The sequence below is a fragment of the Amaranthus tricolor genome, chromosome 12 (genome assembly GCF_026212465.1).
Source record: "Amaranthus tricolor cultivar Red isolate AtriRed21 chromosome 12, ASM2621246v1, whole genome shotgun sequence".
Classification (NCBI taxonomy): domain Eukaryota; kingdom Viridiplantae; phylum Streptophyta; class Magnoliopsida; order Caryophyllales; family Amaranthaceae; genus Amaranthus; species Amaranthus tricolor.
The window spans coordinates 21953394-22025482 of record NC_080058.1 but is presented as its reverse complement, the minus strand read 5'-3'; the positions used below and the strand labels follow the sequence as shown (position 1 = coordinate 22025482).

Below are 72089 nucleotides of genomic sequence, written 5' to 3'. Positions count from 1 at the left end.
CAAATAATCCTCATTAAATTCTTAATAGTGTTATTAAGCGTGATTTACATTTATTAAGCGTGATTTACATTTATTAATTATTTTTTAACTCCAATGGCATTTTTGTAATTCTTTTAAATCCAGAGGCAATTAAGTAATTTTGGAGGGGGGTGGCGAAAAAATGAAAAGGGGTGGCGAAAAATAGCAACTCCCCAAAACAATCAAAATTCCTAAAATCTAACAAAAAACAAACGAAAATCAGAAAGCAAGCTAAGATTAAAATTAATCACTAATGCCCTAATTTAGAATAGCAAGTGAAAAAATATCAAGATCAAGGTTATTTTTTTGATATAGTCAAGATCAAAATTGAGAACGCCATTCTCTGTCAATTTCAAAATTTCGGACACTCACCAATTTGCCATTCACCTTCTCTTTCAACCTAATACTAGTTCTACACTTTTACCACCAGTGTTCAATTTGTTCCATCAAGTGTTCCCTATGATGATGATGCCATGACGACTATACGACTACTTCTAGTACTAGTGGTGTTCGAACAATATCAGAGATGCATTCAATTCAGAGGTACTACTACTTTTTCCATGGTCGGGCAGACTAAGCCTAAGCTTCCGACCTTCGATTTCACTCTCTTCTAAAATGTCACCGCTCCATGGATACCTTTTCTCTTTCTTAGTTACTAATCAAAATCCCCAATCTAACCTAAAATTTTGTCGTTTTTAAACAAATAAGTGTTAGGTTTAGTTCCTATTAGAATTGATTGCAGTGCAATGTTAGAAACCAATTAGGTGCTTCAATTTTATGTTTTGTGTTAGAAAGTCCTTTGAGATTCATCAGTTTAGAATATCAATCACCTTCAATTTATTAGTGTAATTAGAGCTTAATTGAATAATCTATGTATAAGTATTGATGTAATTATCTCATGGAATATACAGAAAAAAAACACAAGAATTATACTGTTTTTTATCTTGGTATCAGAGCCACGGTTCCGATCTCCGGCCGCCGGCAACCCTTAAAACTCATCATCTACCATGGAATCCGAAAACAAAGATGTTGTTCAAAACCCGGTAACCATGGAAGATTTAATGCAACTGTTTACACAGTTAAACACCAAAAAATCCACCACAGAAACTCAGATTTTTCAACCAATTCAAATTCCAGAAAAATTGAATCACCAAAATTTCACGAAATGGGCAAAGATAATGCAACTGTAACTCGGCGGCAGGGGAAGGCTCAACCACATCACAGCCTCCCCGCCAAGCCAGGAGGATCCAGATTACATAAAATGGTCACAACGGGATTCATTAGTAATCTCATGGATAATTGGAAACATAGATCCAGAATTGCAAAATCAATTTCTAGATTACCCTACCTCAAGAGATTTATGGAGAGGGATCGAAATATTATACGGCGGGACCAAAGACGGACTCCAAATTTTTGACCTTATGGTCAAGGCAAATAAAATCCAGCAAGGAAGAGATCCAATTGAAGTATACTACAGCAAACTTACCGGAATCTGGAAGGAGATTGACAGACGTTCACCAAATCCGATGAACAGCCCAGAAGATAGAACGACTTACAATCAAATAATCCAACAAAACCGATTGTATCAGTTCTTAGCAGGGGTAGATGAAACTCTTGATAAGGATCGACGAGATATTCTCAATCGAGAACCTCTTCCATCACCGGAGGAGGCATTTGCGATAATAAGGAGAGAGATAAACCGGCGAGGGATTATGAGCACCGGACCACCAAAACCCTCACAAATCGAATCATCGGGAATTGGTTGTGGGTTTGCTGTGAGAGGAAGAATGGAGAAACCTTTTTTCCGTCGGGATGATGAGAAGTCAGGACTCAGATGCACCCATTGTGGGGGTGCGAGGCACACCAAGAAGGGGTGTTTCGAGATTATTGGCTACCCAGAATGGTGGGGAGATCAAAAGAAGAAAGGAGAGAGGAGGAGCACGGTGGCCGTGAGTACCAGTGAGGCAGCAGCTGGTGGAGAGCAAGGAGGAACAGTAGGCGGCCGTGGATCCTCTCTCTCTGCATCAGGTATGAAAGAAAAAACGGAGGAGGAAGGTATGCCCTTTGGTCTTCAAACTCCTTATTTATATGGCTCAAGTTGTAACCCTAGTCTTCAAAGTGCTACCCGTCCAAATAGGTACCCAAGCCCATTTTTTTTATGGCCCAATAAACCTATCTCACAAACCGTGAAACGAACAAAAATTAAAAACAACTCATATCATGTAGGACTAGTTTGTAAACCGAACAAAAATCCCCGATGGATTTTTGACTGTGGAGCAACTGACACTATGACATTTGATTCCAGTGACCTTGAAACTATTCTCCCATCAGGAAAAAATCACGTACAAACAGCCAATGGAGAGGTAATTAAAACAGAGGGGTTGGGTGTTGTGAAAATTTCAGATAACATCAAATTATCAAATTGCCTTTTCATACCAGACTTGTCCCACAAATTACTTTCTGTTAGCCAATTGACAAAGGATTTAAACTGTGTTGTTAACATGGACTCTTCTGGTTGTACTGTTCAGGATGCTCGGACAGGGGAGATTATTGGGCATGGTACTGAGGAGGGTGGACTATATTATGTTACTCAGATGCCTCACCAAGGTAAAGCAATGCTTGTTCGCGGGACGGTTGAACAGCAGCTTTGGATGTGGCATAAGCGATTAGGTCATCCGTCTTTAGGATACCTTAAAAAACTCTTCCCTAATCTTTCTAGTTCAAATGTTCCTTTTAATTGCGAAGCTTGTATTCTTGCTAAGAGCCATAAACACTTTTATCCGAACAGTGATAGTAGAACTGATAAACCTTTTGTTTTAATTCATTCTGATGTGTGGGGACCAGCTCCCACGTTCAATAATCATGGTTTTTTATATTATGTTATTTTTATTGATGATTGCACTAGAATGAGTTGGGTGTATTTCCTTAGAAATAAGTCTGACGTCTATAAGACTTTTGTCTCTTTCTATAAAATGGCACAAACACAGTTCCAAACCCAAATTAGAATTCTTCGATCTGATAATGGTGCTGAGTATAAAAATATCGACATGAACCTTTTTAATGACACAAATGGCCTTATCCACCAAACCACATGTCGTGATACCCCACAACAAAATGGGGTAGCAGAAAGAAAAAACCGAACTCTATTGGAAATGACCCGGGCCATAATGATCGAATCCGCTGTTCCTTCTTATTACTGGCCTGAACTCTAGTCTACCCAAACCTGAGTGATCTCGACCCAAAAGAACAAGGAGGCGATACCACGAAGGCAACTGATAACATTATACAGTCCAATCTCAACAATATTGTGCCTGATTCTACTGTGTCTGAGTCTCCAGTTCAGAGAGACATTGAGGTACGTACTTCAGACTTGAGCCATATTAATGAGTCTTGGACGCCTGAACCTGCTGATATACCTTCTGACAGTGAAAATGTAGATTCTGCTGATATACCTTCTGACAGTGAAAATGTAGATTCTGCTGATATACCTTCTGAAAGTGAAAATGTAGAATCACACGCAGATCAGTCAATGGGTTCTAGGTATGAACTGCCCCCAAGGAGCACAAGGGGAATTCCCCCAAAGAGGTATGATCCAGAGTTTGAGTCTCAACGGTCAAAATATCCTGTGAACAAGGCAGGGGAAGGTAACTTATCCCTACAAGCAAAAACCTTCAATACAGCTCTTTACTCAGAAGATATTCCTAACACAACAGAAGAAGCATTGAGGAGTGAAAACTGGAGATCAGCCATGGAAGAAGAAATAAATGCACTAGTTCGGAACAATACTTGGGAAAAGTGCACATTACCGACTGGAAAAAGACCTATTGGCTGCAAGTGGGTCTTTACGATTAAGCACAGAGCAGATGGCAGCATTGAGAGATATAAGGCGAGGCTGGTAGCAAAAGGGTATACACAGACTCATGGGATAGATTATGATGAGACCTTCTCTCCGGTAGCAAACTTCAACACCGTTAGAGTCCTTTTCTCGATTGCAGCGAACAGAGATTGGCCCTTGTATCAATTCGATGTAAAAAATGCATTTCTTCATGGAGACCTGTCCAATGAGGTATATATGGAAGCTCCACCAGGTTTCTCGCATAGTTTTGGTAAAGGTGAGGGGTGCAGATTAAAAAGGGCTCTTTATGGGTTGAAGCAGTCACCTAGGGCATGGTTTGGAAGGTTCACTATGGCAATGAAGAAATTCAGTTACAAACAGAGTAATGCAGATCATACCCTGTTCTTGAAGAGAAGAGGCATGAGAGTAACCTGTCTTATCATATATGTTGATGATATGATTATAACAGGAGATGACAAAAAAGAAATAGAACAGTTGAAGAGTAAGTTGTTCAAAGAGTTTGAAATGAAAGATCTCGGGAGTTTGAAATATTTTCTGGGAATAGAAGTACTTAGATCAAAAAGGGGTATTTTTATATCACAGAGGAAATACATCTTAGACTTCTTGACAGAAACAGGTATGATAGACTGCAAACCAGCTGATACTCCTATGGTGGTGAATCATAGACTCCAGATCCTTGAAGATGCGGAGTTGACAAACCAAACTCAGTATCAGAAGCTTGTTGGGAAACTGATATACTTGTCTCATACCCGACCAGATATAGCCTATGCTGTGGGAGTAGTTAGTAGATTTATGCACAAGCCTCAAAAACAGCATCTTGATGCTGTATACCGAATTCTGCGATATTTGAAGGGAACTGCTGGAAAAGGGGTTTTATATAGAAATCATAGACACCTAAATCTATGTGCCTTCACAGATGCAGATTGGGGAGCAGATCGTGATAGTAGGAAATCTACTTCAGGTTACTTCGCCCTTGTGGGAGGGAACTTAGTCTCCTGGAAGAGTAAACTACAAAAGGTAGTGGCCATGTCCAGTGCTGAAGCAGAATTCAGGGGGATTGCAAAAGGTATCACTGAAGTTCTTTGGCTCAGAAAACTCTTAAAGGAACTTGGGTATACACCCAAGAAAAGTTGTGAGTTGTACTGTGATAATATGGCAGCCATACGAATATCTGAGAATCCAGTGCAACATGACCGAACTAAACATGTAGAGATAGACAGGCATTTTATTAAGAATCATCTAGACGGGAAAATAGTAACTCTGCCCTTTGTTCGGTCAGAAGACCAACTAGCCGATATTTTGACCAAAGCTGTTTCTACACAAGTATTTAATCAAGTGTTGAGCAAGTTGGATGTTAGGGATGCTACCATTCAACTTGAGGGGGAGTGTTAGAAAGTCCTTTGAGATTCATCAGTTTAGAATATCAATCACCTTCAATTTATTAGTGTAATTAGAGCTTAATTGAATAATCTATGTATAAATATTGATGTAATTATCTCATGGAATATACAGAAAAAAAACACAAGAATTATACTGTTTTTTATCTTTTTGAATGGATCAAATTGAATATAAGAAATTCACCTATTGAGAAATTATCTAGGTTATATCAGCTATCATCTTTCCCAAAAACTTGGATTTGTATTCTAGGTTAATAGTTGAGACTAAGAGAAGAAAATGAGGATTTTGAGAAAGAGAAGAAGGAACCAAAGAAGAAAAAGATTTAGAAGGGAAAACGGGAAAGAATTAGGGTTTTTAAGAATTGGAGAGAAAAGAGGAAAGAATTAGAGAAAATCGTGGTTTAAAAGAACAAATAACACCGACTTAAGTAACTCACGTGACCCATGTGACCCACGTGCTGGTCAAAATAAAATTTTAACGGTCAACTAACTGATTTCGCCAGGTGTAGTTTTTTGCAAATGTTTATGCCATTTAAGGTAAGTTTTTGCAAAAAAAAATTAGATTAGATAATTTTTTGAAAAAGATGTTATAAATTAGTTTTTTTGTAATTTTTCTTTTTTTTAATAGTTCAACCTTTGCTTTCAGTTTGTAGCCAATGGACCCATCACAAATGACCTGCTATGTCAGGTTACCTCTTATCTTTTACCTTCTTTATAATAATCTAATTTATTTTTCATTGCCTACCAATAATCTCACCTTTAAAATTTTTTTTAATAATCAAACAATTGCTTTCAGTTTGTTGCCAATAGACCCTTCAAGAAACTAAATAAAATTGCTATTATTTCCCAAACTTATGAAGTTGATTATTGCATAAATAGTAATTGTCTTTACATACATATCCTATCAACTAGGGGTGTTCAAAAAATCCGACCCGCTAACCCACATCCTAAATGGCGGGTCAATTTTTTTTAAAAAATAATATAATTCGGGTTAACCGGATTGGGTCATGGGCCACAAAATACATTGAGTCGGGTACCCGCCAACCTTTGAATGACATTCAAAAGTGATTATTAATTTTGAAACTTTTTTATGTATAATTACAACCTAAATATGTACTGACCTGAAGTACATTAGCAGGCTTAGGGTGAATACATGGTCATCAAGCTTAAGAGCAAGTTTTCTTCTCTGAGCGTCCATTCCATGTTGAAAATTGGAGGTACTACCGAATTAATACATAGGGGAGTGTATGTGCACTTGGGGAAAGATATGATTTACATCTAAATCACATAATTCCAAAACAGATCAGTAATTAATGGAAGGGATTGAGGAATTATTATTCAAACACCATGCCTACCCTACCCGTGAACCACAATTGTTGACCCTAAGGCCTGCACTACCAATTCAACATGATGATTTTCGTGGCTACGGAGTCTTCGGATCTCTTGCAATTTAAGTTCATGATCCTTGAGAAGATCACGCTTTTAATTCTAATTAGTACCAAACATATCAACGACCATTGACAGATGTATGGCATATCTGTTCGATGACTGATTTGTGGCAGTCTGCTTGGTCGCAAAGTCCAAGTTCCTCAGAGTGTGTTATCAAAGAGACATCTGCTTACAGATGCAACCTTTGTGCCTTCAATGTTTCGACCAATCTCGGGAGAAACAAAAGCAGCGAGAAGAGTGGTTGAAGCCATGTCTTGAAGTTGGTCAACAACAATGATAATACCAGCGCCATGAAAACGTGACAAAAACTCAATACTCTGAGAGATGACATATCAATATTTTTACGAGCTGACCATTGTGCATCTTTGTGCTCTGCTTCAAATAGATCTCTCAATAGTCAGATTTGTCACTAGTGGAGTGCCCATCGAAAAAAAAAGGCAAGGCAGTTACTCCCGCATCACCATGGATAATATACAAGAACTGAAATTTTCAACTATTGGGAAGTTGAAAGCTACAAACCTATCATATGATCCCTTTATTTTTCAAATGTTCTATCAAATTATTCCATAAATGATCTTTCACATTTCAATCCAAATTTTATTCTGACTTACTTTTTGCTTGACTTTTTGTCACTTATTTGTCAAGTTCCTTCAATGGTTTTGAAGTTGAGTCATTGGATTGTGAGTTGAAAATTTGTGCAATAGTACTAAATTAAATAATAAGTACCTTGAGAATTTAAAGGAACAACAAGTGTATTGTATTATTATAATGGTGCTAGAAGTGGCATAAGGCTTTATAAGAGTATGATTAAATTATAAGTCATAGTATATGAGAAAACACCCTTTTAGATAATGACAAAAGGGGAAAAAAAGATTTGAGGATGTTTTTGTTTATATCGTCTCTTGTTTTACACCATTGATTATTTCATCATATGTTCCCAACTCATTATTATACATACATTGACTTGTTTAATAGTTATTACTTTGCATATATTAAGGGGGACCTGTGAGGACAGTGGAAAGCCTCATAGTGGAAGGTAGAAGAAGTCGAGAGAGACTAAAGAGAAAGTGGAAAGAGCAAATTATGTTAGACTTAAGGGAACTGCACCTCTCTGCGGACTTGACTAGAGATAGGAGTATTTGGCGTCATCTTATCTGTGTCTTGAAGAATTAGCAACATAAATGCAAAGTTTGATGATTAGTATACAACAAAATACATGAGTTCCTAAGAGGAACCCCAAAAGAGAAGAAGTCGACGTACACTAGAAGGTATGCACAAAGACTTCAAGAAAGTTACACAGAAGTACAACCAAAAAGATTGTGAAGTTTTGGAGTGAAAACAAAGAGGATCTCAAGGTTGTTCCCAAAGGAACTTGCATAAAGAGAAGCTTCAGAGTTGGAGCTACACTGGAGGACATGGAGAATCAAGTATGAGTGTACTAGGCTTCATGTAAGTGATGAAATCAATAATATATTAATATACAAAAAGGAACAAGAGTATGTGCAAAGCCTCATTTGTTACATCTTAAGTCTGGAGTGTAATTGAGCGGTCAGTAAAATACGTAAAACACAAATTAGAATTTGAACAATAAAAATCAACAGTTTTATAATGATTTAATTATTAAAATGATTTTTATAAAGATGTTAAAGATAAATAAAAATCTCTTATTACAAATTTTATAAGGAAAAATTGAAAGAAAAATTCTTACCTTTTGGTGGTCCGGTTTTAAAAATCTCACATTTGAGTTATTTTTTAAAAATATTTCATTTTAACCACTTATAGCACTCTACTTGTTACAATAGATTCAAGAGATAAATCTTACAACGTGTTAGAATCTCATTCGTCCATATATTTCTAAAGTTCAAAATTGAATTTATTAAATTGATATTTTTTTAATCTAAAAATTCTAAACTAATATCAACTTATATATTAAAAAAGAAAAAATATCTTTTATCTTTTATATGTTAAAAATTAATATCAGAAAAAATCAAAACTTGTTATTAACATTTGGTCATAAAAAATCAATTAATCTTTTTTGTTTCTTTATTACTTAGTATTCTAACTTTTTTATTTTAGCTATTTAAAGTTAATTTAAGTTATACAAGTTACTTAGAATATTACATGATCAGAAACATTAATGATATGATTTACACACTGAATAATGTATAGAAAGGATATATTAAGACATTAACCAAAACCTTAAATTGTTTTAAGTAATTGCAACAAATTGGCAAGAAATAATCAAGAAGAATTAAAAACAGGATTAAGATTGTCCAAGAACCTAGTAAAGCCTCATAATCACATGGTTCAAGAATCAAAAGAGAAAAAGGAAGTTTTACAAAACCCACAACAAGAAAACCCTTATTTTTATCACTGATCAATTTGTTAAAGCAAGTGCCGATAATCTTAACAATGACGTTAACTTTGAACATTTAATCGAACATGCTTTGTCTTGTACTTTGGAGAGGGTCGATAAAGATGTGTCGAATATGGGTGGTTTAAGGTTTGGAACAATTGATGAGAGTTGCTTGATCAAAGCAACAACAAAAGAAGTAAACTGTGAGTGACTGAGTGGCTCGATCAGGCGCTCGATCGAGCAGTGCCTACCTCGACCGGTCGAGCGGTGTTGGCTCGGTCGAGCAGAATGTCCATAACAAGTCAATAGCTTCACTAGAAGCTCGCTTGATCGAGCGAGGTAGTGGCTTGATCGAGCGGTAGTCGAGCCGACTACATTGGATCCTATTTTTGGTCAGAATTTGTAGTGATTATGCAATAATGTGGTGCAATACTCTATTGTTTATTGTAATGTTTATTGTCATAGTTAAATGGGGTGTCAAAAGTACTTTATGGTGAGTAATTGAGAAGTTCTAAGAATGATACTCACCTTCCACTATAAAAGGGAGTATCATTCATAGATCAAAGGCCACCAAAAACACACATATTGTTGAGAAAGCTATTTTTGTATAAGAAACTTGAGAGTGTTCTTCATTAAATTAGTATTGTGATCTTGAGAGAGTTGTTCTCAAGATAAGAAAATATTTATTATACTTATATTGTTGAATCACTTATAATAAAACTACATTTGAGGGGGAGGTGTCTAAGATATCTCATAAACACTTGTGTTCATCTTTGCTTATATTTTCTTTTTGCTTTTTATTGTTAAACCTCTTTGAGGCTTTCATTTCACAATTGATGTTGTTATTGAACAAGATGAAGAAGTTGATCGTATCTTTCTAAAACAAACCTAAGAGCATGTATTTGAGTCTTTTAAATGCTAATCTATATCCAAAAATGGCACATATTTGAGTTTTGTTCACTGGTAACAATAAAATTCCGTAACCTCAAAAATCTGCAATTAGACAGAGATGGCGTAATCTGAAAAGCAGACGTGTAACCATAAAAATCTATCAACAAAGGAGTTGTGCGCCCATGGAAATCTGCTCACAGAACAATGGTTCTGCAAATCTGGAAACTGTAATCAATAAATTGAGACGGATAAGTATTTGGTTGGGTAATTGATTTGTGGTAGTCTGTTTGGTCGCATGGTCCAAGTTCCTCAGAGTGTGTTATCAGAGAGGCTTCTTCTTACAGATGCAATCTTTGTGCCTTCAATGGTTTGACCGATCTCGGGAGAAACAAAAGAAGCAGGGAAAGAGTGGTTCAAGTCATGTCTTGAAGTTGATCAACAACAATGACAGTACCGGCGCCATGAAAACGTGACAAAAACTCGGTATTCTGGGAGATGATCACATATCAATATTTTTAAGAGCTGAACATTGTGCATCGTTGTGTTCTACTCCAAACAGATGTAATAATCCGGTTTAAAGTAAACCAGATTATTATATGTAAATATAAACAAATGTAATAGTCCAATTTAAAGTAAACCGAAAATTCTCCAAATCCTCTAATAGTTCTTACAAACTTGCTGCCTTCAGCACCATAGGACTACATATCTTTATGCACTCATTAAAAGCATGTCAACTCAGACACAATCAGACGTTAACAATAATCTATCGCTTAGCAAGAGTTTTAATTCGTTGCCAATTAGGCTTTCATTAGCTTTACTGTATCTTCTGATATGTTATTTGAACATGTGTGTGTTACTTGTGATGAACTACCAGTAGGATGTAATAATCACATCAACCTTTTTTGTATAACAATGATAAAAGAAAGAATCTTTCAAACTCTATTAAAACTTAATTTATTAATTCCGTCCCCCCATTAAGCAATTATTTATCAACAAAAACATGATCAATCACCATCTCAAGCTCTCTTAAAAACATGTATAGCAAGTCGAAGCTAATTATTCATACATCCCTAGAGTAAGTCATTCACCTCCTAAAATTTGAAACAAATAGTTATAGTTACAATTATAAATTATCACAGCAAAGTTAATTAAGAGTCAAAGTTACAATTTTTTTGAATGAAATGAGAAAGGAGTGAGCTTATGGACTGTGGGTACAAAAAGGGAGAAGAAATGCTAGATCAATATCAAAATACTCTTATGAATGTATGTAATTGAACTATGGGAAAGGCAAGTGTTAGAACAAAATTGGGACGCATGGAGTCGCTTAAATGATTAGTAAGTACTCACTGGATAATGTCCATGCAAAAGTGACTGATGTTGCTGATGCAAGTCTTCAAGTATAGATACTCCAATCTCTCTGTTGACATTAAAAGCCGTCGTCTTTGCCATTTCGTTCAAACCTTGTGCCGCCAACTGCTTCAGCCTGCTACTTGAGGACGAGAACACTTATATCTCAGTTCAGCCTGCTGCTTGAAGGACGAAAATAATTTCTTCAACCATTTTAAATCTCTTCTAATCGTCTTCATAGTAAAACCTAATTTCCCAACACAAATTAAAGGTATATGATTTCTCTTAACTATCATCTCTACGAAATTTGTTACAATTTATTTTGAAGCATTGAAATGTATAATTGTTGGTTTGAATTGAAAAGTATGTATGATTATATATGTTGGTTTGAATTGAAAAGTATGTATGATTATATATGTTGGTTTGAATTGAAAAGTATGTATGATTATATATGTTGGTTTGAATTATATGCCTACAAAGTGTTTGATAAAATGCCTCTGACGGTAGGAGGCAGCTAATGGTGCAAACAAGAATGTAAACTATGCATAATTTGAAACAGCTTTATCTTGTGTGGTAGCCAAATCTGTAAAATTTATCCTGTGCAGCTTATTTGGTTATTAAATTGTAAAACTATGTCCCTCTACTCAACTTAACCACATTTATAAACATAGTTATTGGTTACAAAACAATGCATTCCACATTATAATCGTAGTTTGCAACGCAAAAGTATAATTTCTTATCAGAAAGGAGGATCAGTTGATAGAGTAAGGCTAGAGTCTTGTATTCTTACAGCTGGAAGTTCAAATCCTGACATAAAATCATCACCAAAGATCACAACACCAGCGGCTAGTGCTCCAGGGATCGTTGGGATTAGTTATTGTATGAAATATCAATGAGTTAATATATAATGAAGAAATGACCCTTTTACTCCCTTTTGCAGACATATATAAAGTCATAGTTGCATGATTTGTTCGAGGAAGAATCAATAATTAAGAATCAAACATCCAAATGAATACATGATACATAAAATACATCCTTTATATAAATATGTGGACAAAGTATTTGTTTTGTATAAGTATGTGTTTTTCCTGTTAAATGTTTGATAACTTGATTCATTTTAGTTTGCTAGCCCGTATTGATTAATTTTAGTTGTATTAAATTTTGAAGGTTTTACTGTGACTTCTATAATAAGAAGATTATATCATTCATCTTATGATAGCCACACATATCATGAACTTTGTTGATTTTTAATTGCAATTGAATTTAGTGTAATGTTTTCATTGTTATCTAATTCGGTGCTTTTGTTGGTTTTATTTGTCTGATGTTTCATTACAAATTTTTATAAACCAAAAGTAGGTGAATAAAGCTAAGGACAAATTAGCTATAATTTTTATTTGCTCCCTGCATTTCAAGTTCATATAATTGGACTTTTTCGTCGATTTTTCTTTTCAAATGTGGTAGAAAGAAAGAAAAAAAAGAAGGATGATAATGCTACGATTAAATAAGTTATTTACTACTTAAGTTTTAGATTGATATATTTTGAATATTTCAGCGAATATTCCATGTTTGTCCGACTTATTTGAGTTGAATCTGATGAGTAAGAGGAGGAAAATATAGATTCTCTACAAATTCAAGCATAGTAGCACTGATTCTGTTTATGAGGGACCGTCATTTGAATAAATTATGCAAATTTGTACTATTTGAAGTGAGCTTTTGGATTAATTTATGAAGATTGACCAAACAAATGACTTTTTTCTGTGATGCTCCCTATCTTTAAACAACCAAAATATGTGAGAATTTGTTTAGTTTAAACTTGAAAAGTAGGGAAATATTTGTTTATAACTGATATGAATAATATCATAGGCAAAAAGGTCACACTAGTTTCTTCAAACTTTTCTGGCAATCTTGTCTTCAGGCTCACACTAGTTGTCATTCATATAAATAAGCAGTCAAAGTTAACACTTTTCAGTATAATTTTGCGTATAATTTTGTTGTTTATGGAGGGGGGGTGGGGGTGGGAGGAGGGGGGCATAAGGAAAGTATTTCAGATCCATTACTTGATACATCTTTCACATATGAATTCAAGGACTCCAATCCAACTAACCTTAAGATTAAAGAGTGCAAGTTGTGGAATAAAAGGAGTAGTTTTGATGAACGACTACTGTCAAGCTAGCTATGTTCTGTTGGACTGTCAGTTTAATATCCAATTTATTAAAAATCAATGTTTATCATAATTCAATTTCCTTGGATTTGTTGTTATGCTAGTATATCTTGTCATCTTGTGTTTTATTATGCCAATGTAACCTTGAGCTCTCGTTTACCCGACCCCTCCCTTTTCTTTTCCTTTAGCTCATCATAGTTCTATTTTCAGGCATTCTGTAACCTTGAGCCCATCTACACCTATGAAGGAACATATGATATCAACACATTGGTGACAGCAAGAGAAGCCACAAGTATCGCAAGCATCAAAGCTTCTGCAAGGAGCCGCCTGTAGTGTAAGTATTTTTCTTTTCTTCTCTGATTTATGTTTTTTGTGTGTACAGATTGACAGATAGCATCTATTTTGAAAAATAAGTAAAATCCAATCAGCATCATTTAACAGCCGCACCGATTTAGTTGTTGTTTGTAGAAAAATTCTTGCAGAACAAACCCGTTAGCACAATGTTATGAGCTGTCCAGCCTTGAGTTTTTAGAATATTAAGTCTTGGTGATAACAGTGGTTATGAAAAAGAACTCAAAATTCGGATGAAGACTTTGTCAAGACTTGGTGATCTAAATACTCTTTTGATCTTATCAATGCTGCTAGCTATTTGAATATTAAGTCTTGCTGAATTTTAGTTTCCAATCTTTGGCTGATATGATTTTACCCCAATGTGATTAATTTTTTCATGTTGGCTTTTAGTAGTATTAATTTGAGTGATTGTGGTTTGTCTTTTTTGTTCAGTTTCACAAGAAATTTAGCAATATTGGTCTCTGGTGATGATTACAGTTAATGATGTAAATAGTAAATACATTGAAATGTTGAATGGTCCTTGATTATATGGGACTGCTAGTGCACTTTTTGTTAGTTCTTTTCTCACTTGATTGCTCACTTGCCATTTTCAGTTTCAAACACTTACTACAAATTGGTGCCACAATTTTCAGTTTCAAAGTTAAAGTTATATGCATAGTAGACGCATTTTGAATCAATCCTTGTGTTGATATGTTTCAACTAAATGAAAGGGTCCAATATTCATAGCCTGTATAAATACGAATGAGTCAACATTATTCAAGTCTATGTATGGAGAATCAAAGCAAGTACAAAATAAGTATTTGTGAATGTGATTAACACTTTTTTTCTTTGTTATGGAGGATCAAGATCAAGTAGGGATGGGCATTTAAGGGTATGGGTTAGGTTTGGACCCTACCCGGATCCAGACCCTAATTTTAGGGTAGGGTCCAGATCCAGATCGTGATATTAAGGGTCTAAAAATTTAGTTCTAACCCAGACCCTAATTGTCTGGACCCGGACCCTTAGAGTCTAGAACCATACCCTGAAAAGTTTATTTTTTTGAGTGAAATTAAAGAGTCTAAAAAATAGACCCTAATATGGACCCTAATCTAAACCCTTATTAGACTCTTATGGTCTAGGTTCCTAAAATCCATAGAGAATTACTTAAAACCTTCTAAATCAATAATGATTTCAAAACCAAACTTAAAAACAAAGTTGAGTAACATATTTTTACTTCAATGGCAGAAATTACTATAACTCTACAAACAACATTAAAGCACTTAAATTCAAGTTACGAAAACACTAAAATCCAAAATACACAGTTAATCTTTGTCCAAATACAAATCTAACTCCCATATCATTCATTTTCTAAATGCTGAACTCCTTCCTCTAATCATGTGGGTCGTCATCAAGATCCTACAAACATTTATAAGAAAGCGAATGTAAATGAAAAACTTAAATTAAAATAGTATATATATATATATATATATATATATATATATATATATATATATATATATATATATATATATATATATATATATATATATTATAAAGTTTATGTTACAAATAAAATACCAACTTTATAATATCAACTACTTCACCATCGCCTTGAACATCAATTTTATTTTGCTAAATAATGATCCACTTTAAAGATTGGGTCCACTTTCTTTGTGCTAGTCTTAGCAATTTTATTTTGTGCCCATAAATCCTATCCACTCTTAGAAGATTGCACAGGTACCCTTTTTTTGGAAATTTGACTAAGTAATTCATAATCCTCATTCTTATTCTCTTGATACTCATCAACTAGCATATCAAGAAGCTTTCTAATTCTTTCAATTTGCATCCCAGCTTCACCATCATAAAATAAGTCAAAATAAAACTTAATACAATCCATTTTGTTTCTTGGATCTAAAATAGATGCAACAGCTAACAATTCATTAATGTCTTCTCAATACTCGTCAAATTTTTCTTGCATTTTTTGAGCCATACACTTAATAACTTCCAAATCACATTCTAACCATTGCTTCAAAACAACTTTAATTTCACAAATACGTTGAAAAACAAATTAATGGTAGTGTATTTCCTTCTGGAAAATACAAGAGTTGTATCATAAAAAATCTCCAACTTCTCACACACAAGAGCAGCTAAAGTCCAATCTTCTTCACTAGGAACCTCAAATTTCATTCTCTTATTCAAATATTTTAACCTCAAGAACACATTCTTAAAAAGCAAAATTGCTTGAAGCATTAATAATGTAGAGTTCCACCTAGTCTTACAATCAAGAATAAGCCTCTTACTAGTACTTAAATTCAAAAAGCGACATGCCTCCTCAAATTTTTCAATTCTTTTTGGTGTTCACATCCAAAATGAAACACAGTCTCGAACTTTCTCAATCGCAGAACTAATCACATCTAACCCATCTTGCACAATAAGGTTTAAAATATGAGCACTACATCTATTATGCATAAACTTTCCACCCAATACAAGTGAACTTTTCTCAAACTTATCCAATAAGATTCCCATCATAGCATCATTAATACTACAATTATCAACAACCACAGAAGAAATTTTGTTCTCTAAAGAATATTGAGACAAATTATCCATTAAAACTTTAGCTAAAACTCCTTTTAAATGTGGACATGGAACATAACAAAACCTATATATAACATAATAAGCAAATAATATTTCAGAAATTCATAAAACAACATACAACATTTCATATTATAGTAAATAAATTATCAACATTTCAGACTTATTACCTCAAAGTACGATTTCTAAGGATCCATTGTCCACATATCGGTAGTAATTGACACCTTACTCTCATTATGCTCCAATAATGCCTTGAGTGCTTTTTTATCTTCATCATACATTTTCATGATATCATGCTTCAATGTTGCTCGAGATATCATCTTAAAAGAAGAATTGAGACCAAAAACAAATCTCCTAAATCCAATGTGGTCCACTATTGACAACGGATACTCATGCATAATGACCATATGAGCTAAGTCCTTTCTCGATACATCTTGATTGAATACATCTTTCTTCATACTACCTAACTCCGACAAATTTGTTCCATCATCATTTGTTTTAATCTTCAATTGTGTTTGGCTAGCAGGAGTAAGTTGTAAGTGTCTCCTGGGACATGCTTTCGCAGCATGCTTGTGAAGGTGTGAAATGCCCCTATTACCACCTGCCGTAACCTGCCGTAAGTTCGACTTGACAATACTTGCATTTTGTCATTTTCAAAGCGCCATCCACCATGATCTTGTCAAATAGTTGTCATACTATAAATATATAAATGAAATGCTTCATCCGTTGTGAAATATTTGCTTTATTACGGTTATTGATACTATAAATATTCATGGTTCAATTTTATATTATATATTGTGGCTAATGTGTAAGGAAAAATATAATCAAGTAGGATCATATTTGACTTTTTTAACTCATATTTTTATAATATTAACTTTTATAATTTTTAGATATGAATAATTCAATATATAAATAATTAAAATAACACATTACTTCTACATTACATAAAACATTAAATTTATATAGCAATATGTTGCAAGTAAATAAGAATGGAGCTAAGTATACCACTACACCTAGTAAATAACTAAATAAGAATCTAAGGTTGTATAATATTAAACGCAAGAGTAGTAGTAATTAATTTGACAGAGATTACATAATTTCGCCGAACACGTACATACAAACCTAAAAGTGGTTTGAAGCACTAGTAGAAAGTAGAAAAAGGGGAGAACACTTTCTGACAAGGAAAAGCACTACTAATACCATTATAAGCATTACATTACATGTATTCTTAAATACTAAGTATTTCCTCCATTATTTTTTACTATTTGCATTATTTTCGTTTTTACACTATTTAATATAAAAATTTAATCAATAATGTCTCTAATTATATAGATTAAAAAATTATAAAAATTAAAAATTATTTGTTAAATTTTAAATTGACATGATTTAAACAAAATTTCATGTGACTCTGTTTAAATTTATAGATTATAAAAAGTTAATTTGCTTGAAATATATAACTGCTCAAGAATCTAAGGTTGCTTTGTTTGTTGGACAAACAAAATTGGTAAAAGTGAAAAGAAAGAGAATTCAGAAACTGAAGTTGAAGGTTCCTTGATTCTTTGAGGAGACTAATAAGTGGTTTCGAATCAATTTTCTCTACATTTTTTACACTCATTGTTCATCCTTTCTGCTTATAAATTGAATCGATTTCATGAAAGAGCATTACAATCAGGTGAAAACAAATTGAACCCCACTACCCACAAATAATTTCACAAAGTTTCAATCAATTGTCAGTACAGCATTTGGTAACTTTACTTTTTTCTTTTCTTACTCCATTTTTACTTTTTTTTTTTTAACATTATATTGAGTACTTAAAAGTTTCAATCATTTAACCTTTTGGTATCATTGTCATTGTAATCCGTTTATATGTAGTTTTATGTTGAGATAGTTATGTGCTGGATTGATTTCTTTGGGAATGGAAAGGGAACTCTTAAGGAGGGGTAAAGGAAATTGTAAGGCCTTGTTAGTTTGGTATCATTATGTAAGCGAAACACTTTATTTTCTTTTCCTTTCTTATTATTTGATATATGTAGAAAGAGTAATTAATTATACTTCATTTTATTGCGCCATTATTTCCATCAATGTCTCTACAACAATATATCTTTTCATAAAAAAATCATCAAAGTGATAAATAAATGCAGATGAACACAAACAAAATTATGACAAGCATGGCTATAACCGTATAAGTCATTGTTATAAATTATAATAACTATATAAAACAATTACTTGGAAAGCACATAGTAATTCAATTAAATGCAAAATTTATTTTATTATTTGACAAAGACAAAAAATATGAGGTATTTAAATACAAAAAATTCAATGGGATAATTCAAGTGTTAAATTATTAGAAATCAAATCAAATATAAAAATGTAACATAAAAATAAACAAGAAATTGATACTTTTGACAAAAAATATTGAAAAAGATTTGTATAAAAAAAATTGAATTGGATTTTTGTTTTGATTGAACTCCATAGTTGAATAAGAAATATGTCTTTTTTAAAATTTCAATTGTCAGGTTGATTTATCCAATTCAAAAATCAATGCATATTGTTTTATATTGGCAAGTTTACATCTTGTTATAGACAATAAAGTATGAGATAATGAATCTAGCTTTGAGAGTGGAAACAAATTGGAGGAATCGGTTACCAAAAGGAAATGGAAATAGTTACCTGATTATCTAAACAAACGCAAGTAATGGATTTGCTTATCCATTTCCCTTATGGCATATGAAAAAAAGCATACCAAACACTCCCAAAGTGATTACAAGCAGTCATTTAATTTATTGAGATTGATTGTGTGCCTGACTCTATCTGCACTATTAAGTAACTGAGAAAAGTTCTTGTGGTGGTAGGAACAAAGGAGAGAAGGTGGAGCATAATGGAAGGGAGAGGGATAAATTTTACCGTGTTTGAGAAAACAAAAATGAGTGCTTAAATTTGAAACTTACAGAATTGAAAATAAGATTGCATTGATTTGGAAAGAAGAGAGTAGTTGTTTGTTGAAGATGCATCAATTTGTTCAAAAATAAGTGCTTAAATAAACAACGATTTGATAGACGATATAGTAAATGTGTCATATTACTCTTCTTTCCAGTTGAGATTGCTACATTTGAAAGCTCTCACATTGATATTTAGAGGAGTGTATCAAACTATGTAGTATGTGTCACAACTCATCCCACCTCTAGAAAACTAAAAAGGTAACAAAACATGCTTGACTTGTAAGAAGTATGTTAATTTTCATGCATACATACTCGTTTGTTTTAGTAGATTGTCTTGTCTCACAATTTCATTTCGTTTTTCTAAAGTGAAAGCTCATTCAAATGGGAGATCCAAACAATTGGGTTTCGAAATCGATACTAGACAAGCTTAAATCTTTGCCAGCACTTTCTTCAAATTGTTGCATCTACAAAGTCCCGAAAAGTCTTCGCATGGTGAGTGAAGATGCTTATCGGCCTTTGGTGGTCTCTATTGGCCCTTTCTACTATGGAGATCCAAGACTAGTAGCTATGGAACAACAGAAATTGAGGTACTTGCAATCTTTTCTTCAACGATCTGCTTATAAAAACTTAGATTATTATGTGCAAGTTGTAAGAGGATGGGAAGAGGTAGCTCGTCAATGTTATGTTGAGCCGATTAGCCTACCTAGTGAACTTTTCATTGAAATGGCGCTCATTGATGCAACATTCATAATTGAGCTTCTTTTAAGGGGCCATTTCCGTGAATTCATTGAGGCAAATGACCATATTTTTAATACACCTAGAATGATCTTAGAAGTCACTCGAGATATAAGGCTCGAAGAAAACCAATTACCATTCTTTATTCTTAAGGGTCTTTATGACCTAGCCTTTGACCCCTCCTCTCAAAATAGGCAACTTCCCTTCCTTGATATTACATATAGGTTTTTCATAGGAAGAGACCAAGCTATCCCTCCCACACTAGCAATGATTGATGTTAAACATTTGGTTGATTTCCTTAGAGTATGTTACTTGCCTTCTACCCTTCGAATTCCATCACCCAATACCAAACAAAAATTTGAGTTTACTTCAAGTGTTAGTGAGCTCAGTGAAGCGGGAGTCAAATTCATGGTGGGAAGAAGTGAGAATTTGCTCGACATACAATTCAACAAAGGGGTTTTGGAGATTCCAAAGTTTGTGGTGACAGATGATACGGAATCCTTGTTTCGAAACATCATGGTATTTGAGCAATGCCATTATTTCTTTGATTCATACATCATTGACTACTTTGCATTCCTTGATAGCTTGATTAACACCCCAAAGGATGTAGCCATACTCATCAAAAGTGGGGTGATAGAGAATTGGCTAGGGAATAATGAAGAAGTGGTTAATCTGTTCAGCAAGATCTTCAAGCAAACAAGGTTGAATAGTTCAAACTTTTACTACTCGGGCACCTGTCAAAAACTCAATGCTTATGCTAGTATTCGTTGGAATCAATGGAAAGCCATACTTAAGCATAACTACTTCAACCATCCTTGGGCTGTTATTGGGGTAGTGTATGCGATTGTGATGTTAATTCTCACTGCCATACAAGTTGTTACTGGCTTCAAATAAGTAAATAGTGAGTCGTATAAAGAGTTTGGACTAAGTTCTTAGGATGTGCTCTTATTGTAAAACATTGACCTTGTTGGAAGCCCTGATATTCGATAAATATAGATATCTTCAATTTGAGTGGATCGTAATAGGAGTATTATTTATCTTAAAACTAATTTCTATGATTTTTGGGGTTTTTCGGGCAATATGTCTTCACAATCATGCTTTGATCATCAATTCGCAGGCAGTGAGTCCGTAGCAGTGTTGAAGAAATAGGATTCTCCAAGGTAATTTTTCCGTAATTCTGTTCTTCAAGGAATTTTCATTAGTTCCATTATCTTATATGATTATTTTGTTTGATAATAATTTGTGTTTTCTACTCTCTTCATCTTATAGCTTTGAAATGAGAAATAATTGTTTTTATTCAGTCAGTTTCAGCTAGAAATATAATCCAAGTTTAAAATGTGGTTAGTAAATTTATTTTATATTCAAGATTTTAGTTAATGAGCTGATCATATAAAATTTTCTCTCTATTGATACCTATTAAAAATGAGGTAAAATTCGGTCTTCTAAAAATGAGGTAAATGTTGCAATTCTAATAGGATTTTGTTGCTCTGAAGTCTGAATAGTTTTGTGTTATGTCATTCTTCATTTTACATTTTTCTAGCATGGAGTGTGAAACTGAGTTTGGCCAGCAATTTGAAGAGATTTTAACCTGCCATATTTTGTTGCATGCCCATCCTATTTCAAAACTCTAAAACGAATGATCGGTAACTATTGTACTAGTAGTAATGGAATGGAATTAGGGGATTATGTGAAGCTTTGTCATAGTGCAACAATGTGGTCACAATAATCATGATGTGCTTATTCTAACACCAAATATCGGCCAAAAGCGTGAGATCTCCCTTGAAATGGCCCAAAGCGTGTTTTTTGACACCTTTACAATGCGTGATATATTAACTTTCGGTATTCTAATAACCTTTGCAATGTGTCAATGTGATGCAATCTTGTTTTTGCTCTGTGGGCCTTGTTTATTCAGTTAGTTAATATTATTAAGCTGGTAATTATGTTGTTTCTTGCTGACAGATCTTTTCAGTAGTTAAACATTCAGCTGATGCATGAGTTGATCATGAATTCGTGAATATTCAACTGATATAGCTTACTAGCTCCGTTACTGCTACGAATTTGGGTCGGTACTCGAGCCTTGCAAAAAACGAAAACTTATTCCAATGGGCCGAATCCGTTGGATATATTTGAAACAGTAATAGAAGCTAGGTCAATTTGTGGAAACTCATCCTGTATCTGCTCATCATTAGAAGCTGCTATTTATCGATCTGAGTTTGGAACATTGGATCACTGAATTGAATATACAATCTCTGAGAAATGCAACATTGACCTTTAGGGGAGATGACTCTACAAAGGCTTATAATTTGATTGTTTGTGAACGTGAAATATAATTAAATAAATTTGTTAAGTCTTATGTACTTTTGTACTATAATAGAATATGATGTTTTTTTTTATTAAAGATCAATTAAATTTAATTTCTTTGTTTCTACATATGAATATATAGACTGCTTGCAACTCTGCTTAAGTTGAATTTTGAGTGAGAGCTACTTCATGAAATATTATTATTATTATTAAGATAAAAACTATTATAAGAATATTATTATTATTACAAAAGATTGAGATAGGAAAACTTGGTGGAGCTCCAAAAAAATATTACAAGCATGCCTTAATTTAAAATTTTGCAATCATCAATCATACTATCATCGTGTGTATAATGTTAAAAATAGAAAGACGTTTCGTTAACTCGTTCTCAACCCCCTTCATTATCTCATAACACACGATCTATATCCTTGTTGACATCTTCTTTATTTGTCTCATAATAATTATTATTCTCCACTATATAAGAAAAACCTTCTTCGTGCATGTTCAATGGAACAAATTTCCTTCATAGACTCCCTCCTCACCATGTCAAACTCAATTATAATATTGTGCCTAAATCACACAGAAGTATGTGCTCCCTAAGGATGTCAACACTATTCACCTTTAATACATTGTCACACTTGACATATGGGCAATAAAAACCAACTTCCTCCATCCTAACTTGATGTTCGACAACAATATTACAAAATTGCAATAGCCCATCCACAAATTCTAACGATTCAATGCTACCATACATACAAGAACTATCTTTTGTCATCGTAAGTGAAATTAAGAAAAAAAGTTGCATATTAAAATTTTTTATGTCGAATAAAGAAATAAATTCACCACCAAAGTAATATCAAACGCCTAAAAATTAATTTATGTTTCTCACCAACGTAATTAACATTTATATTATTTGTTCGTTGTATATTCTAATAACACAACATATTTACACCAAAAAGGATCATTTATTACAAAATACACATAAATCAAAACAATTAACAAACTAATAATATAAACTTGAAAAAAATATATCCATTATCTATAAACTATAAAATGTGGCTAAGTGGTGAACCCTATTCACAATATGCTATTGCTAATGAATAGTTTTTTTTCCGCTAATCTGCCACCTTAGCTGCAATTGCCACTTCAACACATCATCTCACCTTCATATGTTGCCACGACACAAACATCATTCCACGTCTGCTTCAGATCCAAAACATTCTGCTGAAACACAACCTTAGATATACAATCCAAGTGCTAATCATTAAATGCAACGACTATTCAGTTTCCGACTCCCTATTTTCTGGGCGGCTAGCTCCACTGTTTTTGCTGTCCATTTGATTTGTCTTCTTCAACTCTCATTTCTCTCTCCTTGTTCAACCATTTCAAATCAAAACAATTTTTTTCTCATGGAGGAATCTCATCGAAGTATTTCGTAGTCAAGTTATGCTTCCATGATAAAAAATGACTTTTACATGGTATTTCTGGTTAACTCTTTGATCTTATTTGTCATCATTAGTGTATTTATCAATTATTATGGTTGTTACTATATTGAATCTTCATTCTAACCTTTGATTATGGTGTATGTATGCATCACTAACCACTTCTTTGATTTGCAAATTTGTGATATTGTTTGATTTGTCAATGTGATGGTAGATGGATCTGGTATCATAAGCTTAGGTTAAATGTTAAAAAAACATTAATGACTAATGAGCCTTATGAGTTTTTTTTCAAAAGTTTTATTTTGGGATTAAAATTTTTTTATGTAGGGATCTTGATTTTCACCCTTTACCCTTTATTGGATCAGTTTGATTGAATTAGAATGGGTTTTTATTTATTGCTACTTTTTTATTCTTTTGAGGTCATTTAAATTTAGATTGAATCGGTTTGATTAAATCGGAATGGGTGTTGTTGCTATTTTTTGATGTTTTCATCATCAGTTAAATTGATTTGGGTTTTCGCTTACTATTGATACTAATTAGAGGATTGGTAAGAGATGATATGAATATAGGTTATCAAGTTGATGGTAAAAAAGACATTGTTTCAATTTGGTAAACGTTTTATCTTTTTTTCATTGTTCAATTAGCAGTCTACGCTTAAAACTTTTGTAATCCATAGTGTTTGATGTGTTATAATTATATCTGATTGTTTTGGTTGTTTTCTGATTTTCTGCATATGAGTATTTTGCCTCTTGAATTTCTTCTATGACTTCATGTTGTAGCAAAGCTTGTTCAATTGAATTTTTAATGTCATTTCAAGGACTCGTGTCTGCATCTATGTCGATAACCTATTTATGCTATACTTTTTTGGTCTGTCTATGTTTTCTTGATATCTTTTAACTAATATCTTACTATCATTATATGTTTCACTTATGTGTTCGTAGAGGGATAGTTGGCGGTGCTGGGCTGTTTTATAGAGGAATAAATCAAAGAAAGCTACTATTGTCTTTCACCACAAGTTTATTTGGTTTTGAGTTTGTTGGACTAGTAACTCACTTGGGTTAGTCATTTTCACTTCATTTGTAGCATCTTCTTATTGTTTAGATGATTTTTTTTCTTAATGAAATTGACTCTACTAGGATTAAATCATATTTTAGAGTGATGGTGTATTTAACTTTTGTCTATTCTTTGCTCATACTTTCGTCTTACTAACCATACATATGCATGCATTAGCATTTAATTTGATAGGTGAAAGGATACTCAATGAAGAGTCAAATGTGTAGGTGAAAAGATACTCTCTTCATACTAACCATATATATGCATGACATTTAAGTTAATGAGCTGATGTTTATAAAAACTTGGTTTCATTGTAATTCAGGTAAGAATCATGAGACAAAGACTTATAAGAAAGGCATTTGACATGATCCAAGTTTGGCAGAGGGTGAAAACAAAGAGGTTAGTTATGCTCTAATTTTCAGTTTTTGTATGTTTTCCTCCTCTCAACCAGAGATTTTCTCACTGTCCAGTTACGAACATACTTTAGGACTACAAAAAAAATTTGGGAGAACTTCAAAAAGATTTCAAAATTGGGATGTATTGAGGACATTAGAAATCACAAACTCATCACTCCTCTTGTGCGATTCTACTCTTCAAAAAGTGAGAAAAACTTGATAGGCTTAGATGATTATGTTAAAAATATGGGTGAGAAGCCAAATGCTATCTACTACTTGGCGACAGATAGCCTTAAAAGCGCGAAGAGTGCTCCATTTTTTAAAGAAGTTAATTAAAATGGATATTGAGTTATGTACAGGACCGACCCTGAGCTTTTAGGGGTTGGGGCGAAATATATTTTATGGGCCTTAAGGCCCTTAACTATTATATAGACATAAAAAATTGTATATCTATTGTCGTGATAAAAAAATGTATATATCAATGATCAATATATAATCAAATAAAAATATTTCTACGAGCATTTTTCAATACAAAATCACTAATAATAGTGTCTAAATAAAGAAATTAAATCATATAATTCTCAATACAAGAAATTTAATTATAAACCACTCATAAACTTGCTTTTTTATACTCAAAAGTTTTATAATTGAAAAATTACTAAATCAAAAGTATTATAGCATAAATTACTAATCTAGGTTACACACTAACACAAAACTAAAATTAAAAAGTTCTAACATAATAAGTAAATTAATCAATAAAAATTACTCACATAATAAACTAATAAATAAAAAATTACTTTAGATAAGTCAGTTGTGATTATTAGGTTTTAATTTACAAATTAAATTTTTTTAAAAAAATAAAATTTTAAATGGTGATATAAATAATAATTATGAATTAAACATAAAATTAAAAAATCAAAGTAAATTTGCCGAAATTAAAGTAAAATCAAATTTTGATAAATTATGAATTATGATTATGAATTAAGCATAACAAAATAAACATCATGAATTAAAAAGGTGCTATCTTTGTGGTTTGCCAATTACAATATATGATGTCATGATGCCGCCTGTTGGTTGCTGATTTTAACCGGCGAGTTGATGTTGGTGAGCAGAAAACAATAGGAGAGTGAGAGTACAGGACAGAGTAGGAGACATGCATAGGATAAGTTGTTGGTATAATGGCATTATGGTATGTAAAGCCTTTCCAAATTCCTATTTTCATTACTGGTCAGTTAGTACTATAACTAAATATTACTTTCTTCTTTTTCAAGAATACCCTTCCCAATTTTCATATTTAATACTTGACTTTTTAATTTGTCTTTTGAGTATAGTAATTATTTTTTAATTAGGGTTTTGAAGATTTTCTAACTTTTGAAAGTGGGCCCTAGGCACATGCCCAGTTCCCCCCCCCCCCCCCCCCCCCCCCCATGGATCCGGGCGTGCGTATGTATTTTGTTTTATATTAACTGTGTTCTATTGGGTATACTTTTCAAAGAAAACTGAATACTTGATTTAGTGGGGGAATAGTGGTGTATGAATACTTTAGCTAAAACTCCTTTTTAATGTGGATATGGAATATAACAAAACCTATATAAAACATATATAAGTAAACAATATTTCAGAATTTCATAAAACATCATACAACATTTCAGATCATATTAAATATTATCAACATTTCAGATTTATTACCTCAAAGTACGATTTCTAGGGATCCATTGTTGGTCGATAAAATTAGAAGTAACAACCATATAGCCTTTCTTTTGATTGGAGGCTGTCCACATATCAGTAGTAATTGACACCTTACTCTCATTATACTCCAATAATGCATTGAGTGTTTTTTTTATCTTCATCATACATTTTCATGATATCATGCTTCAATGTTGCTTGAGATATCATCTTAAAAGAAGAATTGAGACCAAAAACAAATCTCCTAAATTCAATGTGGTCCACTATTGACAACGGATACTCAAGCATAATGACCATATGAGCTAAGTCCTTTCTCGATACATCTTGATTGAATATTTCTTCATACTACCTAACTCCGATAAATTTGATCCATATCATTTGTTTTAATCTTCAATTGTGTTTGGCTAGTAGGAGTAAGTCATAAGTGTCTTCCGGGACATGCTTTCACAGCATGCTTGTGAAGGTGTGAAGTGCCCCTATTACCACCTGCTGTAAGTTTGACTTGACAATACTTGCATTTTGCCTTTTTCAAAGCGTCATCCACGATGATCTTGTCAAATAGTTGGCATACAGATGAAGTATTTTTCCTATTGGATGTTCCACTTGTATTTGTAGAATTTGAAAAAGTTGTATTTTTATCCACTTTATCATTTATATTGATGAATCCTTCTTCATATACCTCTTGGTTTGCACCTAAATTGGCAATGCTCTCATCCATTATTTCCTAAATCAACAAAAAAAAAATTTATTTCTTAAATATGTATAATTTGCACAGTTGGTCAATATTACATTTAACTAAAACCCAACAAGGAGTCAACATTTCAAAATTAAAAGTTAAGTCTTTCAATTGGACTAATTGTTATAATTTAACAAAAACAAACAATTTATCAATATTACTTGGAAAAACCATTAATAAATCTCAAACTAGTTACTTTTTCTTCCATCCAACAATAGGCACTAAATAACTTACATCATTCAGTTTATTTTATTAGTCTAATCTAGGGATGGCCACGGAGCGGGTTACCCGGAACCGAACCGGTCCCGAACCGCTTGGAACCGGAACCGTTCGCGACAGGTTCCGAACCGGACAGAACCGCGGAACCGTGAAACCGCCGGAAAAAAAGTTGCTGGAACCGTGAAATCGCTGGAAAAAAACTGCATGAACCGAACCTAAGAACCGCGGGTTGGAACCGGAACCGGTCCAACGGTTCCATGGAATCGGAACCGGGACCGGTCTGGGTGAACCAGCCCAACGAATCTATGGAACCGAAACCGGAACCGGAATCGGGACCAGTCCGGGTGAACCGGCCCAGCGGTTCCATGGAACCGGAACCGTGAAACTAGCCGTTATATAGCCGTTGCCAATTTTGCTATAAATACCCATCACTTTCAATCATTTTCATTCACAACTCATCTCTTCTCCTACTCTCTCTACTTACTCTCTCAACTTAATTACTTAATTACGCAATTATTCTCTTAATTACATAATTAGTCTTTTAATTATTTCTTAATTTAGTTAATTACATAATTACTCTATTAATTATTTATTTATTTATTTTTTAATTCTATTATTATTTCAATATTATCATGTCTTCTTTTTTGAAAAAAACCTCTAAAAAGTTACTAAAGTGGCAAAAATAATTGGGAGGTTCTAGCTCCAAAAGAAAGGCCACTTCAACTCCGTCGGTATCAACAACACCTTCGATTAGTAATTATAATTATGAACCAAATTATCCAGAAGGGTACGACCAAGAATTACACAATTATGCAGAAGAAGTGGAAAGAGAAAATACAAATTGATGAGGAAGAAGAACAAGAAGAGGAACCAACGACCCCTATTGGGATACATAGATCTCGACAGTCATCAACGAGATCACATGAAGAACAACTACTACTACAACAACAACAACAACAAAGACAAGCTCGTGGTAAACGAGTCAATTTCCAAACTATCGGTTAGTTTTATATTTTTATTTTTCAAATTCATTAAATTTTAAATTATTATTTATTTATATATTGTGGACTTGTGGTATATATCTGAGTATGTTTTTATATTTAAATTTAGATGAAGATGAACCAGTGAGACAACCTTTTTCGACAATGCCACCTCCTAGTAGTAGAGCTGTTTCACATGTGTGGTCGTATTTTACAAAATAACCAACCGACAATCCAGATGTTTTCTTATGCACTTGTCAAATTTGTGAAAGTCAAGGAGTAAAGCCCTTAATTTCATACAATTTCGTCAGAGGTAAATACTTTTTCAGTTTTTTATACATACATTATATATTCATATTTTATAAAAATTTATTTATTGTGTTTTGTGAATACGTGTTAGGTGGTGGTACGGGATCTTTTAACGAACATTTGGCAAAGAAGCATGAAATCACAAAAGAAACTCATGCAGCAAGCGGCAGCGGTACCACAAGTGGAAGCCGACAGTGGGACATTCCCAGCACAAGTATGCCTTTTAAATATAATCGTAATGATATGATTGATGAATTTTCTAAGTATGTAATTTGTGATGAATTGTCATTTAACCATGGTGAAAGTAGGGCATATGAGCGTTACACTAGAAAAAGTTTGCAACCACAATATAGACCAATCCCTAGGAGCATGCTTAAATGACGCACAATTAAATTATATGAATCAATGCGCTATGAATTAGTATAAATGTTTAAATCTTTTAATGGTAGGGTTAGCATAACAACTGATATTTGGTTTGCTCCCCCACATTTAGAATCTTATATGTGTGTAACAACTGATAGATCAAAATTGGATTATTTAAAAAAGAATAATTGCTTTTGAGACAATGCTAGAAAGACATACTGGTGAAAACATAAAATATAGATTAGTAGAGATATGTAGAGAATGGAACTTATTAGATAAGATATTTTGTTGTTCTACCGATAATGCAACCGCTAATATTAAATGTATGGAACTTTTGTATAACGAACCTGCATTTAGTTTTATCCTTGGGGGTAGCTTATTACACATACGTTGTTGTGCTCATATAGTTAACTTATCTTGCCAAGCAGGTATAAAAAAATTAAGCGATTTATTAGATCCAATTAGAGACATAGTGAAGTGGCTTAAACAGATAAAGAGACGATATAAGCAATTATGTGACCAATATCAACTAAAAAAAGTGTATTGGTCATTAGATACTCCTACACGTTGGGGCTCAACCAACGATTTATTAAGAAAGCGATTGCTTATCGTCCAGTTATAACACAACTTTATAGTGAGTGTACAGATAGTTATATAATTGATGACACATGGGAACTAGCTATAGATGTACATAAAATATTAGAAGCGTATGACCACGCAACTAAGATTTTTTCATATGTTTACGAACCAAACGTCCACTTAGTAATAAGTGAGTGTATTATTATTTTTTATCATCTTCTTAAACATACGCATGATGATACTAACCCATATTTAAAGCCGATTCTTGCAGATATGATGGATAAGTGGAAGGCATATTTTACCGATTTTCCTTATATTTATGGAATTGCAACTATTTTAGACCCATGTTTTAAAACAGAAGTCTTTACTAAAGTAATTGAATTTTACTACCAATCATTAGATCGCCCGCCTAGTGATGTACATAATTATGTTGGAACTTGTAAAAAACTTTTAGCAGAACTTTATGATTATTATGCTAGTGCATATAACCCAAAACGCGATACGTCTAGGCGTGCTAGCGTCTCGGCACGTCCCTCTTATTATAATTTCGTAATAGCTAATATAATGAGCCAAGATGATAGTTTTGTAGGATCATCTTCTTCTTCACCCTCCACTGCATATTTAGAATTAGATAGTTATCTAAAACATCACTTTGAAATTGACCAAGGTAGCTATAGTATTTTAGAGTGGTGGAAAGAAAAATCAATAAAATTCCTCATATTATCGAGAATTGCAAAGGATATCCTTGCAATTCCTGCTTCTACGATTGCGTCGGAGTCTGCTTTTAGTGCAGGTAGAAGAGTTTTGGACGAAAAGAGATCTCGTCTTGCTCCACATAGTATTCAAATATGTGTTTGCAAGAAAGTTTGGGATCAAGCGGAGATTCGAACACAAGGACTAAGGAATGATGATGATCAATGCGATGATGATGATCCATGGATGATGATGGATACATCTGCATCATCGTCAGGAGGAGAGTCAGCGGAAGCATCTAACCAACCATATGATGATGACGAAGACGAATAGGATCAATCGGACAACGATAAATCAACATTCAACAACTACAAATAAAAGGTATGACAAAGAACTACGTGGGCTTTGATTCCTTCGGGATATATAGGCAAGTTCAAGTCTATTTTCTCCCTCTTTTTTTATTAATCATCTTTATCGACATTATCGTTGATTCGTTTCTTATTAATTTATTTTTTTCATTCTTTTTAGTAAATATTTTAATAACGATGACAACTTGACAAGCAATGAATTTCGCTAATAATCAAGTAATCATCAAAGGTACTTCCGCAATATTATAGTATTTTTATATTATATAAATATTTAAAGAAAAAATAAAAATAGAATCGATGGTCCGACCCGCCCGTGCCGCGAGTTGGAACCGCTGGAACCGCCTCATGAACCGCCAAGGAACCGTTTGGAACCGCCCGGAATCGGAATCGGGTGGAACCGGAACGGAACCGGCCCAACCCGGACCGTGGCCATGCCTAGTCTAACCTAACTTCTAATATAGGTGCACAATAATCAAAATTAAAAGTAAAAAATACAATGGATAGAAAAAAAAGAAAAAAAAATAGAAAACTCACTTCAAAATTAGAGTATGTCTCTCGAATTCAAGCCCAGCCTTGTTTTACAATTCGAAGACAAATCAGAAATTGAAAAAAAAAAATCAACATTGAATGCCAAAGTCAGACCAAAATAAGCACCAATTTGTTGAAATTTGCGGGATTGAATGAAATTTGCTGAGAGGAAAACCCTAAAAAGGTAGAAATTGATGAATTTAGGGACATAAAACGATATTAAAAGGAGTGCGAATATTGCTAATTGAAAACCCTAATCGAAAAATCTAACTCAAAAACCGAAAACACAGCCAACAAAGAACGATTTTGATCACTAATTGAAAATGAAATGGGAAGATTGCTAATTGAAAGGGAAATGAAAACAAATAAATAAATAAAAAAAGGATTGGGAGAAGTTATTTTTAGGGAAAAGGGTGAGTGGCAAATGAAAAAAAAAATTAAAAATATAAAAAATAAAAAGGGTCCAAAGGTCGGGTCCGAGTTTTTTTTGGACCCGAACCCTCAGGGTCCAATAAAAATAGACCCTTACCCTTAAATAAAAGGAAAGATTGAAATAATTAAGATTATTTATCTACTTAATTCCAAATATAAGATTCGGAAATACTTATGTCCCAAAATAAGCTTCCGTACGTCCAAGCCTAGCCTCGGGTAAGTCGCTGTTAGTAACAGCGAATTAGGGGAAAAAAAAATATAAAAAGTTGAAAGTCGCTGTTAGTAACAGCGACTTTCAGGTTTTTATTTATTTTTTTTTAAATTTAAAAACTAAACTAGCCGTTGTTAATTAGAAAAATAGCCGTTAGGAATGTGAAAATAGCCGTTGTAATGTTGTTGTATAAATAGATCCATCATTTCTCATACTTCATTTTATCCATTCTACATCATTCTTCTTCTTTTCCATCAATTGTTAAAGTTAACATAAGGTATTTTGTTAGTTTTATTATTGTAAATGTAAATATTATTTTTGAAAGTTCACTAACGTTAATATATTATATGTATTATGTAGATGTCAAAGGAGCATTGTATTGAAGAGCTTTGTGATTGTGGTTATGAAGTTGAGATTAATACTGATTTGAGCGACTTCGATCCAGGGCGTGAATTTGTTGCTTGCCCTTTCTACTTGGCTGACGGATTAGGATGCACATACTTTCGCTGGATTGCTCCGGAGGGTACAAAATGGCAGAGAGACTAATAATACGGCTTGAGAAGGAAAAACAAGAGCTTAAAGATGAGGTATTTAATCTAAAGAGACAAATGGATGATATGGCACATAGGAAAGAAGAGACTGAAAGAATTATGAGAAAGTTAAATAAGCCTTCTTAGTTACGGACGCTAGTTTAACTTAATGCATGAAGTATGTAATTGGATTTGGATTTGTTGAACTTGCTTTAAATTGTGTTGAATGTTGAATAGCAACATCCTTATTTGAATATGATTGTATGTTTGTTTTTGATTAAATTTATGCTGCATTGTTCGCGGAATGATTCATCGCCCAAAAGTCTAAGTAGTTAACATCAATTCACTCATAATAAACGTGTGATATTACGGTAAAAATATATACATGTACATATATGTTACAATTTACACACAAAAGACCAACAGTTACAAATGAGTATGTACAAATGTTCAATAATTACAAAACTATTGTAATGTTAATCCTCCTCCTGTACCCTGTCTAATTGTGACGGTTTACGACGCCTCCTATGATAGTAAGATGCAGTCGCATGACGCTCGGGTAGGGGAGGGGATTGATAGTGTGATGATGTGGCACCCTGTGAGGACCCGACACCGTAGTCCGGGCACGTTAAGTCAACCTCCTCAAGATGAACGTCGGGGTGATGAGGAGATGACTCGTACTCGTACGTAGTGGTGTGGGGCGCAGTTACTTCCGGAATGAAGTGTTGAAACTGCGTGCCTAGGAGTATGCCTTGGGCAATCTCCCGTACGGGCTCCTCTTGGGAGGAGCCGATGACTGATGCAATGCCCTGTGCCTGCAGTAAGACTTAATTATTAATGAAATGTTTAAAGTGTAAGTTGTATGGATAATAATTAAAGTTGAAGAATACTTACAAAGTGTGTAATCGTCGGTGCTGCGGGATTGTACTGGGATGCCGCCAAGATACCTCGTGGTGTCATCCATCGGCGAGTAATGGAGAGGAACCACGGCATGTAATCTGCCATAGTAGGTGCGCCTGCAACGTCGATCGGCGCACCTTGGGCAAGCAGATCTAGCCTGTGCTCCCAACGAGCGACATGGCGCCAGTTGACCTCTAGCCAGTTCTTGGGATCCCGACCCTTGCGAGAGTGGTGGAGCTCCGCTTCTGTGTCACATGGAGGTGGGATGCCCTGTACCATCCCAAATTGGCGCAGTACGCGCTCAGGGAGATGCACTTCGACTATTTTGAAGCAGATCAGAGGTACAGATGCTCTCCACGCCCCTGACAATATGCCCGAGTGCTGAGGCAATGCAGCGTATGCCTCAGCGGGGTAAGGGTCCCATAGAAACTAAACGTGAAAATTCGATTAATAAATTACTCAATTTGATACTTATAAAACAAGTTGTGGTGAAATTGTTACCTGGTCAGCACATAATAGATCGAGTTGATCGCGGTAGAACCCCACGCCCGATCCAGTGTGGGTCCTTGTTCGTCTTTCAAAGGACCACCGCGATCCATATGGCACATGCGGGGGAGGAAGCAGTGGTGGCGCAAATGCACCACGACCCACACTCCTCATCGGTTGACCAATGAGAACATGCTCCCATGCCCAAAGCTAAGAATTACATTATAAGTAAGTAAAAGAGGTACAACAATATTATTACCTGTAGAATAATCATTATAACTTATTATTACCTGTAGAATAATCAGGGGCCCAGCGATCTCCTTCACGTTCTTCTGTGAAGCTTCACAAAGTCTCCTGTACAGATACGCTAGGGCTGTCGAACCACAGCTGTACCCGGAGATGACCTCCCATGGCGCATCAAGCAACGTCAAGTACAATAGTTGTACTCGGTTGCCAGTCTTGTCGGAGAACAAGACAGCACCAATCAGATAAAGGAGATACGCCCTAGCGTATCTCTCAACGGTGGCGTCATCAGCACCTTCAGGGAGTTGCGAGAAGTTTTGTGCAAGCCATGTTACGCGCAGGCTACTCCCTTTGGTTACCTCAGCCGGAGGTCGGACTCCTAATAGTCTTTGGACTTTGTCTTGCCAGCTTTCGAATTGGCGTGCATCGATGCACACGGCATGTCCTTCGATGGGAAGCCGTGTAAGCACAGCTACGTCAAGTAACGTGACGGTAGCCTCACCTATAGGTAGGTGGAAAGTATGAGTCTCCTGGCGCCACCGCTCGACTAAAGCCGTGAGTAGCGCCCGATCGACTCTCCCGTACACGATCAGGTGGAAGTCATGCAATCTCGCAAGCTGAAGGTACGGGACGATCCGTGCGTCAATCGCCCACGGAGCTGAATCGGGATGCCTGGTGTATATGGTTTCCGTATCGGACACCCAAATCAAAATATTACGTTAGCTTCAATTTAAAGTATTATGAAGTAATAATTTCAAAAGGGGTAAGCTCAATGACCTGTACATCCCATAGCACACTGCTCCTATGACTCGCCTGCATCGTAAGGACACTAGGGTCGAGAGGGCCTGGAGCTGCTGGAGCCATCTCTCCTGCAATTAAATAATAAGTAAGCCTTATGTGATCTAAAAATAATTAAAAATGTTTATTTGTTTGTTTCATAATCTTTACGTTTATATACTCAAATATAGATACTATTTACCTTGACGTGCAAGTTCTAGTGTTATGACCGTCAATACCACACCGTCGACAAGCGTTGCGTCTCCGCGATCCCTCGTCCATTTCGTTCGCGATCCTCCTGGACTTAGGTCTTCCTAATCCACGAATGTGATCTGGATCGTGTAACACCTCAACACCGGTGTATTGAGGCCATGCCCTCTTATCAATTAACGGCAAGAATATGCATTCATACGTGTTAACATAGCTCTGGGTCTTGTAGCAGGAGTCCACAAAAACGCTCATAGGATAAGTGTCGTTTAATGCAAACAGCAAGAACATGAGAACAAGGTAAGTGAAATATGGACGGTTTGTTACAAGTGCATTTCATCTCGCTCATATCCACACTTTGTATTTTACCACCCTTGGCCGATCCTCTATTACCACGCCCAATCTTAACTTGGAAAAGGCCTCGTCTGTAGTCAAATGCGATGATCTCATGGTAGTTTGCCTTCTCGGTGTTACGGGTGATAATTCTAGTGGCGTGTGAAGTGTACTTGTTTCCCGCAATTAACCACGCGTTTGCATTCTCGCGTCTTTTTACAAAATAATCATTAACACGATAGAAGGTAAACTCCACAAGAGTGGTTATAGGCAAGAAACGCACACCCTTCATCACGTTATTGAATACTTCGGCCAAGTTCGTATTAGTAACACCGTACCTATACCCTCCATCGTGACATATTGACCATTTAGACATATCACCAACTTGATCAATCCAAAAAAGTGCTTCACGATTAACAACACCAATGGCCTTCAATCCCTCGACGACTTTATTGGGTTGTCTTTGCTCTGTAGTCCTACCATACATTTTCTTCAACTTCACATTACTCATTTGACGATTGAAGTTGCTTAACAAATGCCGTAAGCAAAACCTATGATGGGCGTTTGGAGGTTGCCATTCCGGCTCCTCCATAGTTGCTAGAATGCCCGCATGCCTATCGGAAATAACGCATAACCCTGGACTATGCATCACATGCTTACGAACACAGCCCATAAACCAAGACCACGCGGCTATGCATTCTTTTTCGACCAAAGCAAAGGCAAGCGAGAATATTCCCTTGTTCCCATCTTGGGCAATCGCAGTCAACAACGTATGGCGATACTTACCATACAAATGTGTTCCGTCAATGGCAATAACGGGTTTGCAATACTTGAATCCCTCAATACTAGGTTGGAAAGCCCAAAACACGCGTTGGAAAGTTCTAATACTGGGACGGACATACATACCGACATCATTATCTTCCTTAAAGAACCACTCAACCACGGTACCGGGGTTTGAAATTTGCAGTGCCTTCAGGAAGCGTGGAAGAAGAGGATAAGAATCTTCCCACGTACCATAGATGGAGAGAAGGGCTTGCTGTTTAGCACACCATGCCCGCTTATAGGTCACTTCGACACCGAATTGGTCTTTCACCATTTGCCGGACAACACAAACCTTAATTGATGGGTCTTGAGCAACACAATTTCTAATACGATTGTTAATCACGGAAGATGTCAAATGAATGTGCCCAGCTGACACGTTTTCAGTACTTAAAACACAACCCCCATGCTTCCCTTTATAAGTAATTATCTCCCATGACGGTGAATAGGAGGTCTTCCTAGCCCTAAGCCTCCAACCACACCCTCTCTTACACTTCAACGTGAGCACGGTTTGATTTGAAGTCTCAGTTCTGTACTCAATGTTCCTACGAATATGATACAATCTAACAGCGTCCAACAAGGCATCCTTGTTGTCAAACATCATACCCTTTTGAAACTCTCCTTCGTCGGTGTAGGTTGTATCACAATCCCAAGACCTCCAAGAGTTGTCCTCAAAGTGTTCATCTAGAGGGGGAACCAGTGCATAGGGTGTAGGAGCAACGATTGTGGGAATGTTTCCTAAGGTCATGTCATTAGCTAGAGCCTCCTCGTCAACACCCACATCGTCCTCAGAAGGAGCCTCAACGAATTCATTACTCTCACTATTAACATCATCCCAAGGCTCATTTGTATCTTGTAAGTTAAAAGTAACATCATTTGAGACTTGAAATTGAACTTGATTGGGTTCATTACAAGGATAAGAGGAAGATGGAATAAAGGGATTTTCGGTTTCTTGGGTAGGGAAGGGCGTATGACAAGGGGCAGAAGAAGTTATATTCATAAATGCATTTGTTTCCTCAACGTTCACATCTTCGTTCCCTAGGGGTACCTCTTCTACATATAACTCTAAAGAAGGACTAGGGGTAGACCTTGAATACTCCCACATTGCATCTATAGCCTCCTCATCCTCAACCGGAAAAGCTAACAAATCTCCACTCAGATTGTATTTAAAACTTAAATTAACAGTACTTCTTGTAGTGTCAATGCCAATCCTAGAGCATATAAAATGTTTAAATTCATTCAAATCCATGTATGAGTTGCATGCAAACAGTTTACGTTTTCCCCCAACATACTTAACATTATTACTAGTTGATCGAATTGAACCATTCCAAAAGCATACAACAGTCACACGAAATGAAGTCATTTCTACAACAACACATAAAAAATCAACATCACCATCAACTTCATAAATATATGACCACTATACATTTTACATTCAACAAATAATTCTGGAACAAACTTTTAAAAGTGAGGATCAATGTAAATAACAACTACATTTGACATAATCGTAGAGCTCAAGTGTAAATGCCCACTACACATGACATACAGTTTAAAATCACCACCAAATGAAAAAATTTATAATAAAAACGAACCTCAATTAGCTGTAGATCAAGAAGACTTACGTAATTGGAAGCTTGTCAACCTACATTAATGTGAAAATTGATTAAAACACAACAAACCCTAATTTTTCGAATATTGAAAAAAAAACCAAAAAAAATTACCTTAGGTCGATCTAGGAAGACTACAACACTAATTACTGGTACAAACTTGAAACTTGATGACTTTAGTTGAACGAATGAAGATCCTCACAAGGTTGGAATAAGAAGGAGAAATTAGAGAGATTGCGGCTGAAAAACAAAATCGCGAAATGAACTAAGGAAGAAGAAGGTTTCTGGAAAATTATAAACCTGAAAGTCGCTGTTACTAACAGCGACTTTCAACTTTTTATATTTTTTATTCCCCTAATTCGCTGTTACTAACAGCGACTTACCCGAGGCTAGGCTTGGACGTACGGAAGCTTATTTTGGGACATAAGTTTTCCCGAATCTTATATTTGGAATTAAGTAGATAAATAATCTCATTTATTTCAAATTTTCAAATAAAAGTAGGGTCCAATAGAGTTCGATAGGGTCTTAGACCCTTACCCATCCCTAAGATCCATAGTTATTGATTTTACTTTCTCTTAGTTCATCATCCGTCTTCAACCATCATTATTGTTTTTACTTGTACTTTTAATATCATACTTGATCTCATACATGCTAGCTTTATGAGAACTCTTTTATTTTGTTCATGGTTTTCATGGTACTTAAGTGGTTCCAAACAACTCTAGATCACATACATTGTTGCTTTCTGATGTATTCATCTGAAATCTGATTTGCAACAAGTGAGTTGATTTCTCGATTTTTATTATACTTTCTAGCTATGTTGTTTAATTTGGTAAAGTTTTGAGATGATTATTTAATTAAATAGTTTAGTTTGGAGAAAAAGTGGTTATAAACACCACTTTCAATGTATTTTGGGAATTTATTTGGTTGTATGGGAAAGAATAAAGGTGGTTATAAACACCACTTTTATTGTATTGTGTTTATATGCAAGCCATGAGTTTAAAAATTTTTGGATTATTCATTTTACAAACGAAACTCTTGCCAAAATTTCTGCAGAATTTTTGTATTTGGTGAAATTTATAATGTATTTTTGTTTTGTTATTTGTTTTTAAGTTACAATCTATTATATATGAGGTATTAGCTTGTTGTATGGATTGCATTAATAAATATATTTATTTTTAATTTGTTTTGTTGTTATTTGTTTTGAAGGAGTATAATACAAGATCAAGCATAATAGCCAAGATGAAATAGATAAGGTTCGTGAGTAATGGGCAAAGTTCTTTAGATCGAACTTTTTGTTAGACTAAATGTAATTTTGTACAAACAATAATAGTCTTACTTTATCGATCGTAAGTGATCATATATATAAGTGTAGTAGTGGATGTTATGTAAAATAATATTTTCTAATTAATGTACGTATTATTCAATCGTATATTATATATTATAACCTCGAATTACCTCTATAAATATATATTATATAAATCCCTAGTCGATATAGATATATAGGATTATATTTATTTTTAATTTAAAAAAATGTCATTTGTATCTAAGGTTCAAACAAACGATATAAATAATGTATTATTTGTAACCCTCTTGTTAGTAACCCCCAATATAAGATACAAATAAGCTTAAAAATAAAATACAAATAAGGATTTTTTTTACTTGTGGTTTGACCCACTTTGACCAGGTATGCCTCTATTCTTTGTGCGAACAAATTGTTTGTCTTTTTTGACTTTTTGTTTTATATTTTAAATTAGCCATTGCAAATTTAAAATAGTCGTTATAGATTTGAAAATAGCCATTGTTCATATGTTTAATAAATACATGAACATTTTCTTATTGTATTCTATCCAACCATAAAAAAAATCTAATCGATTTTGAAATTAAGATAAGGTATATTGTTATTATTTTGCTTAATATATAAAGATTTATATTATCATTAAATTTTAATCATTTTATTATATTATATGTTACTTAGATGTTAAAGAAGCATTTTATTGAAGAACAATGTTATTGAGGTTATGAAGCTGAAAATAATCGAGATTGGAGCGACTTGATCCTGGCCTGTAGTATGTTGCTTGTACATTCTACTTGGATATAGGATTGAATTGCACCTACTCTAGGTAAATTGATCCGGAGGGTACTCAATAGCAGAAAGACATTATAATTAAGCTCGATAAAGAGAAAGAAGAGCTTAAAGGCGATTTATTTAACTTCAAGAGACAAATAGATGATATGGCACGTAGGAAAGAAAATACTGAGAGGATTAAGATAAAGTTTAAGAAGCAGCGTTAGGCAGCATTGGTTTCATTTACAAATAAACTATGTAATTTGGTCTAAAGAGGGAATATGGGTAGACTTTAAATGCTCCCATGTATCTTCTAAAGCCTCATCATCCTCAATTGGAAAGGCTATTTACGGTACTTGTATTTGTCCACTCATGTCGTATTTAAAACATATATTTACGGTGCTTGTTGTGGAGTCCATTTCAATTTTAGAACATATAAGAAGTTCAAATTCATTCAAATCCATGCTCGAATTGCATATAAGCAGTTTACGTCTATCCCCATCATACCAACATTCCTACTACTTGATCGAATTGAACTATTTCAAAAACATACTATAATCACACTAAAGGATGTCATTTCTACAAGAATACATACAAAATCAACATTATCATCAAGTTCATAAGAAAGTAAGTACATTTAACAACATTATTCACAACTACATTTAACAGCAAGCACGTTTAATCATTTTCTACATAAATAGATATACAACAACATCATTATCATAATTAGAAAATACACAAATACGCAACTAAGTAATGAAATTAATTAAGAACATTATCAACAAAAAAAACTAGTATATTTAACATAAATATAAAGTTTAAATAAAATTAACAATTACATTAACCATTAACAACCATACTTGCTAAATATACACAAATAAGTAATGAAATTAATTAACAATATCTTATCAGCTGAGGATGACCTAAAAAAGTATTGATTTTGCAAATGTAGAACCTGGATTTGAAAGAAGGATTAAAAAATTTACATAAATCCTAAAATTTGAAAAAATAAAGTATAAAGCAAAGAAGAATCTACCAAAAACCAATCCAAGTAATATATAACTGAACACTTTAGTAATGTTAAATGGAAAGAGGATATGAAGAATTGAAGGAATGAAGTTGTTTTAATGGTGGAATAAGTTTTGGAAAATATTGTATGTTTTTTAGGGTTTTGAGAATTGGGGGAAATGGAAAAAGAAGAAGAATGGCTATGTATTTAGCCTCGTCTTTATTCGCTGCTAGTAACAGCGAACAAAAACTGTGATAAAAAAAGTCAAAGTCTTTGTTCGTTGTTACTAACAACGAATGAGATATGGACTTTTATTTACCAACGTCTTTGTTTGTTGTTATTAGCAGCGAACAAACACTTGACTATTTTTGACCTGCTCATCTGTTCACTGTTAATAACAACTAGAGCTGTTCATGGGCGGGCTACCCGCCAGGCCCGGTTTGCCCGGCTCGAAAAACGGGCGGGCATGGACAACGTTTTTTTAAAAAAATTTAAGTTTGGGCGGGTAATACCCGCCCGCCAAGCTAATTGGGCGGGTAGCGACACGTAAAAATAACCCGCGGGTATACCCGCCCGCCCGCTTACTTTAATATATATTAAATATTTAATAATCAATTTAATTTTTAAATATTAAGTAACCGAAAAGAGAAAAAAAAAAAGAAAAAAATAAAAAGGAAGTAAGCGGCTAAGCGCCTCTTTTAATGTCACTTCACTTTCACTTTTCCAGTAATTCGAATATGTTTAATTATGGCGAGCCATGTTTAGAAGAAGATGAAAAGGAGGATGAAGATGACGATTGTGTTACCATTGACGAAGTTTTTTGAAACTTTTTATGTATTTTTATATGGTTGTAATTTGAATAATTTGAGACTTTTTATGTATTTGGACTTTTGGAGTATTTTGGACATTGTATTGTATTTTAATTATTATCAAAACCCAACTTTATATTTTCAATTATATTTTTGATATTTATGTAATAAATACCCGCCTACCCGCGGGTACCGCCCGCTTAAAAAATGGGCGGGTAGCGACAAAAAATTATGCCCGCAAATGCGGGCGCGGTTTTGTAAATTTTTGCCCGCGGGTAGATTTTATGGCAAATACCCGCGGGTATACCCGCCCATGCCCGCCCATGAACACCTCTAATAACAACGAACAACTACTAAATCTAACTTTGAAGAAATAGACGCTTATTTTGAAATAAAGTTTCCCGAAGCTTATTTTTTGATTTTTTTTTGTAATAAAACTTAATTTTTTCAAATTTTCTCAATAAATGTAGTCAATTGCAATGGGCGTTGAGTATAGTCGCCACGGCCCACTCAATGTGAGTTTTCCCGCCAAAACAACCCGCCAAAAACACAAAGAAACTCCTCTTTAATCCTATTTTCATCTCCAACCTTTAGCCAAAATCCCATTCCGTCACCAGTTTTCAGTTTTCCAACCAGTACATAATAACTCAGTAGAGAGAGAAAGAGTAAAAATGTCAGGTTGGGATGAAGGAGCAGTCTACTACAGTGACCAAGCTCAGTTCCCGCCTGGTCGTATCGGCGACAACACCTACAACAGTTCCGATGCTTCTGCAGCTTCCAGCCGCCATTCCGTTCTGCTCAAATTCAAGGAGTTCATCCGAAACTTCGAGACTTCCTCCAATGTCTTCCCATACAGAGAAAGTCTCATTCACAACCCTACTTCTCTCATCGTCAATCTCGAACATCTTGTCGCTTTTGATCCGGATCTTCCTTCCCTTCTTCGCTCTTCCCCCGCTGATTATCTGCCTTTGGTTCGTTTTTCGATCTTCTCTCTTGTGCTCTGAAGTTTTAGAGTTTATGTTTCAGTGATTTTGATTTTTGATTTTGATTTCAGTTTGAGACGGCGGCTTCCGAGGTTTTAACGAGTTTGAAATCAAAGATTACTGGAGATACTGGAGAAATGGAGGAGCCTTTCACCGAGGATATTCAGATTCTTCTTACCTCTAATGAAGATTCAATCTCTATGCGCTCTCTTGGTGTATGTCTTTTCCTTTTCCTTTTTAGGGTTTCATAACTTCGATTCTTATGAATTTCATTGAATTAATAGTTTTTTTTTTCTATTTTGAACATGAATTTGTAAAGGCTCACTATATATCAAAATTGGTGAAGATTTCTGGAATCACCATAGCTGCTTCGAGGACCAAAGCAAAAGCTACGTATGTAACTTTACTCTGTAAGAATTGTAGAAATGTCAAGCTTGTTCCTTGCCGTCCTGGTCTTGGTGGTGCTATTATTCCTAGATCTTGTGACCATATTCCTCAGGTTTTTTTTCTTTAATTTCTCATTCCATTGCTTCACTTTACTGCTTACCAATTTTTAATGCTAGCTTTTATTGATGCCTTGCCTCATGCTCTATTTTTTTTTTATTATAAACTGTTCCTTTCAATATTAGCCTGGTGAAGAACCATGCCCTCTTGATCCATGGCTTGTGGTTCCTGATAGAAGCAAGTATGTTGATCAACAGACTCTGAAACTTCAAGAGAATCCTGAGGTATACATCTCGTTTGTAATTGTATTGGGAATTGATTATTTTACTTGGAATAAGTCCAATGTTTTGGATGATTGAGTATTTATATGCTATTAAATTCCTGATTGTTAGGATGTTCCAACTGGAGAATTGCCAAGAAACATGCTTCTTTCTGTGGATAGACATCTGGTACAAACAATTGTTCCTGGCACCAGACTGACTATCATGGGAATTTACAGCATTTTTCAAGCTGCCAATTCTGCTACTGCGTGAGAATCTTGCTCATCTCCCCCATCATTTTTACATTGCTTTGCTTTGATGTTGACTTAACTTTTTCTCTTTGGTGTTGTTTTATCGTGGATCATCATCAGCCACAAGGGAGCTGTTGCAGTTAGACAACCATATATAAGAGTTGTAGGAATAGAGGAAGCCAATGAAGCCAACTCCAGAGGTCAAGCTGCTTTCACAGCTGATGAGGTGTGTTCCATGCTTAAACCTACCTGCTTTATCAATATTTCTTACATATGTATCTCAATCTGTTGGCAAAGTTTGTTATTAATTACTGCAATCTTGAAAATGTGTTTAGGAACCGTGAATTTCTTACTACTCTTAGCAATGAAGTTTTATTTATTGTGCTGTATATATTGTGGGTCATGTGGCTGTAGGCAGTAGAGGCCCGAGTTCTTTGGTTTTGTAGGTACCTGGTGGTAGACTATAGTGCCCATGTCTAAAGAATTTATCATTATGATGAGATACCTGTTCTAAGGGGCAAAAAAATAACTGGGGCTTCCTATAACATATTTATGGCTCTTGATTTTATGTCTGAGATTGAAATGTGCAAATTAGAAAAGCCTAAGATTGAACTTTGAGGAGCTTAGAAGAGAGAATAGGTTAAAGATGACTTGGGTAACCGAACAACTGTGATTTGCATGAACATATGACCATGCATAAGAAATATGGAGGAGGTGAATACATGTAAATGGTTTTTGAAACTGTTTTTTCATTAGTTAAGGCTGAATAAAGTATAATATTTGTTAACCAGGATTTTTCACTTTGATTTACTTTTGGTCATGTAATCAACTTGATATTGTTGAGATTAAGACTGACATTGTTGTATGTGTGTCTTGACCTATGCTCCTATTACAGATTGAAGAATTCAAAAAATTTGCTGCCCATACTGATGTGTATCAAAGAATATGCTCTAAAATTGCTCCCTCAATTTTTGGCCATGATGATGTGAAGAAAGCTGTGGCCAGTCTTTTATTTGGTGGATCAAGGAAGGTAAAATGATTTGTGTTGATCACATATATTTTGTGTTCACTTTAGTTGATGAGATTATGAAAATAGTATCTCCAAATGAACATCACTTAAACATTGTTTTTGTAATGGCAGACTTTGCCAGATGGTGTTAAGTTAAGAGGTGACATCAACGTGCTGCTACTAGGGGATCCTTCTACAGCCAAATCACAGGTAGCCTTTTGAGGCCTTTTCATTTTTCTCCTAAGTTATGTTCACTGGCCCTCGTGTACATATGCTTTGTGTCAACTCTATGAATAAGTATGTTGGCTATTCAAAGTTGTTGCAGCCCATTTTTTAAAAGAAAAGTAACTGATATTGTAGTCATGATTTCTCAATGAAGTTTCTCAAGTTTGTCGAGAAGACTGCACCAGTAGCTGTTTATACATCGGGTAAAGGATCTTCTGCTGCTGGTCTTACAGCTTCTGTGATTCGAGATAGTGGCTCGGTTAGTTTTTAACTTAACATGCTGCAATGTTAGAGTCAAGTACATTTAGCAAAGATATCCATGAAGCCTATAGCTTCATTACACTTTGAGTTCCAGATTTTGATTTTAATCGCTCTTGTTTATTTCCAGCGTGAGTTTTATCTGGAAGGTGGTGCTATGGTTTTAGCTGATGGAGGTGTTGTCTGCATTGACGAGTTCGACAAAATGAGAGCAGAGGACAGGTCTGCCCGAATTTAGATATTTTACTATTTATTTGATGAAAATCATTACAGATGCTCAAAATTTCTTGATATAATCCATTTGAAAAATTGTCTATCAATTTTAATGAGTTGCAATCTTGGTGGTACAGGGTTGCTATACACGAGGCAATGGAACAACAGACAATCTCTATTGCTAAAGCAGGTATAACAACTGTTCTTAATTCCAGAACCTCAGTGCTTGCAGCTGCCAATCCTCCTTCAGGGCGTTATGATGACTTAAAGGTTTGTAGCTTTTCTTATTCTCCATCTAACATTAATGTCAAATTGAGCAATGAAGGTCTCATAGTGTGACTTCATTTCTTCCAGACTGCACAGGATAACATTGACCTGCAGACAACTATTCTTTCCAGATTCGACCTTATCTTCATTGTCAAAGATATTAGAATGTACAGTCAAGATAAGGTAAATACTGTTTTAGTAAGAGAAGTCTTTAGTTTTCTGTAATTATTAAATTAGAATTCAATAGTGATTTTTGCTCAGGAGCCTGTTAGTTGTTACACCTAGACGTGTCTGATGTTGTCATTTCCATATGTCCTTAAAGATATGAGCGTGACATAGATATTTTACCTTCTTTTTTTTTATTATAGATAATTGCGAATCATATCATTAAAGTACATGCGTCTGCTCATGCGACTACTGGGGATCCAAAAACTTTGAAAGAGGAGAATTGGTTGAAGAGGTATCTGTATGAACTCACCTCATCGTACTTGGCATTGGTGCTACACTATGCAACAAAGGTAGTACTAATTCATGTGCTTCCTTTTATACAGGTATATTCATTATTGTAGAACTCATTGCCACCCTCGCCTGTCAGAATCAGCTGCAAAGAAATTGCAGAATGAGTATGTCAGCATTCGACAGGTACGGAAACCATAAAGAAATTCTTATTTGCTAAGTTGAGAGGAGAGAAAATATTGTTCCAGCATTTCATTCATGAGAATTGATTGTAGGAACTAAAAATAAATCAAAAACTTATTACATTACCATGGGCATTATACTTGGATTGTTGGCTAGAAGTTGTTCAACGCTGAAAATCAGAATTAACTTTATATACCATATCTATTAATTATGTGTGTAATGGTTTCACCTTGTGGCTCTTCTAGAATATGAGGCAACAAGCAAATGAAAGTGGGGAGGCTGCTGCTATACCAATCACCGTTAGGCAACTTGAGGCTATAATTAGGCTAAGTGAGGCCCTAGCAAAGATGGAATTGTAAGTGCTTTACCTTATACACTGAGTTTGTATTGCTATTCTTGTGAGTATGTTTCTGTTATGACTTTTTCTGCATAATGTGTAAACTTTGAAGTTACAATGCCTTTCAAGTGAATAAATGTCTTGTATAGACGTGGTCCACACTATTTTAGTGTGCACCAACCTTATAATAGCAAGTATTTTCCGATGATTGTATTTGAATGTACTTGTCAAGTAAAAATACTTCCTATTTTAACACTTTTAAGGTAGGTGCTCACTAAAATAGTGGGATCAAGTCCATACAAAACTTTATCATCAAGTGACCTTAATATGATCTGTTGTGTCACCACCCTTATCGAAAATGAACCATGGGAGGGGGTAAAGGAGGTTGGAATACTGAAACTGGGGCTGGCAAGTCTTTTTTGTTTGCATTCCTTGTGTAGGAATCTTATTTTCTGGGTGGTGATCTTGTGCCATTGCAGAAGTTTGTATCTACTCATTTCTTTTATGTTTAGTTTCTGAAAATTGCCCACACTGGTTTCAGGCTTGAAATTGCCACAGATAAGCATGTAATGGAAGCAACGAGGCTCTTTAATGTTGCCACTATGGATGCAGCTCGTTCTGGAATCAATTCTCAAATTAATCTTACCGCCGAGATGGCAAACGAGATAAAGGTCTTTCAGAGTTCTAGTTTTTGCATTGGACAATCATTTAAGCTTGTCCACATCATGTATTTGACTTCTCATTTTCATTTGAACAGAAAGCAGAAGTATTGATAAAGAGAAGAGTTGGCATTGGTAGCAATATATCAGAAAGACGTCTAATTGATGACCTGAGCAGAATGGGGATGAATGAATCTATTGTAAGTTGCTGGGAATAACTTGCGAATTTATTTTACACTTTACACAGCTGTTTTTCTATAGGTTAGAAGTTTGGCTGTTCGATCAATCATGAGCACACAGCCCTTTTCAAAACAGTGAACTCTTGGTCTAACATGTTTGATTAGTCAAAATCTGTTCCACTCCTGTTGAGTGCATAGTAATTTGACTCCATTTTCTTTGGTGCCCCTTTGTGATAACTTTTGCATACCTTGCAGGTAAGAAGAGCATTGCTGATAATGCACCAAAGAGAAGAAGTCGAGTACAAGAGAGAAAGGCGAGTTATTTCACGAAAAGCCTAAATTGTCCTCATTTCCTGTACAAGCATCAAGCATCCATGTGTTCACTGAAGACCTGTAATTGTTGAAGCATATTCCTTTGTATTGTTATTTTTAATGATAATTATGCCCTGTACATTGTATACTAGTATTTTCTTGGTGAACACACTAGTAATCATTATTTGGATATGGTACATGTAATTGCCTAGCTTTTAAAAATGTTCTAGTAGCCCACTGACCACTCTTAGAAGGATAAAGTTATTGGTAGTTGGAAAAACAACTGTTTTTCAGGTTGGTAGAATGTTCTGTCCAAGTCTAATGACTTAAGCCGGTGGTGATGTACTGGCGAATGGTTTGATGGTGGACCATTATTGTGATTTTAGACAATGATAAAATTTCAAGAATCAATATATTTCTTCATTACTCATTAGTAAAACAAAGAGAAATGCGTAAAGGGAAGGATGTTATTTCCAATAGTGCACAGTGAGAGATCGTCTTTTAAAGAGACGGTCTCAATTAGGCTGACCCACTAGATTTATTAATTTTAAAAATCAAAAAACGAAAAATATAGTGGAAGTGCACGATTAGTCGAAGGATTTAGGATATCTCAAGTAGGCATTTAGGATACACCAAGTAGAGATTCACAGTGTGTAAAGTAGGTGTTTTAAAGATGTTGAAGTTGTTGAGTAGGTGTTAAGGTTATTTGCTATAAGAGTTTAGGTTATGCATTGCAGGTGCTTAGGTTATTTGCTATAGGTGATTTTGTTATATGTTCTAAGTATTTTTATTATGCGACGTTAGATATTTAAGTCATTTGTTGTATCTATTTATATTATATACTGTAGCAATTTATATTATGTGTTGTATGCGTTTGAGTTTTTTAATGCAAGAGTTTATGTTGTATGATAAAAATGTAGAAACTAAAACCTAAATAATTGTAGAAAATCAAAACCCATAAATTGCTAAACTTAAAACCCAAAAATTGCATAACATTAAAAATAAAAAAATATCAAAATTGCAACAACAAAAATGCATAAATTAAATGATAAAATATCAACAAGCCGGCGACAAACCCACCGGTCAATCGAACTCCTTCACCATCAGTATTCAAGCTGATATATAATCTTCAATAGTCCAGTTAGAAAATGGAAGAAAAACAATTAATTCCTCCTTCATCTTCAAGCAATTCAAATAAAACACCAACAATGGATAGAGCATCTGCACGTAGAGCTAAAGGTTTGGAGTTTGATCCCTATTGAGTGCAGGTATCAATTAGAGAATTTCTTGATTGCACGTATCTCTCTTTACTCCTTCCTTGGAAGAACAGGTATGATCTATCTTGTGAGGAATACTGGAAATATTATTTACCTTTACATCAACGAAAGATTAATAATTGTTCAATCTTGCTCAATGTAAATTGCAAATTCATTCTTACCAATATGTTGACTGTTGAAATTTGGTAATTCGAAAATAAGATCCATAATTAGTGTGATTAGCCTTTCTTTCTCCTTCCTCTTTTTTTTGAATAATAAACACCGATAATAAATGTAGAAGCCTTAAGTCTTTTTCAATTCCATATTTTTCTTTTTCGAAAAATGAAAGCTATTGGCCTTTCCATTTATTATTCTGTATTCCGTATGGAAATTGAATACAGATATGGGAAATGGGAAAACAAACTTTCCATTTATTTCTTCTCTATATTTGGTATTTGCATATTACAGTTTGAAACTACTGTTTTTTTAATTACTCATACTACATTAAGTATGCATTTGGGCTCTTATAATTATTGGGCTCTAGGCAGTGACACCCTTGCCTATCCTAGAGCTGGGCCTGGTTAATTATATTGTATTGAAATCAATTAATGTATTTTAAATATGAATATTAATTATTTTTTTGTTTTAGAAATTAACAACTTGCTTAAGTATATGTCATATATGCGAAATTTATCAATAGAAATATTCAAATTGACAAACCTTCTCTTAAATTGACATTTGTCATTACATACATCTTTAATAGGTAGTATGATGATTGGCAAACCTTTTCTTAAATTGATATGGGCATTATTAAACTTCACTACCTTCTTCATTTTATTGCTACCCCTTATATATTGAACTTCAAAGATTGCCCCTGATTACTTTTCAAACCTTCAATCTCTAACATCCCTCTAAAAATTCTCTCCAAACACTCATTGAATTAAAACAAACTAAAACTAAAAATCGAATTACAATGGCCAACTAAAATGAGCATCAATATGATTGTGTTAAAATTTAATACATGTTCACTCTTTTGGCAATAACTTTAAATAGAAAAAGCATGTAATTGCAATGTTTGCGGCATTAGAACCTAGACTTCAAGATCTTTCCAATATTATATTATATGCCCTATTCCGATAACCGAGCTAAAAATGACGAGCTAGAAATGACAACTAAAATGAGCATCAATATGATTGTGGTCCGGTCGCACGCGACTGAATGTTAGAAATCACTGCAAACTTTAAACGGTCGTTATTTCTCGCTCAATTGTCAGAATTGGGTATATAATAAGTCGTTGGAAAGCTCTTGGAGTCTAGTTTCTAATGCCGCAAACCTTGCATTAATACAATTTTTCTATAAGACGTTATTTCCAAAAGATTAAACATGTATCAAATTTCAGCACAAACAAACTTTAAATAATCGTCATTTCTCATTCGGTTATCGGAGTTGGGCATATAATATATCATTGGAAAGATCTTGATGTCTAGGTTCTAATGCCGCAAATATTGCAATAATGTGATTTTCCTATCAAAAGTTTCGACCAAAAGAGTGATTATGTATCAAATTTCAACACAAAACATGTGATTAGGTTTATTTTTTGATTTCAAAAAATTATTTTCTTTTTTAAAATTAATATTTTTTATTTTAATTTAATTATTATTAATAAATTTATTTAAGTAATAATAATGGTTGATTTTATAATTAAAAATAGATTTAAGAGCATTTTAGTAATTTTATTAAAAAAGGGGTTGCGATATAATAAAAAGGGTGACGAAGTTTAAGGATTGAGATTAGGGATAGTCATGGGTCCAGGACCCTATTGGACCCGCTCCGGACCCGTCCCTTTTTTAAGGGTCTGGGTCTTAATTTTTGAAACCCATCAGATCCGGAGCGAATCTGGATCCAAAAAATATTTGACGGGTCCGAATTCGGGTCCTAAGGTGAAGACCCAGACCCGAACCACCGGACCCTATACTTTTAAATTTTATATTATGAATTTCTGAATTCTAAATTCTAATATTAATTTTTTATATTATTAATATATAATGCCTTGAATATTGATTGCCTAATTTGCCTTCTCATTAATCTCAATCCAATAACTAGTAAGGCACTACCGTAGTACCAGTGTCCAGTAACCCTAACTTTTTCTTTCTCCTCTAATATAAACTATGTATCTCATTTAGTCTTTTATATTTGATTTTTAATTATGTATTTAGACAAGTGTTTTTACGTTTTAGTAATTATTTTGTATTTGAATTTTATGGACTCAATCAAGTGTTTATAATACGATAATAAGTTGCTTACAAAAATACAAAAAGACTCGCAAAAGGTTCAATTTTGACAAATCAAGGAGGCTTTGTATAAGACCCATTAAGGACCCTAGACCCATCAAATCCGTAGGGTCTGGGTCTGGGTCTGAAAATTTTAGACCCTTAGGGTCCAAATCCGGGTCTGGATCCATAAAAAATAAAAGGGTCCGAGTCCGAGTCTGACCAGACCCGCCCCATAACGATCCCTAATTGGGATTGATATTTGTCATTACATACATCATTTTTAATAGGTTGTATAATAGGTGGAATTTAACCAATAGAAATATTCCTATTGGCAAACCTTCTCTTAAATAGACATTTGTCATTACATCATTATCTTTAATAGGTAGTATGATGTGTGATAAATTTTTTACTATTCATATATAATATGTATTATTTAATAATCAATCCAATTATGTTATAAAAATATTATTACTTCATTAATTAAATAATATATATTTATTTTAAAATACTCTCTCCTATTTATTGATTTAGGGATATTTTCTTATTGGGTGAATTTATTGATTATGTTCTATTTCTATTTTTGTCATTCTTTTTCACATAAATAATTAAATATCAATACCCTTTATGGAAAAAGAGAATTTTTCACTTACTTTTAAGCGGTCCTCCACCCGTCCTTGATTTTGATACAAAACCCAAATGCCCCTTTATCCATGAACAAGAGAGAGTATTATTCTAAAGCTTTCTTCAAAATCCATCGGTGGATCACAAAATAATACTCCCTCCAAACCAATTTAGTTGTCCCATTTACTTGGGCACGGTTATAAAGGATGGTGTGAGGTCCATTAAGAAGGGTAAGTAGTGGGTAAGTAAGGTATATGAGGCTATATTCGTAATTACGGGTATGAACTAAGGATATTTAGATAAAAAAAGATTGACAAAAATAGAAATGTGACAACTAAAATGTCTTTGTCAAATAAGAAAATGAGACAACTAAAATGATTCGGATGGAGTAATAACTAATTTTTCCTTTGGTTTTAGAGATTTATGTATTTGATGAAAGAAGATTAAGATTAGCATATAACATTGTAAAACAATTGTGATGAAGAATATATTTATATCATAGTTTGTGATAAAATAACTTATGCCAAAAATTGCAAAACAATTTACATTACAAACTTGTTTTAAATACAAAAAATATGTGCTACATAAAGCATACACCCCAACTTGTAAATAAACTAATTGCATATATGAAATACGCAATACATCATGACAATCATGCGATTTTAAAAAAAAAAAAAAAAAAAACTTCGACATACTTCTTCTGATTTGTATGTTTCGATTTTTAATTTATGAATTTCATGTAGCTATTTTATAGACTTTTATAATAATAATATGAATTAAAATATAGATATTTTCATTGAACAGTCCTCTATGAAAAAGAATTATCTCAATATGAACAGGATGATTATATATGTTGTAACAACATCATCGTTCTTCAAAACCATTTATGTATGCAAATAATAATCATTGAGCATATTTATTATAAGTCTCTAATAAGATTATACTAATACTGGGCCACATTTATATTTTGCAATTAGAAAATTTGAAACCATTAAGAGGAAAAATAAAAAAATGAACAAAATAATCTAAGCTTTAAAAATATTCTAAAAGTAAGCGTAAAAATTCCAAATCTGTGGTTTGAAGCTGTTCGCAATTAATAACTGCGAACAGATCTGCTGCACAAAAACACGCATCAGTAGCTGTTCGCAGTTAGTAACTGCGAACAACTATTTTGTCCTATTTGGCTGTTCGCAGTTATTAACTGTGAACAGCTCCAAAACTCAAGTTTGAAATTTTCACGCTTACTTTTAAAATATTTTTAAAACTTAGATTATTTGGTTCATTTTTTTTAAATTTTCGATTAATGGTTTCAAATTTTCTCACAATTAGCCAAACAACACATAAGCTCTACATCAGACCACTTTTAATAGATTTTGATTTATGTTACTTCAGCCTTAGAGGTATAGCTCAATAAAATTGCAGAGCATTAAATAGACAAGAAAATAGTTTATTTAAGTGCCAAGTCCCAATAAAAATTGTACATTATATCGAGCACATTTATTAGCCATCAACAATGATTAATCGAATCAATATCTAAAATAATTCAATATTCAAAAATAAAGCAAAATTTGCCAATTAATCAGATGTGCAAAACATTACATTATTCACAATCATATAAACTACTAAAAGAAAAAAATGCAACAAATAATCAAAATTTGTTATTTGTGGAATTGTCTCAATTCTTTTAACACCCTACAATAAGCACCGCAGTGTACTTATTCAATTGGTCCAATGAAAAAGAAGGTTGAGAGATTATTACATCAGCAGATAACAGAAATTAGTATACAACTGAATCGAAGAAAAAGCAACCTAAAGCTAGCACTAATCAAATTTAATTAAATTAAAGAAAATATTCAACTCATACTGAACTAAGAGTAGGAAAAATACAGGTAAATCTATAAATGAAACTAAAGCAGATCAAACTAAATAGACCTCAAACTAAAGCAGATACTACATTATCAAATAAAACTAAAGCAAACCAACCAATATAGAACCTCAAGCAATGGTGAAAAGGAGTTTGGCATTGACAACCAACCTATTGGGACTAAATTGTTTTAATTGAATGCTCAAAATATGGAACTGTAAGCAACCCACAACTACCATTAAAAGAATTTAATTCAATCCAAGAAAAGAGAGCGTGTGACTGAACTAAAAGCAGAGAAAAGAGAGAAAGAATTACCGGTGACATACAAACAGCCACACTAACATATAACAAATTCCGTCGTCAACTCATCTGACATTTGAACCCTAAAAACATTAATCAAAAAGTAAACCCTAAAAACAGTAATCAAACCCTAAAATCATTATTAAAAACATTAATCAAAAATCAAAATCAAACCCTAAAACAATAGTATTATACAAATAATAGAAAATTAAACATACTCGTTAAAATTTGAGGATATGGCACCAGAATTGTCGAGAAGACAGAAGAAATTGACGGCTTGTTGAGAAACCCTTAAAAGAAACAAGAAGAAGAAAGAAATGACAATGGCTTAAGAACAGGCAAAGAGAAGCAAAAATGACAGAGAATAAAAGTATTTTGATATAGAAGGAAAAATGAGAGTGAACTGAAGAAATGAGAATGGTGAAACGAAAGGCTAGAATGGGAAGGAAGGAAAAAATGAGGGAGACTAGAGGATTATGGATCTGATTTCTAACAGCATAATGAGAAGGCATGAGGTAGGAACCACAAAGAATGAAGCCAACAGTTGTTTTACTGTTCATTTGCATTCCATGAACATTGTTCACCTCTTAACATTTTATAGTGAAGAGGAATACAAAGGATTATTCACTATATAGTTTTTGTTAGGAGTAGATAACATTGTGAATGCTTTAAAAGTTGCAATTCAATCATCTTCTAAAGTAGCAAATAGTACTTGAATAGTGTTTTATTGCTTAGTATAAAAGGGATTACTCATCTATTGTAATAGTAAGGTGAATAAATTGATATATACGAATCATACATCAATTTCTTATATTACTTTTCTCCTTATATTCTCCCTACCTTTTAACACGTTATCAGCACCAACTTTTCGCTCTAAAAAATCCAATAAGATAATGTCTGTATTTTTTTCAAAACATTATAACACATTTTTTTTAGCCACAATATGGACCAACAATCAAACGGTATCAGTATTATTATTCAAGGTGTTACTAACAGCGTTCTATACTTTATTCTTGAAAAAAATTGTGTATCTGTTACTACCAACCCAGCTAGTAGTGGCTTAAACCAACTGCAAAGACATAATCCAAATAATATCCATGTAAATGAAAATCCAATGTCAAGTCCCAATAATACAACTAATCCACCAGCACAACCACCTATTAATCAGCTACCACAATCTACTGATAACCTACCAGTCCAACCTATTAATGATCCTACAGTCCCACAAGAAAGGTATTAAAAGGAAAAATGACGAAGGCGAAGGAATTAGTAGTAAACGTTTTCAGACTATTAACCCATAAAATATTTTATTTTAATAATGTCATTTAATATTTATGTTCGTTTTTACTTTTTCAGCCGCCTGTATGGACTGGCTAGTAATATTTTGTAATGATCGCATTTATGTACTGGCTAATTTAGCATTGTTATCTCCTTTATGGACGGTTTTATCTTTATTTATCTGATCATGTCGTCATATTAATGTGCATATGCGTTTGGTTACTTTAATCTATAAAATTTTATACATCAAAATTTTATATATTTATACGTACATAATCGCTTAATAAACTCATAAAATTTAATTTCACCTTCAAATAAAAAAAATTTATTTAAAAGAAAAATTATATATATATATATATATATATATATATATATATATATATATATATATATATATATATATATATATATATATATATATATATATATATATATATATATATATATATATATATATATATATATATATATCATTAATAAACAAATTTCATACAAATAAAGTTATTTGATTCTTTTTTTTGTTTAACATTATAATAATAAGTTGTCTTAATTTACCAATAACACAGATTATTAGCACACATGATTACATTAGCTCTACATAACAGAAAATCCTTTTTTAATTGTAAATATATCACGCTGGGATGAATGCCAGAATGGTTCTAAAATTATAATATAAGTAAATCGTAAAGGGTTCGATTCTGAACCAAAAAAAAATAAAAATAAATTAAATAAATTAAATAAATTAAAAATAAATTAAAAATTTTTTTTACCTCATTTTTATTAAACTTGGAGATCAATTATAATGATGGTATTTTTTACCTCCTATAAATAGGGTCTTCTACCCATCAAAAACACACACACACACCACTCAACCTTATCCCAAACACAATAAATAATTTTTTTTTAATCCATAAATTCTTTCTTCATCTTCCTTCAACCATCCATGGCAAACAATACATCTACAAACAACCACATCAATCCAATTGCCGACAATATAAGTAAAATACTAAAAGCATTCATTATTATTATGGGTTTAATTGTATTACTCGTAACGCTAGTGCTCTACCTTATTATCCAAAAATAAATTATAAATCTTGTAATTGTTTTTTTAGCAATTTGAATTTTGTTTTATCATCTATTAATACTATTTACTTTATTTTTATTTATGATTATATTCTGCTTATTATATTTGAGATATTAAATCAAGGTGAGATAATATTAATATGCTTTAATATCTCTAATGATACACAAAATCATTAAATAACCTTGTCATTTTCTCAATTGTAGAAAATAATGACTGATCTCAAAAAGAGATAATTCAATGCCTTGGAATTAACAAGAAATAATTTTATACAATGGGCTTCAGATGTCAAATTATATCTAAAAGGAAAAAGTTTATTATACACAATAATTGAACTTAATCCAGCCGACAAAGGAAAGGGTATTGAAAGAGATCCCATAAAAATTTGAGGAAGATAAGGCAAAAACTGCATCAATTTTGAGACATTATTCAACCGACAGTCTCAAACACGAATACACCAATTATGAGGACCCAAATTACTTTGGGAAGAGCTAAATGAAAGATTTGGCCATAATAAAAGTGTATTTCTCCCAAAGGCCATCGATGAATGGCGAGAGTTAAGATTTCAAGATTTAAAATCAATTAGTGATTATAATTCAGCCCTTCATCTGATAAAATCAAAATTAGTCTATTGTGGACATCTAATAACAGATGAAGAAATAATAGAAAAAAAATTATCAACCTTTCACGTAAATAGCATTTTGTTACAACAACAATATCCTGAAACGCATTTCAAGAAATATCATGAATTGCTGAAAACATTTCTTGTTGCAGAACAAAATATTGAATTATTATTAAAAAAATCACAACAGGAGACATGTAGGGTCTATGCCCTTTAATGAGATAAATATGATTGAAAGGATTATGCGCCATCGACGTCGTGGGAACTATTTCATAAGAGGCAGACGTCGTGGAAAATATCACGAAAAGAGCGGCATGAATACTTTTGAACAAGGAAATTTCTATGGCCGTGGTCGTGGTCGTGGTCACGGACTTGGTCGTGGCTACGGACGTAGCCACATTTATGAAAGAAATATTTTTGCCACCTGAAATGATAATTTTAAACAAGTCCAAAAACACAAAAGCACATGTAATAGATGTGGCATGACTGGACATTGGGAGCGGACACAAAAGCACATGTAATAGATGTGGCATGACTGGACATTGGGAGCGAACTTGTCGTACCGCCAAATATTTAGTAGATTTATATCAAACTTCCCAGAATAACAAAGGAAAAGGGGCAGAAGCAAATTTTGTGAATAAAGCAAGTACATCTGGGCCCACCTTAGATGTTTTCGATTTCTTTATTGAGGATGTGAACCTCCACAAACTTGATCCCCAAGAAAAAGATAATTACTTCTTTTGAGATTATTAGATGCATTTTCTGTTTCTCTAACTTGTTTTTCCCTTTCTTTTAATTTGATAAGTTGTAATTCTCTACTTATATTTTTGTATTGAGTATTCTAGCTTTATATTGATAATATAATTTTTTTTTCTCTCTTGTCTTAGAAATGGAAATGTCACTAAATGGATCAAAATTTCATTGCCTCCTGGACAGTGGAGCAACACATACGATATTGAAAAATCGAGAATATTTTTCAAACTTAAAATTACTTCAAGCAAATGTCAATACCATATTAGGAACAACAAAATTAATTAAAGGCACTGGAAAAGCATGCATCATACTCACTATGGGGACAAAAAACTAGTAATAAATGATGCACTATACTCGAGTAAATCTCAAATAAATCTTATTAGTTTCAAGGCAATACGCCAAAATGGTTACCATATGGAAACCAAAACCATAAATGAGAAAGAATTCTTATGTCTTACAACAGAAAGTAATGGCACGAAAATATCTTTGAAAGGATGCCCATATTAATCGGGGTTGCATCTCACTCATATACGCCCGATTGAAATAAATATGATAAGACTAGACAATAAAGAGCTATTCACTCTATGACATGACCGCTTAGGTCATCCTGACACTGGGATGATGCATAAAATAATAGAAATTTCATTCGGGCATCCACTAAGAAATATTAAGATTCTCCAGTCAAATGAGCTCTTATGCACCCCTTGTTCTCTTGGAAAATTTATTATTAGACCATCAGTAAATAAAATTGCTATTGAATCTCCTATATTCCTTGAAAGAATTCAAGGAGATATATGTAGACCAATTAATCCACCATCTGGACCTTTTAGGTACTTCATGGTTTTAATAGATGCTTCCACAAGATGGTCACATGTAAGCCTTCTATCAAGTAGAAATAATGCCTTTGCAAAACTACTTGCACAAATCATCAAACTGAAAAATCATTTTCTTGATTATACAATAAAAAGTATTAGATTGGACAATGCCGGTGAATTTACATCTCAAACTTTTAATGATTATTGCATGTCAATTGGAATTAAAGTGGAACACCCTGTGCCACATGTTCACACACAAAATGGTCTTGCCGAATCCTTAATTAAAAGATTGCAATTATTTGCAAGACTACTTCTAATGAAATCAAAATTACCATCATCAGCCTGAGGTTATGCAATATTACATGCAGCATCATTGACTAGGCTAAAACCTACAGCTTAGCATAAATATTTGACAATGCAATTAGTAGCTGGTCATGAACCAAATATTTCACATTTGAAATTCTTTAGATGCGCTGTATATGTGCCCATTGCTCCCCCTCAACGTACAAAAATGAGTCCACAAAGAAGAATGAGAATATATGTTGATTTTGAATCTCCATCAATCATTCGATATCTTGAATCATTAACTGGTGATCAATTTCAAGCTAGATTTGCTGATTGCCACTTTAATGAGACAATATTCTCATCCTTAGGGGGAGAGAATGTGGACTTACAGAAACGACATATGGCACTTATTTGGAAAGCAACACATTTAGAATATTTAGACCCAAAAACAAAATCATGTGAACAAGAAGTACAACGAATTGTTCATCTATAAAGTGTTGCTAACCAATTACCTGATGCATTCATAGATACTAAGAAAGTTACAAAATCACATATACCAGCAGCAAATATTCCTGCTTGAATATAAATTCCTTATGAAGAGGCAAAAAGTGATGAAATTGTTGTGCAAAGAAAGCGTGGAAGGCCACTTGGTTCAAAAGATTTAAAACCAAGAAAATTGAGAAAACAAGAAGGTGCACAAAATGATACTCAAAATGAAGGTGAGGATAAAGGATAAGATCAAGATATCTCCGATAATGAAAAGATGAAAATTATGAAACCTCAATAAATTATATTTTCTCCAAGAAAAAATGGAATCGAAAAAGGATCATTCCAAATGAATTCTTTGCTTATTCCATAGCTATTGATATAATAAATGATGAAAATAATCTTGAACCAATGTCGATAAATAAATGCAGAAAAAGATCTAATTGGCTAAGATGGAAAGAAGCAATTGAGGCAGAATTAAAATCATTAGAAAAAAGAGAAGTTTTTGGAAAAGTTTTACAAACTCCAAAAGGCATAAAACCCGTAGGCTTCAAATGGGTATTTGTAAAAAAAAGAAATGAGAAAAATAAAATTGTTAGATACAAGGCAAGACATAAGCCCAAGGTTTTTCTCAAATGTCGAGAATTGATTATGAAGAAACATATTCCCCAGTAGTTGATGCAACCACACTCAGATTTTTGGTAAGCTTAACAGTTTCTCAATGCCTACACATGAGAGTGATGGATGTCATAACTGCGTATTTATATGGGTCACTCGACACAGACATCTATATGAAGGTTCCTGAAGGACTAAACTTACCAATAAAGAATGTACCTAGAGAAATATTTTCTATAAAATTAAAAAGATCACTATATGGATTAAAGCAATCTGCGCGAATGTGGTATAATCATTTGAGTGAATACCTTATGAAAGCAGGATTCAAAAACAACCAAATTATTCCATGTGTATTCATTAAACGATCTCAATCCAATTTTGTAATAATTGCTGTGTATGTAAATGACTTAAATCTGATTGGAACTCCAAGAGAAATTGAAATAACAGCTAAATATTTGATGAGGGAATTTGAGATGAAGGATTTAGGAAAAACTAAATTTTGTCTTGGACTACAAATTGAACATTTGAAAAGTGGAACATTTGTCCATCAGAGCAATTATACTGAGAAAGTTTTAAAACGATTTTACATGGACAAGGCTCATCCACTAAGTTCCCCAATGGTGATACGATCACTAAACATATAGGATAACCCATTCCGTCCACAAGAAGAAAATGAAGAAATTTTAGGCCCTGAAGTGCCATACTTGAATGCCATTGGTGCTTTAATGTACTTAGAAAATAATACAAGACCTGATATAGCATTTTCTGTAAATTTATTAACTAGGTATAGTAACGCACCAACAGAAAGACATTGAAATGGGATAAAACATCTATTTCGATACCTAAAGAAAACTATAGACCTTGGATTATTTTTCTAGTCAGGAAATGATGTCATACTTACTAGATATACTGATGCAGGATATCTATCTAATCCACATATGGCCAAGTCACAAACTGGATATGTATTTACATATGCAGGAACCGCAATATCTTGGAAATCAACAAAACAAACTCTAACGGCTACATCCTCAAATCATGCAGAACTTATAGCTTTATAGGAAGCCAGTCGAAAACGTGTATGGTTGAGATTCATGATCGGCCAACTCCAAAAAGATTGTGGTTTAAACGATACAACTAGGGAACCAACTACAATTTATGAAGATAATGATGCATGTATCAACCAACTCAGAGAAGGATACATCAGGGGAGACAGAACAAAACACTTGGCACCAAAATTATTCTTAGCACATGATCTGTAGAAAGATAAAAAGATAAAAGTCCAAGAAATTCAATCATGTGAAAACCCCGCTGATTTATTCATAAGGTCACTCCTGTCAAAGCAATTCGAGTATTTGGTACGCAAGATTGGAATGTGCTGGTTTCGAGATATATGTTAGTTTCAAGGGGAGAAATATGCCAACTGTACTCTTTTTTTCCCTTTAATCAGATTTTTATCCCATTGGGTTTTTCATGATAAAGGTTTTTAATGAGGAAGTTTAGGACTATAAATTTTATAATAAAATCTTAATATCTATGTAACGTATTCAAGGGGGAAGTCTTAGGAGTAGATAAGATTGTGAATGCAATGAAAGTTGTAATTCAATCCTCTTCTACAGTAGCAAATAGTACTTGAACAATGTTCTATTCCTTAGTATAAAAGCGTCTTCCGTTTGATGTATCATTGTATTGATCTTAGCTAGCTCTTGAGAATTAGATGTAGCAGATCCTACATCAATCATTCGTTCTTCTATGATCATTGATCCTTGTTAATTGTTCATCGTTCATTGTTCATTGCTAATCGTTTATTGTTCATTGATCATTGATCCTTGTTCATTCCTCATCATTCATTCTTCATTGATCATTGATCCTTGTTCATTGTTCATCGTTCATTCTTCATTGATCATTGATCCTTGTTCATTGTTCATCGTTCATTCTTGATTGATCATTGATCCTTGTTCATTCCTCATTGACCATTGATCCTTGTTCATTCTTCATCGTTCATTCTTCATTGATCATTGATCCTTGTTCATTCTTCATCGTTCATTGATCCTTGTTCATTCTTCATCGTTCATTCTTTATTGATCATTGATCCTTGTTCAATCTTCATCGTTCATTCTTCATTTATCATTGATCCTTGTTTATTTTTAATGATCATTGATCCTTGTTCTTTCTTTATTCTTCATTCTTCATCGTTCATTGTTCATCTATCATCAATCCTTGTTCATTGCTAATCGTTTATTATTCATTGATCATTGATCCTTGTTCATTCTTCTTCGTTCTGATCCTTCTTCATTCTTCATCGTTCACTCTTCAATGATCATTGATCCTTGTTCATTGTTCATCGTTCATTGTTCATTGATCATTAATCCTTGTTCATTGTTCATCGTTCATTGTTCATTGATCATTGATCCTTATTCATTCTTCATCGTTCAATCTTCGTTAATCATTGATCCTTGTTCAATATTTGTCGTTCATTCTTCAATGACCATTGATCCTTGTTGATTCTTCATCATTCATTGTTCATTGATCATTGATCCTTGTTCATTCTTCATCGTTCATTGTTCATACATCATTATTCCTTGTTCATTCTTCAATTATCATTGATCCTTGTTGATTGTTTCTCTTTCATTGTTCATTGATCATTGATCCTTGTTCATTCTTCATCGTTCATTCTTCAATGATCATTGATCCTTGTTCATTGTTCATTGATCATTTACCCTTGTTCATTCTTCATCGTTTATTCTTCATTGATCATTAATCCTTGTTAATTCTTTATCGTTCATTCTTCAATGATTATTGATGCTTGTTCATTGTTCATCGTTCATTGTTCAATGATCATTAATCCTTGTTCATTGTTCATTCGTTCATTGTTCAATTATCATTGATACTTGTTCATTCTTCATCGTTCATTTTTCAATGATCATTGATCATTGTTCATTCTTCATCGTTCATTGTTCATTGATCATTGAACCTTGTTCCTTCTTCATCGTTCATTCTTTATTGATCATTGATCCTTGTTCAATGTTCATCTTTCATTGTCCATTGATCATTGATCCTTGTTCATTCTTCATCATTCATTCTTCAATGATCATTGATCCTTGTTCATTGTTCATCGTTCAATGTGTAATTATCATTAATCCTTGTTCATTGTTCATCGTTCATTGTTCATTGTTCATTGTTCATTGATCCTTATTCATTCTTCATCGTTCATTCTTCATTGATCATTGATCTTTGTTCAATATTCGTCGTTCATTCTTCAATGATCAATGATCATTGATCCTTGTTTATTCTTCATCATTCATTGTTCATTGATCATTGATCCTTATTCATTCTTCATCGTTCATTGTTCATACATCATTAATCCTTGTTCATTCTTCAATTATCATTGATCCTTGTTGATTGTTTCTCTTTCATTGTTCGTTGATCATTGATCCTTGTTCATTCTTCATCGTTGATTCTTCAATGATCATTGATCCTTGTTCATTGTTCATCGTCCATTGTTCATTGTTCATTTATCCTTGTTCATTCTTCATTGATCATTAATCCTTGTTCATTCTTCATCGTTCATTCTTCAATGATCATTGATCCTTGTTCATTGTTCATCGTTCATTGTTCAATGATCATTAATCCTTGTTCATTGTTCATTCATTCATTGTTCAATTATCATTGATACTTGCTTATTCGTCATCGTTCATTTTTCAATGATCATTGATCCTTGTTCATTTTTCATCGTTTATTCTTCAATGATCATTGATCCTTGTTCATTCTTCATCATACATTTTATTAATCATTGTTCATTGTTCATTGTTCATCGTTCATTGTTCATCGTTCATTGTTCATTCATCATTGAAGATTGTTCATTCTTCATCGTTCATTGTTCATTAATCATTAATCCTTGTTCATTCTTCATCGTTCATTTTTCAATGATCATAAATCCTTGTTCATTGTTCATCTTTCATTGTTCATTGATCACGATCATTGATCCTTGTTCATTCTTCATCGTTCATTCTTCAATGATCATTGATCCTTGTTCATTATTCGTCGTTCATTGTTCATTGATCATTAATCCTTGTTCATTGTTCATCGTTCATTAATCTTTGCTCATTCTTCATCATTCAATCTTCATTGATCATTGATAGTTGTTGAATCTTCATCGTTCATTCTTCAATGATCATTGATCCTTGTTCATTCTTTATCATTCATTGTTCATTGATAATTGATCCTTGTTCATTCTTCATCGTTCATTGTTCATACATCATTAATCCTTATTCATTCTTCATCGTTCATTTTTCAATTATCATTGATACTTGTTCATTGTTTGATTACTCATGTATTGAAATAGTAAAGTGAATACATTGATATATACGAATCATACATCACTCCCTTATATTAATTTTCTCCTTATATTCTCCTTACCTTTTAACAATTCTTACTTTTTAAATGTAGTATTTTGATTTAAACTTCGTTAAAGCTTGGAAAATACCCTTTACAATTAAATACTCCAACCTACGCTACCTTAATTTGCAATCACAAACTAAAGCTTACATTTTTAGCTTCCAAAATAGAAAATGGTTTTAGAAAAAGACTTCGGGGCCGTTTGGTTCGCACAAGGGAATCGGAATGGAATGAGGAAAGGGAATGAAGGAGAAAGGAATGGATTCCCCTAATTTCGACTAGTCGTTTAGCTGTGTTTAGAAAACGGAATAAACTGCTCATTGATTCCCTTTGTAAGTGTTTGGTTCAAGTTAAGGAATCAAATTATGAGTTTTTAAATTCTTTTATATTTTGCCTAGAAATAACTAGTTATTATATAATAAACTTGAAAAACTAATTTTTAAAAAAAATATCATTAACCTGTATCATCTTTTCCTATAATATGAAAAAAAAACATAACTCTAAATAATATCTTTCTAGCTCCATTGATTACAAATCCAAATAATCACTTGTTTCTAGCTCCAACCAAACAGCCCCAATATTAATATAGGTATGATGATTGTAAATTGTAAATGGTGGATTTGATCGGGTTTTTAGCCGATCAAAAATTGAATTGTCAAACAAAATTACCAAACCTGTCAACGCTCCTAAATTCCAGATAATTCTGTATGTCAAAAAAAGATATAGACGAAGACAGAGAGGAAGAGAGCTAGAGGGTCAGAAAATGTCGTGCTAATTCTCATGCTGCGTATCTCTTGCTTGCGGTTGTTGCACATTAGTAGCTTCTGGAATCTCCAAGAAATCTGCTAGGATTGCTTATTGTGGTCTTTTTGGTGCTTCTCTTGTTCTTTCTTGGGTTCTTCATGAAGTCGGCTATCCTTTGTTGAAGTCTTTTTCTTGTGCGTAATTTCTCATTTTTCTTTCTATTTTTGATCATTTATTATCTAAATTTATCTGGGTATCTTTTATTTTTCTTCAATTTTGTGAATTGTTTATGGGTTCATTTTATTTTTGAGGGTTTGATATGTAGATACTCGTTTCCGCTTCATGGGGTTTATGACTCCTATGTTTTTCTGATTGTACAATTTGTTGAACTATTCTTAGTTTTACCTGATCTGTTTTGTTGGGTGGAGGTGGAAATTGTATTTTATGGAAGATTTTTTTTGATAAGGAACATCTTACTGATTGGTAGGGTTTGAGTGGGGAATGGGAATGGAAAAGTGTAGGGGAGGGTAGGGAATGATTGTGTCAATTTTGGGTAAAACTAAAAATAAAAAAGGGGAAAGGGAATGATAGAAAGTGGCAAACAAACAACAACAAAGAAAATTGGGTTTGTCCATTTCCTTTCCCTTTGATTATTACACCCAACCAAACAGCCCCTTACTAATTATTTTCTTCTTCTTTTATTGATTGGTTTGATACAGAATTTTAGACAAAAAAAATAAACAAAAATGTACTTTTTTCGTTCATAATTAGATGTAACAGTTGTACTTTCTACTCTATTCATAACTTAAATTTCTTTTTAATTTTCTCACTAATTTTTAATAAATTGTGTAGGCAAGTAAAATATTACTCCCTCTAATTCACATGTATTGTCACATTTATTTTGGCACAAATATCAAGAAATTGAAGGGACCAGCTACAATGGTGGGTCACATGTGCAACTAAGAGTAATTAATTAAAGTAATTAAAATTTAATCATTCTTTTTATTTCTAATTAAATTCAAAAGGAAAACATCATTATGAAGGAAAATTAAACTAAATTTCAACCAAAATCAAAAATTACATATACCAAATTTCAAAATCAAACTAAATTAAAAACTAGAACAACAACGACCCAAGACAAACTCAAATCTTTACAAACTAAGAACAATAACCCAAACTAAGAACAAAATCATATCTTTAACAACAACCCAAACTAAAAAAAATGAACAAGGAATAAATTAAAAACCTAAAAATGAAAATTTCAAAACAAAATCAAATCTTGAAGACGAAGGAGAGGAAGAAGAATAATCATCACTATTCAAAAAGGAAACCATAAAATTAGGGCTTTTACTCCCAAAACCAAAAATTAGGACTTTATCTAAAATGAACATAATATTTTGTAAATCTAAGGTTTATGAGATGAAGAGGAGATGAAGAGAAGATAAAGAGTGTAGATGAAGGATGAGGAATAAAAAAGATGAAGAATACAAACTAAGTGAGAATGCAGAAGATGAAGGATAAAAGCCTTACTTTTAGATGAATCTAGAAGAAGAACGAAAAAGAAGAAGATGAAAAACGAAGAAAAAAATGAAGATGAAGAACACAAACTTAGGTTTAGATGAATAAAGGTAAGTGATTTTAAAAAAAAAAGGAGGGAGTAGTTAATTAGGTGGGTATTTTGGGGGGGGGGGGGGGGGGGGGGGGGGGGTTAATTATAGGGTTTTGATTGTTAGTTTAAAGGGTTAATTATAGGGTTTTGATTGTTAGTTTAAAGGGTTAATATAATTAAATGAGGGTATTTTTGTAGTTTGAGAGAAAAGTGGAAAAAAAATCATGACTAAAAATAGAAATGAGACATTTAAGGTGAATATATCCAATAAGACAATGGGAAAATAGCACTGAATTGGAGGGAGTATTAGATTCGACTAAAAATGCTATTTTTCAATATAATAATTAAAATTTTACATTGCTTGCGTCTTGCGTTTTGCATTTAATAAGCAACTAGAAAAACTAAGATTAATTAATTAATTTCTTATTTAATGAGATACCTTAAATTATTTGGGATATTCTACATGGTAGACACGAACTTTTACAAAAGGTCAGTGGTAGTAAATCTTAAAAAAATTTCCACAAAATAGCATTGTACTTTTGGAATTCAAGCTACCGTAACATTGTAAATCAAAAAACAATTGATTTTTCGTTATCTTGGGAAATTTCCTTTTTGCCGTTATTTTCTTCTTTATCCATCTTCCATAGCTAGCCCTTCTTACCTCCGTAACTACAATCCCTTTCTCCATTTTTGAATCGATTCTATCATTCACGGGTAGAATTAAAAATCATGTTTCAATTAATTGTAATTATGTAAGAGTTGAGTTTTTCGAAGCTAAGGTTAATACCCATTTAGAGGATTTTTTAAAAAAACCTAATGCTAATGCATCAAAGCATTTCCTTCCTGATGATATTGAGTATAAGAGTATGAAAATGGAGATGGATAATCTTGTTCATATTCAAAGTAATCTATTTGAATGTGGAGGAATGTCACTTGGGATTTGTTAGTCACATAAGATTACTGATGGTGGGACAGTGTTAGCTTTTATGAGGGGATGTCATCCATTGCTTCTGAGTCTGGTAAGGAGGTTGTTCTTGAGTGGGCAGCTTCTTTATTAATCCCATCAATGAAAATGAATTAAAGTATTCAATTGCTTAATGCAGTCTTAAAGATGGTGTTTTTAATACTCAAAGAAGGTGTTTTCAATTGGATTTGATGAAAGAAGATCAATGAAAGAAGAAGAAAATGGATGGAGGAGAAGGGGTTACTGTTTTTAAGGAAATTACACAGGAGCAAAAAAGGAAATTTCTTAAGATAACAGAAAATCAAACGGTTTTTGGTTAATAATGTTACGAAGTTTGAATTCCAAAAGTACAATGTTGTTTTGTGGAATTTTTTTAAAGAATTTCTATCACTGGCCTTCTGCAAAAGTTCGTGCCTACCATATAAAATATCCCAAATCATTTCTTGTCTTAATTGAAAGTACACACGTGCATATATATTAATTAAACATCTTAAAAGATATTTTTTTATAATAAAATTAATTCATTTTTCTTAATATTTGAAAACTAGACATTTGTTATTTTTCAATACTTCTATTAAATTGTATGATATTTTAATTAAAAATCTTAAAAGACATTGTTTTAATAAAAATTGTTAATAAGGTGGGTTTGTGAATTTTTAAATTTTGGAAGGATACATCTTACAGGACAAACATGAAACATGTGGTGGTCGATCATTACTTATGATTATGCTCTTGATCTTTTGAGTTTGCACTCTATGAAGACGCAATATTTGAGTTAAAAAGTGCAAATTCAAAGAGACTAAGGAATATATTTGGTTTATATTCAATCATTACTTAAGGTATATTATCCTGATACTAAATATTATAAGGATTAAGTTATCAACATGAATGAGAATTCAAAGAATTTTTATGAAGTTTATGATTTAAAGACTTAAGGCGTGTTCGGGATAACAATTTAAGTAACTGATATTGACCTAATGAGGCTACAACACAACTTATATAAAATCGTCATTGTTCGGCAAAGTAGCAGTGTAATTTGCATTCAGCCGTTCAATGGTGTAAGAAGCTATTTACAACATGTATTGTTTCAGCATTAAAAGTAGCGGTTTAATATGTTCGCTATATTTTCTCAACAAATCATACTCCAACAGCTATGATAATCGCTACTATTACCAAATAATTTTAATTTACAAAACTACGTAGACATCTAAAAATTTAAACAATTGTACATTCATATCTACCGACAACCACAAGTATTTTGACCGCTAATAACTATCCACTGCCCACACATCTACTCACATAGTTACCTTTGAAGACTCAACTCTCTTAAATAATGATAAGGGGAGATTGAAGACTTAATTCTCTTGAATGATGATAATTCAAAACACATATTGATTAAACAAATAAATTAAGTAATTACATTTAATTGTTTAAGTAAGTTTAAAATCATATTTGATATACATTTGATAAGTAATATATATTTAAGTTCGAAGTCAATGGAATATGCTTAAAGAACTTAAGTTTATTTTAAATTTGATTTTTAAGTCTTGAAATACGTTTCAAAGTCTTGAAGATAATTACGTTTACAATCAGGTTAGTTTCTAATTATATTTGAAATATTTTAATAGGTCAATGTTCCTAGAAATTGTATTTGAAATATTTTAATAGGCCGTCAAGGTTCATTAAAATTAACTTGCATATTATTTGAAATGAAGTTTGAATATTTTACTACACGTTTTTGTTTAACGTTTAAATGTTTTACATTTGAACTTGAATTTAAATATGAGTTTAAATTAGTTTGATGATTAAATATAGTACAAGGTACACATGTTTTACTAATTATAGTACACGGCTATATTTGATAATTATGCAAAATCTAGAGTTTTCTATTAATAGGATGATATTTGAATTTATACTAAAAATAGAAAATGACGATTTGAATTAATGCTAATAATAGAAATTAATTTAAATGATTAATTAAATGTTGATAAATCGGGTTTGTGCTTATTATTCAATATCTTGTATAGGTACTAACGTGGCAGCATAGCATTGGACAATTACAAACACAATGACGAAATTATTTTAGCTGTCAGTACACGTCAGTTTGAAGATAACCTCAAGATCTTGAAGTCAGGCGCTGAACGACCAGGTCAACAGAAAATAACGGATAGGAGCCTTCTTGTTTTTGAAGATGTGTTGAGGCGTAACACTATATATATGAGGCTTCATTCCAGAACTAAGACACACCACTTCTTACAACTTTCTCTCTTGATTTAGAAATTCTCTAAGAGTTGTAATTTGTAATTCGTAATTCTTAATTCTTATTTCATCTAACTCTTACATTTGTAATAGGCTTAAGAGTTTAAAAAGAGTTAGATTAAGTTTAATACGCCTAATCAAGAATACTTTTCAAAGTGTTCAACTTGTGAATCTCTATTGTGAGATTTGAGATTTTGCTTTTATTAAAGGGACTTGTAATACGGTTTTTCAAGGGGAAGAACGTGGTGAGAGGAGATAGTGAGATCTTCTTGTTTGTATTAAAGTCGGATTAATAAAATGCGTTGAAATCCTACGGGTTGAAAGAGAACCTATAGGCGGGGAGTAGGTTAGTTAGAACCGAACCTCGTTAACATATCGTGTGTTATTCTTTAAAGTTTATTTTCCGCACATACGATTAGTGTTTACGAATTGGCTCAAAGCTGTTCCAAAAGACAGTTTTGACAGACTCCTCAAACTCTTGAGACAAACTGCCAGATAACGTTTAAAAAGCCCAAACTCTCTATTCACCCCCCCCCCCCCCTCTCTAGAGAGTATTTAACCTCCTATTAACTTTCAATTGGTATTAGAGCTGAGTTTCACACAAAAAGATTAATATCTTGTGATGGATCCAATAGGAGAAGGGTTGTTTGCTCAAGGACGTTCGTGTTCAAGACCACCTTTGTTTTGCGGTACAAATTTCTCACATTGGAAAACTTTGATGAAAATGTTCGTGATTGATCAAGATATGAAACTTTGGGAGATCATAACTAAAGGACCTAAGATACCTATGAAAAAGGACGCTCAAGGAAATGATGTACTAAAGTCTGAGTCCGAATATTTACAAACAGATTTGGAATGGGTTTCCAAAAACTATAGGGCAATGAATCAATTATGTTGTGCTTTGAATGGTACTGAATTCAATCGAGTTTCTTCATGTACAAGCGCTAAAGAAATATGGGACAAGTTGGTCGTGACATACGAAGGAACAAGTCAAGTGAAGGAAACAAAGATCAATATCCTCATGCATCAATACGTAATGTTCAAGATGAAAAAGGATGAGAATATAAATGAAATGTTTACTCGTTTTACTTTGATTACTAACAGTTTGAATTCTCTTGGAAAAACTTTTACTAATGCAGAAAAAGTCCAGAAAGTCTTAAGGTGTCTTCCAAGATCCAAATGGGGTCCAAAAGTCACCGCCATAGAGGAAGCTCAAGACTTGAGAATTTTATCACTTGACGATCTGCTTGGAAAACTCACAACTCATGAACTTACCCTACATGATGATGGAGATAATGATGTAATACCTTCCATGAAAAATCTTGCTCTAAAGGCAAAGAAACATCATGAATCTTCAAGTGAAAATGAAGATAGCGATGATGAGGAAGATCCATTTGCGTTAATCACAAAAGGTCTTGAAGGAATTATGAAGATGTGAAAAAGATTTACAAAATTTAAATCCAGAAATAAAGGTAAGTCTTCTAACTCTAATTCAAATTTTAAGACTAATAAACTTGCTTGTTTTGAGTGTGGTTCTACAGAACATATCGTAAAGGACTGTCCTAAGAAGAAAAGACAATCCTACAAAAAGAACAAGAACAAACAAGCGATGGTTGCAACTTGGAGTGATTCCGAAGGATCATCTGAATCTGAAAATGAAGATGGTCAAGCTCATGTATGTC

General features: G+C 33.4%; 2 protein-coding genes and 1 long non-coding RNA gene across 14 annotated transcripts; 2 read left to right on the top strand and 1 right to left on the bottom strand.

The window, feature by feature from the left end:
- Positions 1-10870: 10870 nt before the first annotated feature.
- On the top strand, positions 10871-23124 carry LOC130797187 (UPF0481 protein At3g47200-like). 11 transcript variants are annotated; one of them, XM_057659680.1, is made up of 6 exons: positions 10871-11585; positions 13686-13809; positions 16921-17013; positions 19492-19594; positions 19703-21231; positions 22031-23123. In XM_057659680.1, exon 5 carries the CDS (start codon positions 19718-19720, stop codon positions 20963-20965), a length of 1248 nt encoding a protein of 415 aa, XP_057515663.1. In that variant the 5' UTR covers positions 10871-11585; positions 13686-13809; positions 16921-17013; positions 19492-19594; positions 19703-19717; the 3' UTR covers positions 20966-21231; positions 22031-23123. The 11 variants fall into 11 exon arrangements, 10 of the variants coding, with proteins under 10 accessions (XP_057515663.1, XP_057515661.1, XP_057515664.1 ...); XM_057659678.1 differs by having other exon boundaries at positions 10872-11585; positions 16924-17013; XR_009038795.1 differs by lacking the exon at positions 19492-19594 and having other exon boundaries at positions 10906-11585; positions 16924-17013; positions 19703-19923; positions 21189-21231; positions 22031-22830.
- Positions 23125-42729: 19605 nt separating this feature from the next.
- Positions 42730-48419, top strand: LOC130796734 (DNA replication licensing factor MCM5). The gene is made up of 18 exons (XM_057659108.1): positions 42730-43122; positions 43206-43349; positions 43454-43633; positions 43764-43862; positions 43971-44107; positions 44210-44315; positions 44985-45119; positions 45231-45308; positions 45478-45582; positions 45712-45803; positions 45932-46064; positions 46149-46244; positions 46430-46521; positions 46613-46703; positions 46946-47055; positions 47579-47708; positions 47795-47896; positions 48131-48419. Exons 1-18 carry the CDS (start codon positions 42823-42825, stop codon positions 48212-48214), a joined length of 2214 nt encoding a protein of 737 aa, XP_057515091.1. The 5' UTR covers positions 42730-42822; the 3' UTR covers positions 48215-48419.
- A 572-nt stretch (positions 48420-48991) lies between these two features.
- Positions 48992-55205, bottom strand: LOC130796735 (uncharacterized). Of its 2 annotated transcripts, XR_009038743.1 has the most exons (4): positions 54720-55205; positions 54517-54584; positions 52367-52418; positions 48996-49558 (listed from the first exon to the last, which is right to left on the bottom strand). It is a non-coding gene; the product is annotated as an uncharacterized LOC130796735 (long non-coding RNA). The 2 variants fall into 2 exon arrangements; XR_009038742.1 differs by having other exon boundaries at positions 48992-52418; positions 54720-55204.
- Between the last annotated feature and the right edge of the window lie 16884 nt (positions 55206-72089).

Coding starts and splice junctions, on each gene's coding strand:
- LOC130797187 (XM_057659685.1), top strand. CDS start 19,718: ATGGGAGATCCAAACAATTGGGTTTCGAAATCGATACTAGACAAGCTT.
- LOC130796734 (XM_057659108.1), top strand. CDS start 42,823: ATGTCAGGTTGGGATGAAGGAGCAGTCTACTACAGTGACCAAGCTCAG. Junction 43,350..43,453: donor TCTCTATGCGCTCTCTTGGT/GTATGTCTTTTC, acceptor GAATTTGTAAAG/GCTCACTATATATCAAAATT. Junction 47,709..47,794: donor AGATGGCAAACGAGATAAAG/GTCTTTCAGAGT, acceptor TCATTTGAACAG/AAAGCAGAAGTATTGATAAA.